The sequence below is a fragment of the Lingula anatina genome, chromosome 6 (assembly GCF_051362555.1).
Source record: "Lingula anatina isolate TDL-2025a chromosome 6, LinAna3.0, whole genome shotgun sequence".
NCBI lineage: Eukaryota > Metazoa > Brachiopoda > Lingulata > Lingulida > Lingulidae > Lingula > Lingula anatina.
The window spans coordinates 22,676,157-22,745,827 of NC_141772.1; the positions used below are offsets into that span (position 1 = coordinate 22,676,157).

At 38.2% G+C, this 69,671-nt stretch overlaps 10 protein-coding genes and 2 long non-coding RNA genes across 15 annotated transcripts in view; 8 read left to right on the plus strand and 4 right to left on the minus strand.

Annotated features, from left to right (window-relative positions):
- The first annotated feature begins 9,018 nt into the window (after positions 1–9,018).
- On the plus strand, positions 9,019–11,645 carry LOC106180302 (uncharacterized). The gene is made up of 2 exons (XM_013564260.2): positions 9,019–9,670; positions 9,941–11,645. The coding sequence occupies exons 1-2, from the start codon at positions 9,028–9,030 to the stop codon at positions 10,231–10,233; spliced, it is 936 nt and encodes a 311-aa protein (XP_013419714.2). The 5' UTR covers positions 9,019–9,027; the 3' UTR covers positions 10,234–11,645.
- Positions 11,646–13,882: 2,237 nt separating this feature from the next.
- On the plus strand, positions 13,883–15,149 carry LOC106152742 (uncharacterized). Its single transcript, XM_013526457.2, has 2 exons — positions 13,883–14,531; positions 14,797–15,149. The coding sequence occupies exons 1-2, from the start codon at positions 13,883–13,885 to the stop codon at positions 15,147–15,149; spliced, it is 1,002 nt and encodes a 333-aa protein (XP_013381911.2).
- Positions 15,150–18,645: 3,496 nt separating this feature from the next.
- Positions 18,646–20,459, plus strand: LOC147761378 (uncharacterized). Its single transcript, XR_015334984.1, has 2 exons — positions 18,646–18,897; positions 19,752–20,459. It is a non-coding gene; the product is annotated as an uncharacterized LOC147761378 (long non-coding RNA).
- A 533-nt stretch (positions 20,460–20,992) lies between these two features.
- On the plus strand, positions 20,993–23,023 carry LOC106153058 (uncharacterized). Its single transcript, XM_087015063.1, has one exon. It carries the CDS (start codon positions 21,030–21,032, stop codon positions 22,221–22,223), a length of 1,194 nt encoding a protein of 397 aa, XP_086871189.1. The 5' UTR covers positions 20,993–21,029; the 3' UTR covers positions 22,224–23,023.
- Positions 22,081–28,851, minus strand: LOC106153081 (uncharacterized). Of its 2 annotated transcripts, XM_087015065.1 has the most exons (6): positions 28,652–28,849; positions 27,633–27,835; positions 26,778–26,888; positions 26,535–26,684; positions 25,652–25,679; positions 22,081–24,675 (listed from the first exon to the last, which is right to left on the minus strand). In XM_087015065.1, exons 1-6 carry the CDS (start codon positions 28,791–28,793, stop codon positions 24,308–24,310), a joined length of 1,002 nt encoding a protein of 333 aa, XP_086871191.1. In that variant the 5' UTR covers positions 28,794–28,849; the 3' UTR covers positions 22,081–24,307. The 2 variants fall into 2 exon arrangements, with proteins under 2 accessions (XP_086871191.1, XP_086871192.1); XM_087015066.1 differs by lacking the exon at positions 26,535–26,684 and having other exon boundaries at positions 28,652–28,851.
- A 36-nt stretch (positions 28,852–28,887) lies between these two features.
- On the plus strand, positions 28,888–32,001 carry LOC106153068 (uncharacterized). Its single transcript, XM_013526843.3, has 3 exons — positions 28,888–29,053; positions 29,672–30,329; positions 30,648–32,001. Exons 2-3 carry the CDS (start codon positions 29,687–29,689, stop codon positions 31,022–31,024), a joined length of 1,020 nt encoding a protein of 339 aa, XP_013382297.2. The 5' UTR covers positions 28,888–29,053; positions 29,672–29,686; the 3' UTR covers positions 31,025–32,001.
- Positions 32,002–32,077: 76 nt separating this feature from the next.
- Positions 32,078–38,117, minus strand: LOC106180298 (uncharacterized). Its single transcript, XM_013564255.2, has 7 exons — positions 37,706–38,117; positions 36,704–36,785; positions 36,205–36,280; positions 35,555–35,757; positions 35,221–35,326; positions 34,594–34,661; positions 32,078–33,723 (listed from the first exon to the last, which is right to left on the minus strand). The coding sequence occupies exons 1-6, from the start codon at positions 37,747–37,749 to the stop codon at positions 34,597–34,599; spliced, it is 576 nt and encodes a 191-aa protein (XP_013419709.1). The 5' UTR covers positions 37,750–38,117; the 3' UTR covers positions 32,078–33,723; positions 34,594–34,596.
- A 5,734-nt stretch (positions 38,118–43,851) lies between these two features.
- On the plus strand, positions 43,852–48,389 carry LOC106153089 (uncharacterized). Of its 2 annotated transcripts, XM_087015552.1 has the most exons (3): positions 43,852–44,068; positions 44,980–45,151; positions 46,445–48,389. In XM_087015552.1, exon 3 carries the CDS (start codon positions 46,446–46,448, stop codon positions 47,238–47,240), a length of 795 nt encoding a protein of 264 aa, XP_086871678.1. In that variant the 5' UTR covers positions 43,852–44,068; positions 44,980–45,151; position 46,445; the 3' UTR covers positions 47,241–48,389. The 2 variants fall into 2 exon arrangements, with proteins under 2 accessions (XP_086871678.1, XP_013382340.2); XM_013526886.2 differs by lacking the exon at positions 44,980–45,151 and having other exon boundaries at positions 43,853–44,068.
- Positions 48,390–49,774: 1,385 nt separating this feature from the next.
- On the plus strand, positions 49,775–52,616 carry LOC106180297 (uncharacterized). Of its 2 annotated transcripts, none has more exons than XM_087015550.1 (2): positions 49,775–49,935; positions 50,424–52,616. In XM_087015550.1, the coding sequence occupies exons 1-2, from the start codon at positions 49,790–49,792 to the stop codon at positions 51,106–51,108; spliced, it is 831 nt and encodes a 276-aa protein (XP_086871676.1). In that variant the 5' UTR covers positions 49,775–49,789; the 3' UTR covers positions 51,109–52,616. The 2 variants fall into 2 exon arrangements, with proteins under 2 accessions (XP_086871676.1, XP_086871677.1); XM_087015551.1 differs by lacking the exon at positions 49,775–49,935 and adding an exon at positions 49,972–50,117.
- Positions 52,617–52,751: 135 nt separating this feature from the next.
- Positions 52,752–56,142, minus strand: LOC106152723 (liver carboxylesterase 1-like). Its single transcript, XM_087016020.1, has 5 exons — positions 56,134–56,142; positions 55,203–55,341; positions 54,530–54,698; positions 53,350–54,339; positions 52,752–53,092 (listed from the first exon to the last, which is right to left on the minus strand). The coding sequence occupies exons 1-5, from the start codon at positions 56,140–56,142 to the stop codon at positions 52,924–52,926; spliced, it is 1,476 nt and encodes a 491-aa protein (XP_086872146.1). The 3' UTR covers positions 52,752–52,923.
- An 8,351-nt stretch (positions 56,143–64,493) lies between these two features.
- Positions 64,494–66,901, plus strand: LOC147761379 (uncharacterized). Its single transcript, XR_015335235.1, has 3 exons — positions 64,494–64,701; positions 64,925–65,175; positions 65,335–66,901. It is a non-coding gene; the product is annotated as an uncharacterized LOC147761379 (long non-coding RNA).
- Positions 66,902–68,301: 1,400 nt separating this feature from the next.
- LOC106152714 (fatty acyl-CoA hydrolase precursor, medium chain-like) overlaps positions 68,302–69,671 on the minus strand; it is a 6,735-nt gene continuing 5,365 nt past the window's right edge. The window contains exons 4-6 of the mRNA XM_013526424.2: positions 69,445–69,671; positions 68,764–68,851; positions 68,302–68,322 (exon numbers count right to left, since the gene is read on the minus strand). The exon at positions 69,445–69,671 is cut by the window's right edge and continues 643 nt beyond it. Of these exons, the coding sequence (XP_013381878.2) occupies positions 68,302–68,322; positions 68,764–68,851; positions 69,445–69,671 (336 nt within the window). The remainder of the gene's footprint in view (positions 68,323–68,763; positions 68,852–69,444) is intronic.

Here is a 69,671-nt window from a genome sequence, read left to right on the forward strand (position 1 = left end):
TACGCATATATTTTAAAACAAAGAACGTTGTACAAGGTAAACGTAACGAAATAAATAGTGTGAACTGGCATCGCAGCAAAAGAATGAATGAAGGAAGCGCTGAAATATAATTATGAATATCCCTAAGAATAATAACTTATGCTTGCAGAACCAAAACCACATCTATAATAAGATTACGTGAGACACAAACCTGATGGCTTTCACTCCTCGGACATGCTTAATGGCTCGATTTGGACGTCAAAAAATTCCCATCACTAAGTCTTGTTTACGCTGGTCTGAATCTTCATGGTTTAGAGGACAGAAAGTTAACTTCCGGTTAAGATGAAAGTCGAAAGTATATGTACTCCCCCCCCCCCCCCTTTTTTTTTTTTTTATTTATCATTCTTCGGTTCCCTTCCCGAAACATATTCTAATTTTAATATTAATACATAAATATATGGACCCTCCAGCCTTAAGGTCCCATAAACATAGACTGTGGCAGAGCCACATCTGTGAGAATTTGGTTTTAGGTTCATCTTAAAATATTTTTGTGGCGAAATTCACCGAAAACAAAGAGCCAAGGGTGTGTGAGAAAAAAAAAAAAAAAAAAAAAAACTAGAGCATTGAACTACATTTAAAAGTAGTTAAAATTATCCTATATACTATTTACAAGAAAATGCTCCCCTGATCACAGCTTGCCGATAACAATAGGCCTACGGGAAAATAAAATAAAATAAAATAAAATAAAATAAAATAAAATAAAATAAAATAGGGGAGACCGGGGCTAGTTGGCCCAGTTAGACACTTTTGGCCTTGTAGAGCCAACTAGGAATGAGTAACAAAACCGGTTTTAAAGTAAGCCCCATGAACTATAAGCTACGTATGCAACGTCATTATTTTTCAAATATAATGCCAGATGGCTCACAATTTGACAAAAAACGCAGTTGACGTCAGGGGGGGCCAACTTGCCCCGCCAGGGTCGGGGCAAGTTGGCCCCCTATACAAAAATTAAGTAAATTTGCCATGAAAACGCCTTGAATTACATTTTTATACATTTTTAATTTATTTAATTGATTTTTGAGAGTCTTTGATGAATAAATAGTTCAAATGAGACAGATTTATTGAGGTTTCCGTACGTCACGTTGTAGGGGGGTCTATGTGTTGCAAGAACCAAAATATCTATCAATAGAATTTGTTTTGTTTTAATAAAGAATAAATTAATAATGGTATAAAGCAGGTTTTTAATGCATGAAAACGAATAATAAATTTTCGTTTTAAAAGAAAGTAACAAATTCAGTTTTAAACCATCGAGTTTGTTTTAACAATGGTGTGTGTCTAGCTCTGTTGCGAGCAAAGGTTTGTGGGTAATATGATGGTCCAACTTGCCCCGAGTCAAGGGGGCCAACTAGCCCCGGGTGCACACTTTTTATTTTAAAGGATGGCAGCCATTTATGGTGCTAGAATGAGCAACGATGATACATCTCTGTGAAACTTGAAAAAATGAGCTTCAGTTTGATGCCCTATACATATATTATATTTGATCAAAAGCCTATGAAAATAGATTTTTAAATCTCTTAAACAAAATTACTTTTAGGTGCAAAAATCGTTTATTTCGACTTACCGCTAAAGTAAAACTTTTTAACGTCCGACACTTCCTTAGCATTGTAGGTTACGGTCACTTTACCAGAGTATGTGGCCAATTTTTTACCTCGTAGTTACTTTTTCATAAATTGACGGGGGGGGGGGGGGCAACTTACCCCGGGGTCCAACTAGCCCCGGTCTCCCCTAAAATAAAGATTTATATCAAAAGCCAGAGACGCAACCCTGAATCGCTATCTTTTCATTTTTTGGTGAAATCTTTGTAATGCGATATAGCCTACATGTATATGCATCCACAATCTCAATTTACCGCGCGCAAAAACGCTGCCCCAGCAAAGTGTGATACTGAGTAGGCAACGTACATTGACACCGATAAGAATGAGCTGCAGTATATACGAAACGTTTTTACAATAACGGTGCAAGTAAACCGACATTCGCGCTATTGTGTCAATAGACGAAAATCTGAAAAATCTGAAAAATTATTTTAGCCGTTAATTTAAATGTTTGCATTTGTAACAGAGCAGACCAGCAAGCATTGCGGGTCCATGCTTTGGGTCCCAGTTTAGTACGCAGGAAAACGTTGGTGTGCGTTGGCACACCCGGAGGGACATACAGTTTTGTGCAGAGAAGATGACATTACGGATACGGATAAAAGACCCTAATCTTACGTATCGCACATTTAACATAATTACAGGGTAAACACAATAGGCCAGAATGCTTAGCGTAAGTCAGCTGGGTTACGGGAAGTAAGTCGAGTTGGCCTCGTTTGAGGTGATGAGTGACAGCCTTAATTGCCACCTCTCCCTCTACTGATGCTGCTGAGCGACAGCGTTAATTGTCATCTCCCAAGTCCCAGCCGCTTATCTGATTATCTGCCCGACTGCACGCAATCATTGTTCATCTATATGGGGCACGCTTTCATGGTATTCGTCCTTTAGATAGTATTTAAGATTGTATTTTCTTTCTTAACGATGTCTTGGTTCTCAAGGCTCAGTTACAATATAAAATATTACTCCTAAAATGGTTTCAATAGACGTTTTTGCTGCGTATATAGCACATAGTTACTTATTTTTTTTGCTGTTAATTGTGTTGTAAATTTCAAATTTCCCATGTGTTGTTGATTCTGAATGTTGAAAATAAAGGATCCATAACCCTAAGCCAAGGTCCCTACTACGTTTTGGACGCACGGTTTTCAGGTTACTAGCGTCCGGCTAGGACGTAGCGAGATCGCACGTAGCGGCTGTTGATCATGTCGAAAAGTTTCTACGCGCTGTTTGCGTCCTCCAAAAGTCGCACGATGGTCGTGCTCCTCACGCACGAACTCCCACTTTTTCCCCATTTTTATGGCCGTAGGCCACACGTAGCAGCCCGTACGTTCGGTTGGGACCTAGGCTTAAGACGGCGTATTTTACGTTTTTCCTTGAGTCATCAATTTCATCTCAAATTATTACATTGAAATGCTCACACTATTATAAATTTTGAAGATATAATTGATTGCGGTTTAGCCTGGCTTTGCCCCAACCTTTTAACCTTTTAACATCATTTTCGATCACGAAGAACAACAGGGGCCGGGTAATCTATCCAAACACGTTTTTCTTTTCTTTTTTTTTTTACTTTTAATTATAAAGCGGCGCGGAGTATTCAATTGGAGATTAAGACGTCGACAATAATATCCATTGACTCGTACGTCAAATTAAATGCTTGTAGAAAGGGTTTTTAAAAGGTTTTTCTAAGAACATGGAGTCGACAAAAAGTACGGAGCTTAAGCAAGCATTTAAGGAAGATAATCAACGATCATGGTAACTGCGTGTAATCCACGTGCCCGGGTCCCTTAAGTTCTTATCGGACGCTTCAAAGAATGGCGGAGATGGAGAAATGAGAGGATGATCTTATCGAAAATCTCAATCTACCTGTACTTTGGAGTTATTAATCTAACTTACGTGGCAGGTAAGCTCTGATTAAACGTGTCACCAAAATCTTTTGTTCGACTTAAAATGTCAAAGAAGTGCCACGTCTTACTTGTAATTTTGTCATCTTATGTGACATTTTGGCTTTACGGCTTATTTTGATTGTGGTGAAAATTTTTATCATTTTTACCGCAATTCATTTGTCAGAAGTAACCTTCATCGATAATTCATCTAGTTGCTGACCTAGCAAATCTGTTTTTATTGCACTTTTCTATTACTCTCTGCAAGCATTGTTATATAATGTTTCCAAGGAATGTGACCGGCTACCATTACCAATAAATATGTTACAAAAATTGTTTTTTGAAATTTGCTTGGTTTGGTGCATGAAAGCTTGCTCTGCCAAATTATACATTACCGATACGGGCTGTCACCAGTACCTTCCGTTTTTTTTTTTTTTGTTTGTTTTTTTTTTCGAATTTATGTCAGAATGTTCTATCTATCGCAATGAGTGAAATGTCTGGCATATATTCATATAGCAAATATTATTTTATGACATTATTCATACAACTTATTCAATACAGATTTAGTTCACGTGTATCTTGATGGAATGCTTTAAGCAAGCAGTTTTCTAAGAACTTTATTTTAAATTAATGGTTTTATATTCCCATCCTTCTGCTGAAACGAGCAGTTTGCTTGTTGTTTCATGAATAAAATAATGAATAAAAATCCCTTCTCCATACAATGTTCTTCGTTTGATAATTATCCTTGTTGAACAGTGAACGGAAATAAAGGCAGTCTTAAGAAATATGTTGATGGAGAGATAGGAAGTAGGTGATCTTATCGGAACTCTCAATTTACCTGTACGTTGCAGTAATTAAACTGTTAGCTTACGTGGCAGCTCTGATTAAGAGTGTCACCTGAAAATCTTTTGTCCGACTTAAACTTTCAAGATGTGCCAAGTTTGATTTCAATCACGCTCCCTGCGGCAACTGCCGATACGAAACCAGCACTGACAACAGTGAAATTATCATCCCAAGAGGAAATCTTGTAGCCCTATTTCTACAATTATTATTATCATCATTGAATAATAAGACTCTGCCCACCACCAATTAACTCAAACATTACAGAAAGAAGGTTCCGTTAAGATGTTATGTTGTTGGTGTGATCTGTAAGTCTGATGTTCATTACATAGGATTGGACGTTGCTTTAACAAATTGAAAAAACCCCACAACACTCTTAAAATTAGACTGCGCTAAATAGGGTATCGACTAGTAAGCAAACAAAAATCAAGGAGGGAGGGATGTGCTAAAGAAACGGCATAATTACGGATTACTATTAGCAACTCTTTACTATCTAGAATTGTACACCATACTGACTCTTGTCAAAGCAGACACAGCCTCTAAATACTGTAATACAATTGATGTAGTGTTTACCCCCCCCCCCCCTCACCCCCACTGATAATGACTGGCCTGTAATTGTGCGTTTAACAAAGGTAGTGGTACAGTGATATTCACGCCTTAAGCCTCTGGCGATAGTCAAGCAAGCAGAACAAGATATAAAACCAGGGACAGCGTTAACTTGAAAGGAACACTTTCAATTCAGGTTAATTTAAAGCTGATTCATGTTTGGAGATTCCCTAGCGATAATAACCACCAACTAACAAATTATGTGCAAGTTATATAAACATGTGGTCATAGGGTAAATGTATAAGCAATTCATATACATTTCAACATTTTCTGAGGTTAAATAACCCTTTAAATGAAAGAGAGACAGAAAAAAAGGAAAACTGTCGTGAACGTGAAGCAAGTCTTTTGCTTCCTGGTTAAAAATGAAAAGAAAACAACACCGATATTAAGGGCCTCACAATGGGTCAAGTTCAAGGACACTCGAACCCGGGGTCTATAAAAGGCGGTACATTACATATTTTCACTAGTCTGTTGGTCTTGCCAACAGGCGAGGCTGCTGCAAAGACCAACAGCCTCAGTATAATCCAGTAAGTAACCACCATGCACTGGTGATATTGCATCACTTGCACTGCTCAATGAGGGTTACACCTTTTAAAAGAAAAATCGCGTGCAGAACTGCAGGTGAAGGTAAATGGGCATCCTTGTAGTCTGTGTTGTATTTATTTTGAGAATAGTTTGATAAATAATATAAATATAATTTATAAAAATATAAAGTAGGTAAAAAGAATAATGTAATTTTATTAACACAAAAAATTACATAAATTAACTTGTACAACTGTACGGTAAACCCCAAATCGTCCAGCTCCGACATGTTTAGACTTGCTTGGTCGGACATCCAGATTTCTGGTCCCCTCTTGAAATTAGAATTAAGACTAGCTGAATCATAGTTCTTAACCGTACCAAATGGCACCGTTCGCCCTGAAAAATACATTTTTTCAAATTATGCGCAATGCAGTCGCTAAGTTACATAAACGCGAGGTCATAGCATACCTGAAAGTGTATAAGTAATCCGTATGCAATTCAACTTTTTCTGGGGTAACATATTCCTTCAAATGAAAAAAAAAGAAAGAAAAGCAAGAAGACTCATGTTCAATCCAGTGACCACACACCATGCAATGGTTTCTAGACATTGCGTCACTCGCTACCCAATGAGGGTTAATGCAGGTCAAAGGTCACTCCTAAAGCTATATAAGGCGGTGTAACACGTAGAATCACCAGTCTGTTGGCATGTCCAGCAGGCGCGAATCTGATGGCACATGCCCACATGCCCTCAGATTCAGAAAAATCCAGTGAGCAACAACCATGCAATGGTAACATTGCGTCACTCACACTATTCAGTGCGGGTTGGGCAGATTTTCTTTAATTTATTGTTTCTTAAACAATTTTTTGACAGAGGTCGGAGGGGGTGAAAAATATATTTCAAAATCATGACTTTTTGGTAACTCACTTTCAACACTACATTAGACAATGGTAAAAACTAAAACAGAGAAAAGCAATTTTTGGACAAAAACAGCAATTTCTTCTCAATATTTTATTTGTCTAAATAAATGTCAATTCTACGAATCATTCTTGTAAATTACAAAATAATAAGAAAAAACATGCTTTTACGCTGCTGGTTCCCTCTTGAAACACTCCACATGTAACGCAAGTTGTGCAGTTGATATGTTCATTTCTGATAGAAAGCAGTCAATAAAATTGCCTAAAACATCTGTAACACTGACCGGACAGACCATTTTGCATAATAATTTTGGTCCCTACTTCACTATAAACTGAGCCACACAACAGTGGTCAAATTCCTGCTTAAATCAAGACGGCTACTCCAGCACACTTTCCCGCCATTTTGCATTAATTTGACACATGTAGTAGTACGTGTAGTGTAAAATATCAACGAAGTACTGATTGGCTTAAAAACCGGAAGCTAGAGGAAATGAACCAAGCGTTTACCTTGGCACAAATGGCCTTCGTTAAACTTGTAGGCAATCATGTGACGTGAGAGTGCCGTGAAACTTATTAACTTATTAGTTTTCGCATTTATGTTATTCCGATTGAACAGTATGATTAGTCGGACGTCGGTGAAAAAAGGGAAATTATTTTTGGTTTAAATTTTATTTATTTATTTTTCTTTTTTGGCCATTTTAAAGTCGGCTCACTGACTCACTTAGTCAAAGTTATGCCGGGGTTGCATCACAGTTAGCGGGAAACTGGACCTGCACTATTATAGACCACAATACCGTGACATATCACCGACTCGTTGACAAAGGTATCATTTACAAGAAATCAGTAAATCAATGTGAATTACTCTTAAACTTCCCATTCTAACCAGGGCAAAGGGTCACGTCGCAGCGTAACAGAGGACGATTTAATAGCCCACAATTAAGCAAGATCATATATCACGCCTCTTTTCAAACATGATTGTGTTGCCGTAAGGCGAGAAACACCCCGCCGTCACCCTATTTGCATAAGCCCACCCCTTTTTACTCATCGCTGCATGTGTGTAAGATGTACGTAAGATGTGAGTAAGATGTACGTAAGTCGGCATTGTCCTTTAGCCTACGGATTTTCACACAATTCTTTTGTCCTCTTAAGGGGCGTACGTAAGACAACTTAATCGTTTTTGGAGTAAGCGTATCCGTAATGTCACCTTCTCTGCACAAAACTGTAGGATGTTTTGAGTATGTTTAAAACAAAGCTGCTTGTACAATGTATCTTCATCTTAATACGCTAAAAACACGGTGGTTTATACGGCACACGCAAAGTGTTTACTCTAGGTGCGACACATCTAGAGGCTTTATCTGCGTGTTCATTTGGCCTTCGTAGTCGACATATTAGGGCACTATACAGGTATGTTGTTTTCCAAATTAAAATGCCTTTATTGTCAAATATAATATATCTGTTAACCGATTTTACAACCATGTTATACAGGTACATAGGAAATTTGTGGACGCTTGTGAACATGCACAGTTTAGACAGACTATCCTGGCGATGCGATGTAGCAGCTACATGTACATGTAGTAGACGAATAAAACGAAAGAACTAGCAACGCAGGTCAATATCAAAAGGTTATCAAATTACCGCATCTCCTCCGTACAGCCGTTGCGTTCAGATTACGTGACCTACATGAAAATCCCGTCTGTGTTAGCTTCAAATGCAGATATATGACATGATAGCCGTTATCGCCGAGTTTTTATTTGACATTTTAACAGATAGCCCAGTCCGCCCTTGCATTTGGCTATATTTACCCCAGTAACCCTGGATTGCAAGAAGCACACACTATCTCGGCGGGTTAGACTATAAACCTATAGAGATCAACCGTAGGTATATTTTATTGTAATATTTTGAGGGTAGATACATATATGTAAGAGTTTGGTAAATTTGTTCGTGGAGGAATTCAAAACACCCGATATAACGATGTCAGTCGTGCTAGAATATTGATCTAACATGTTGGAGCTTACAAATTGGTATATACACATGTACATGTACAGGTGCAGTACTCTAGACATTTTCAGTTTGCTTCACACTTACCACCCACCGGTTGCCACTGTTCTATTAAAATACCAAGTCTCCTGCATACTCCTGACAAAAGTTTAAGTTTGTTGCACACTATTATGTACGGTACATATTACTTACAAATGTGTGTGCATGGTAAATGCTTGCAAGAACTAAGGGAGCATTCACATCGAAAAGAGCCGAGGTCTAATAAGGCCGCGACCTAAATATGGCAGACCTACATGAAAGGGAAAATGCTCAATCATGTAATGGTCTCTTCGCCTCTCACACGCCTCCCCGCGCGTCGGACATCCCGCGACCGGTTGGATTGAGCCGAGATTTAATTAGTGTGCCCCAGCAGGGACGATGCGCGGGGAGGAGTGTGAGATGCGAAGAGACCATTAGGTTAAGGTCGCGGCCTTACTAGAGCTCGGCTCTTCTCGATGCGAATGCTCCCTGAGATTTTTGCCGCATATATCTAAGTGACTACTGCACACTCTAGAGCGTGCCGTACATGTGCAGCACATCTGCTGTGCACAGACATTCAATAAACGCCATTATCATTTGACTTCAAGGTTTAACACAACACGATGCCGTGCAGAAAAGTGTGTTACCAGGTGTGCGACACGACACGGGAGGTCATCACCAGAATAGTCAGCATACTGCTCGTTCTTCTGCAGGGAGGGATCCTTGACACCTTCCTCTACCTCCACTATGGGGGAAAGTGGTTCTACTGGTTTGTGGCAGATGCTGTGTCCGCCATTCTCTTCGCTGCAGCATTTGTGGTGGCAGTGGAGCACTATAGAAAGACGAAAAATAATAGGAGGGAGTCAGAGTCGCATCTGTGCCAGGGGCGTGCCTTGGGTCTCCTCCCCCTGGGGTACGTGGCCTGGTTTACTTATTCTGGACTCGTGGTCCCCAGGGTGGTGCTGATCTTCAAACATATAGCTGCAGGGCTGGATGAAGATGACATCCTTAGTCCCAACTTTCTGAAGACAGCTTTGGCGTTGACTGCTCCGATTTTCCTGCTCATGGTGTTAAGTCAGCACAATAAGAGACAGACGCTGGAGAGAAAACATTACATACAGACCTTGGTGGCTGCTGTGCCGTTTGATATCCTAGATAGTGTGGAGTTTCTGGAGATATTGTTTGTGCAGGAGTCCAGGCTTGTTTTGCCTTTCTTTTTGGAAAATCTTATTATATCGTTTCCTTGCATTAACTTTATTATACCAGGTATAGTAGTTCAAACAATTAATGTATTGTACCAAAGTTTAAGGCTGAAAGATTCCTACAGTGTATGATCTTTTTATTCTATATGGATTTTAAATTATAAGTTAAAACGCGTGTTTAATTATATACATGTAGAAGGTTTCATTTTTCTTTTTATTTGCACATGGTATTCATCATGGTTTGTTTCTTTTTCACTTTTTTCATCCAGAATTATAACAAATTATACTTTTAAATTGTACACTTTATTGTTGCAATATACTTTTTCTTTTTTAGGTTTTTGCTTTGTCGTCCTGAGTCATAGTTTCTATGGAGAGCGGCCATTGTCTGAAGGATTCCAGTTCATATACACTTTATCCCACATACTTCTGGTCAACGTTCCCTTCTTGGCCATCCGCATATATCTCTGGCACCTGCTGAGCCACGACATCTCGGTTTTCTTCATCAAGAACATCATGATGATCTCTCTTGGTGTCAATGACTTGTATGAAGTTTGTAGTGAGGGTGACGATGATGATGATGCAGAAGAAATAGAGTTACAATACAGGTCGTCTAGGAGGGTTTATTAGATCGGTGTAACGAAATTGAGGGTCCGTGTAACAGAAAGTCCACCCTCCATTTAGTAACAATGGTTATGGTTAGCCTGTCGTAATTGGGTCAAAATCAAGGGCGAGGCTTACCTGTACAAATCGGTTTCTCAAATTTTCCTTTTACCTAAGCACCCATGATCAACGTTTCAACGCCAATTTAATGACACTATTTAGTACTTTTCTTCAATATCTCTGTAACTAGACAAATGAAGTGTCTTTACCTATATTTTCAGGGTCGAGGGACATCATTAAGACATTTTTGTTAGAATTAGATTTACATAATTTTCCTAAATATGCAAATTAGGCCCGCCATTAGTGAAAAACCGTTTTACTTCTGTATCTCGATCTGTAACTAGGCAAGCAAACAATGACACATGAAGTGCCCACACCCATGTTTTCAAGGTCAGGAAATGTGATAAATCAGATGTTAGATGCTCCATTATGCAAATTAACTACTTTTATTAACATCTTCACTGGTTCTCAATGATGCTAACAGATTATGATGGAGCCAATTGTCTATAATCGCAAACATCACAAAGTTTGTGTCTTAAACCAGATTTGTGGCATTTGCAACGACGTGTCCTGAACTGTTTCTGACAGGAGCATGAAATCAATTCTTGGCAACCTCCGGGAATTTGGCTCAATGACATGGGGATGGGCCTTAATCTTTATTCATTATGTTTCCATCCCATACCGCCAGGTGCAGGAAGTTCAGAAACGGGGCAGTGAGCATTTCTCCATACCATTGCTTGGTAATGTACTTGCATCAAGTGGAGAGCATCACTTGTTGGTGGCATGATCTGCGGTTTACTCAGCTTGCAAACGCAATATGTCATGCTGCATCAACTGAGTCTGTTTTCAGCCCTGGTGGCGAAATTCACCGAAAACAAAGAGCCAAGAAAATGTTTTAAAAATTCGAGCATTGAACTACTTTTAAGTAATTATAATTATCTCATGTATTATTTATAAGAAAAATGCTCCCCTGATCACAGCTTGACGAAAACAATCCGGGGAAAAAAAGATTGATATCAAACGCCAAAGACGCAACCCTGAACCACTATTTTTTCCCATCTTTGTTGCAATCTTTGTAAGTCGACATATGCATCCACAATCTCAATTTACCGCGCGCAAAAACGTTGCCCCAACAAAGTGTGATACTGAGTAGGCAACAAACATTGACACCGATAAGAATGAGCTATATACGAAAAGTTTTTACAATATCGGTGCAAGTAAATCGACATTTGCTCTATTGTGTCAACAGACGAAAATCTGAAAAATCCGAAAAATTATTTTAGTTGTTAATTTAAATGTTTGTATTCGTAAAAAAACAGCCCAGCAAGCATTGCGGGTCCATGCTTACACTTATCTCATTTCAGTCGAGGCAGTTGTAAATAAAAAAAGGATTGGTGCTGCCTTTTGTAAACCAACGATCTGCCGTTGCGTCTTTTATCCAAAACTAAAAAATTTCGAAACCCCTGTCACAGCCAGAGCTCCAGCCTCATGTGCTAATTGTGGGAGACCGACCGCGCAAGTATAATACACTATTTGGTATGGCACATTCCATAAAAGAAAGCAAGAATCCTTCTTAATTTACTAACTGATTCCCCAACTATTTTTTTTTCTTTAATCATGGGTTTTCCTGCTATTTTATTGCAGTGGATTCGTGTCTCTATACCAATAATGCACTGACACAGCTAGCGTATAGGCCTAGCATTAACGTATGAGAAGAATTACCAACGCGCAAAATTAACAAACACATGGGATCCGTTAGTTTAGTACGCAGGCTAACGCTGACCACTGGCGTTGGCACACCCGGAGGGATATAGGATATGTTTTGAGTATGTTTAAAACAAAGCTGCTTGTACAATGCATCTTCATCTTAATACGCTACGTCAGTCACTATGTTCCAATGCGAAATCTGCGGTCTGTAGACCAATTGCTACTCAACCCAGTAAAAATGCGATTAAAAACCTACGGTGATATATCTTTTAAAGCTGCAGGTCCAAAGGAATGGAATCTATTACCGCTGGAAATCTGAGCAATTTAGTCTACCAAACATTTTAAAAAAGAACTCAAAACATACCTTTTTAGGAAATATTTTGATTAACTCTTAATTGGTTTTATAAATCTTGTATTAATTGCATTTAATTGTATGGAATAATGGCTGTTTTTTACCTAGATTTTATTTATGATATTTTATGTAGTATTATTTATGATATTTTATGTAAAATCTACTGAACATTTAAAATGGATTTTAGACTTAAAATAAATTTATTATTATTATTATTATTATTAAAAACAGGGTGGTTCATACAGGTACGGTACACGTAAAGTGTTTACTCTAGGTGCGATCGACACATCTAGAGGCTTTATCGGCGTGTTATCGTTCATTTGGCCTACGTAGTCGAGATATTTAGGCACTATACAGGTATCTTGTTTTCCAAATTAAAATGCCTTTATTTGTCAAATATATATCTGTTAACCGATTTTACAACCATGTTATACATAGAAAACTTGTGGACGTTTGTGAACATGCACATTTCATGCAGACAGACCACCCTGGCGATGCGATGCAGCAGCCACATGTACATGTAGTAGACGAATAAAATGAAAGAACTAGCAACGCAGGACAAGATCGAAGGGTTATCTTCCCCGCTCAGCCGTTTCGTTCAGATAACGTGACCTGCATGACAATCCCGTCCGTTAGCTACAAGTGCAGATGTAGGATAACAGCGGTTATCGCCGAGTTTTTATTTGATATTTTGACAGATACCCCAGTCCGCCCTTGCATTTGGCTATATTTACCCCAGTAACCGTGGATTGCATGAAGCACGCACTACTTCGGCGGGTTAGACTATAAACCTATAGAGATCAACCGTAGGTATATATTTTATTGTAATATTTTGAGGGTAGATAAATATATGTAAGAGTTTGGTAAATTTGTTCGTGGAGGAATTCAGAACACCCGGTATAACGATGTCAGTCGTGCCAGAATATTGATCTAACATGTAGGAGCTTACAAAGTGGTATATACACATGTACATGTACAGGTACAGTACTCTAGACATTTTTAGTTTGCTTCACACTTACCACCCACCGGTTGGCACTATTCTGTTGAAATACCAAGTCTCCTGCATACTCCTGACAAAACTTTAAGTTTGTTGCACACTATTATGTACGGTACATATCACTTACAAAAAGGTGTGCATGTATATGCTTGCAGGAACTAATTAAGGGACCATTCCCACAGATATTTGGATTGATCTTTCCCCCTGGGAAGTCTCACTAAATTGCTATCAACTTAACCGGCTTAAATGTCTGTCACGCATAGTAAAGCTGTTGGGAGGGGGGTAATAATCTTTAGACCCTATAGCTGATTTGGTAGGCGTAACAGACTTTTAAGCCGGTTAAGCTCATAGCAATTGAGTTAAACTCCCCAGGGAGTTAGACCGATCCAGATGGATCGATCTAGGCATGGGAACCCATTCTAAGATTTTCGCCGCATATTTCCGAGCGACTACTCCACACTCTAGAGCCCACCGCACATGTGCAGCAGTGCAGCAGCACATCTGCTGCAGACATTCAATAAACGCCATTATCATTTGACTTCAAGGTTTAACACAAAACGATGCCGTGCAGAAAAGTGTGCTACGAGGTGTGTGACACGACCCGGGAGGTCATCACCAGAATAGTCAGCATACTGCTCGTTCTTCTGCAGGGAGGGATCCTGGACACCTTCCTCTACCTCCACTATGGTGGAAACTGGTTCTGCTGGTTCGTGGCAGATGCTGTGTCCGCCATTCTCTTCACGGCAGCATTTGTGGTGGCAGTGGAGCACTATAGAAAGACCAAAAATAATAGCAAGGAGTCAGAGTCGCAGCTGTGCCATGGGCGTGCCTTGGGTCTGCTGCCCCTGGGGTATGTAGCTTGGTTTACTTATTCTGGACTCGTGGTCCCCAGGGTGGTGCTGATCTTCAAACATACCGGTATAGCCGCAGGGCTGGATGAAGATGACATCCTTGGACCAAACTTTCTGAAGACAGCTCTGGCGTTGACTGCTCCGATTTTCCTGCTCATGGTATTAAGTCAGCACAATAAGAGACAGACGCTGGAGAGAAAACATTACATACAGACCTTGGTGGCTGCTGTGCCGTTTGATATCCTAGATAGTGTGGAGTTTCTGGAGATATTGTTTGTGCAGGAGTCCAGGCTTGTTTTGCCTTTCTTCTTGGAAAATCTTATTATATCGTTTCCTTGCATTAACTTTATTATACCAGGTACAGTAATTCAAACAATCAATGTATTGTACATGTACTAAAGTTTAAGACTAAAAGATTCTTAAAGTGGTCTTTTTATTCTATATGGATTTTAAAGTATAAGTTAAAACAAGTGTATTATAATGAAGGTTTAATTTTTCTTTTCATTTGCACAGGTTATATTAATCTTGGTGTGTCTCTTTTTCACTTTATTTTCATCCAGAATTGTAACAAATAATACTATTAAATCGTACATTTTATTGTTGCAACAGTTTTTCTTTTTTAGGTTTTTGCTTTGTCGTCCTGAGTCATAGTTTCTATGGGGAGCGGCCATTCTCTGAACGATTCCAGTTCATATACACTTTATCCCACATACTTCTGGTCAACGTGCCCTTCTTGGCCATCCGCATATATCTCTGGCACCTGCTGAGCCACGACATCTCGGTTTTCTGCATCAAGAACATCATGATGATCTGCCTTGGAGTCAATGATCTGTATGAGATATGTGGTGAGAGTGATGACGATGGTGTAGGTGGCGCAGGTGCTGACATGCCACCCAGCAGAAATCCCCGGGCCGAGCTTGTGTTCAATGACACGTACGATCCAGATGATCTTGTAGTACATCCAGGTTTACAATAGGCAAATCTACATGTAGGTGTCAATGACTCGTATGAAGTTAGTAGTGAAAGTGACGACGACGACGATGATGATGATGATGATGCATAAGAAATAGAGTTCCAAGACAGGTCGTCTAGGAGACTTTATTAGACCGGTGTAACGAAACTGAGGGTCCGGGTAACCAAGGAGTTACAACAGATATTGGAACTCCTTGGTGTAACAAAAAGTCCGCCCTCCATTTTGTTATATATTTATTAGGGCTATAGCCTGTGGGTCAAAATCAAGCGCGGGGCTTACCTGTACAAATGAATGGAAAGCGGACTCTCTATCATGAGAGACAATCTGTCACGTTACACCGGGTGAAGGGGGTCCTTGCAGGAAGACAGCATTGGAATTCAAAATTTGATTAACCGTTAATTCACAGCATTGAATAAATGTTGGATATACTATGACTATTACAAACAAATAATTCAGTAGACAACTCCAATAGGCCCTACTGATCTTGTACATAGGACAACTCCCTGATTCCACATTGTTCTTAAAAAGATTCACTTTTCCTTGCTACAGGCTGGTCAAATAAGGTATATACTAGTACCAAAACCGATGAGCAACATATATCTCCTTAATCTGGAAAGGTGTAAAACACGCCGGCGGCTAACATTGACGGCCAGATTAACAAACAATGCTTGTACAATATTAAATTACAGTACTTACTGTACTAGTGGCTGACTGCGCGCTTTCCTGTTATCGGTCCGATAATGATTTTATGCAACGTCAGATTTTACGTTATTTGTATATTATAACGACAGGTAATTTTTCACCATTATAATGAACACACAAAACCTCGAAAAATTGGATTAATTTACGCCTTCCCCTCGATCTTTAAAGGTGACACATTCTGCAGGGCCGGATACGAAAGCGCAAGATCTATATAGACATTTGCAGTAGGCCTATTTGTCTACATACATTTTGATCATTTTAGGGATCCAGGACAGAAGTCAGGTTTAATGAACTGGGTAGGCCTATACTGATGTCAAGTTTTTCTTGTACAGTACAGGGGGTTCCCGAAATAAAAAACGAGAAAAGAAACAAAGAAAAGAAAAAAGTCAAAAACAGTAACACCAAATCCTTAATTTAAATCAACATTACTTTTCACTCCAGCATTTAAAATACGTTTCAGATATCGAAATCACATATGATCTTAACTTAATACAGGTAATGTTTATTTCAAGTTATAAACTTTGGATGAGTTAATTGGATGGCTTATTTGCAAGTGTACATGTACATCACATGTATGTAGTACAGTATATGTGGGTATATCAGGCCCGTAGCCAGGGGGGGTTCGGGGGGTTCGAAAGAACCGCCCCTTTTGGTGGGAAAAGGTCCACTCTGGGTAAAATTTGATCTAGGTACATAAAGTTTTTTATGGAAAAAGGTCCACTTTTTCAGAAAAAGAACCCCCCTTTTGAAATTGCTGGCTACGGGCCTGTATATTGTCCTAATATTACAACAGAATGTTTCCAGTTCCATGTAGATCACTATTCTACATATGCATGATAACACATGCACTGGTAGGCCTACATGTACATTGTATGATACATACAACCGAGTCGACGCAGCATTTACCTGTAATTCACCCAAGATTCCCCAGTGGTCAAAATGGCAAAATTTGATCATACATGTAATTAACCTTTAAAGCACTTCCTTACTTACATGTACATGTAGTAGTAAAAATAGTCTTTTGTCACGAACTGCAGAATACTGTACCTCACATGAAAAAATTTAATGGACCATCCCTACTTCTTTTCTAAAGAAAGGAATGAGTTTTAGTACCAGTGCATTAAAAAATAACGTGTAACAAGAAAAGCACTCCGAGAGCGCAGACCTCCGCCAAGGCAGCAATTTTTTATTATTATTGATTGATTATTGATCCGGATCACCACCAAAAACTAATCATCTCTTCCTTGGTCCACTTCTGATAGTTCCTGAATATTTAATCAAAATCGGTCCATAACTTTTTGAGTTATGTTGATAACAGACAAACAAACAGACAGACAGGGGTGAAAACATTGATAACCCTCCTTGGCGGAGGTAATAAAAGTGATCAAAAAAGGCAACAGTTTGTATAAGTCCATTCAACTTATCAAGAAAAGATGAAACATAACTATTGAACCACATGCAGTTTAAAATGCTATTTGCATGATGTATAAGTATAAAAGACTAAGTGCCAGTGGCCTTATTAGAGGCCGAATGAAAGTGACATTTCGTGCCACTTCCAAGCACTAGATCATGGACGGCAGCGGGACGGAAGTGAGAAATCCAACATGGCGGCCCCTAGCGACGAGTTGCTAAGGCTGATAGTCGAATGTTGTAGTGCCGATCAAAACACAGTTCAATTGTTTTTTTTTTTTTTTTTTAATCGTATAATAACTTGGAATATAGCATATAATTTTTATTTACTTTTTAATTTATCTTTTTATTTTTTAATCGTATTATACCTAGGATTTTGTAAACTTTGCGATTTGAATAAAGTAGATGAGTTCCACCTCCTGCTAGAGTGCAAAGCATATGATTCAACATGTTATCCCTTCAGAGGGCAGCTGTCAGATTTCCTACCCCTAGGCGACTTCAGCTTTAATGAACTGTTTAATTTTCTTATAGGTGCTCAAGACTTAAATATTCTTAGAATGGTTATGCGTTTTGTAAATACTGTAGATGCTTCCAACAAAGGGAACAAACCACATTGTACTCTTTTCAGTGTATGTATTTAAATTCATCGCCTGTAGATTATCATTACACATTTTATATATATCACTTTATAAACTCATTTATTAGTATTATTATACATTTACCTAATTGGGTCTAAATGCGTTTCCACGTCCTGCAAATTTACGTATCTGTAGCTGGAGTTGTCTGTTTTACCTCTATGATTGTACTTCGGCCCTTTTTTAAACACGTATTCATCTATATCGCATCAAAATCATGTATATTTATTCATTTACTTGTTTTTACTCTGCTATAGTTAGATGTACTGTCTTTGATTGTACCTTATTTGTGAAGGTGTATCAATAAAGAATCCCTAGGGATATAGCATACACGTATATTTTCCTAGATATTTTACTGTAAAACTACATCCTATAAAAATATTCACTGAAATATCAAGTGATGCATTTTTTAAATTCCATGAGTATATATTATGGGCGTGCCTTGGTATGTCCATATACAAACATGGGCATCGCATGCAGGACATTTCACAAGAATGTAATTTTACCACCCTCATTTGCATATGAGATCACGTGAGATGCACAAAGCTTCCCAGAGGTCAATGTACAGTTTACTTCTGGAAGTCATCGGACGCGAGTTTTTAGCTGCAAGAAAATCTTCATTCTGATTTATATTTTGGACTATATTTTGGACTATATTACAATAGAGAGATAGCAAGCAACTTGCTACCATCTCTGATTACTTTGTTTTACTACCTTTCGAGCGGTAGATTACGTTCCCACACGCTGTTCCAATCAAGAAGTTATAATGAGAAGGAGTAGAAACGGGACATCAATTATCTCTCTCGTCCAATCAGATCGCAGCATTCTTTTCAAAGCGGCGTCCTTTGAAATTCGATCCTCGTAACTGGTCTAATCCTCCGCTCGCCTCCGCGTGACTCAAGACGGAGAAGCTGAACCAGTGCGTATACGTCTTGATTTATTCATGTTTAATGCGAATATTTGGAAGTTATACTTAGAAAAACGCCAAGTCGAGCGATATAAAGGTGAGTGAGAGTTGATAATCTGCTTTGAGCATTGTTTTATGTTCATACGGTGGCTGTCAGTCAAATTTGTCAGTGCAGAAAGCAGCGTTAGCTCGAAGATCTGAGGCCGATTCAGCGGGACCTCCATGTTTAGGACTTTTTTCTTCTTAAGTGCGTGATGTATGCACATAATTTATGTTTTTCTGGTTAGTTAAGCACGTGCATCATTACAATACATTCCTTTGGTATTAAATGAGTCAATCCTTTAGATGAAAAACATCGTTTCAAATAGACAACTTTTCATCCGACTTTTTCAAAATGGCGGGTCCCTAAATTGGTTAGAGACAGTTGGGTGACAGTTTGGGACAATTTTTGGTAATTTTAACGTGGTGTATGCAGATAATTTATGTTTTTCTGGTTAGTTGAGCACGTGCACCATTACAATACATCATAGTGATATTAAATGAGTCAATCCTTTAGATGAAAAACATCGTTTCAAATAGACAACTTTTCATCCGACTTTTTCAAAATGGCGGGTCCCTAAATTGGTTAGAGACAGTTGGGTGACAGTTTGGGACAATTTTTGCTAATTTTAACGTGGTGTAAGCACATAATTTATGTTTTTCTGGTTAGTTAAGCACGTGCACCATTACAATATAACATTGTGATATTAAATGAATCAATCCTTTAGACGAAAAACATCATTTCAAATAAACCACTTTTCATGGGACTTTTTTAAAATGGTGGGTCCAAAATTTGATGACAGGGAACTCTCGGAATTTTTTTCAATTTTTCATTGCAATATGATGTTTGCAGAGTTTCGTTTAGGATATAGAGTTATATTTTGTAATGAATTCTGCACTTACTCATTTCAGGTTGAAGAGAATGCAGGTGAAAGATCTTTAGTTTTGCTGGCAGATGTACATGTTGCCATAATTGAACAGTCAAATTGATTGTTTCCAGCAGCAACTTGATGAGGCACAAGGCTCTGTTTTCTTACCACCACTAATATTAAACTATAGTGCACAAGAGGTGCATGTTTTAAAAGGGAATTTAGTGGTCCAAGTTTTAAAAGGGAATTTAGTGTTCACTGGCTAATTGTCTAAAGTATAAAATAAAATAATCACCACATCAAAATAAAAACTAACCATTTTTGTATTGCTTTAATCACTGTTGGGTGTAACAATATTGATATATTTTCATTGCTGGTACTTTGTTTTAGATATTATACAAGTTGCTCGAATGTTGAAATAAAGCAATATCAATCAATAAAAATATTTCTTTGTTTTTTTCTTCTAATGAATTTAAACTATCAGTCTACTATTAGTTGGCCTCATGTAATAGACAAAGATATAAACAAAAATATGTATTAATGAAATTTTATTTAGAATCATACTAAGTGCAATAACTTATTTACATTTCCCCAATTTTCCTGTTTAAGCTCTACCTGGTATATAAGCAATAATGTGCCAAAAAAGAAAGAAACGAGGCTGGCATACGGAAATTGCAAGTACTACTGTTTTGTGTACACGGCTGTGAATTGAATGTGTCATTCCTAGATGAAGGTAAATTTCCTTTACACGCCTTTACACGACAAAAATAATTTAAAATAAATATGAGACTTCTACAGGTGCAAATTTTAGCGTTGAAGGTGGGTTTGTGAAATTGTTCTCATACATTCTTGATGTGAAACTAAATTTTGTATAACTGATCGGCTCTAGATCAAATGAAGGTGTATCTCGCATAATTTGAGTTTTATTTCCCGAAATGGTTGCGTCCAGGCTTGAAATATCTCTCTACACCTTTCTGTAATCCCACCATGTTTTCTCTGTGAGATTATTAGAGACTTCGCGAGGCTTTATCCCAATTGGCTGAAGCAACCCACGTGAATGGTCTTTTGAATATGTATTAGGCACAAGCTCTCCCTAAGACCACAAGCTGGGTAATTGTTAGGATTAAGCCCGTTACGAGGATGGGATGAAAGGAAACCCCTTGTTTCTACTCCTTCTCATTATAACTTCTTGTTCCAATTCAGTGTTCGTGGTGAACAGCGGAGAACAGCTTTTAGACAAAGGGACCATAAGTACATGTAGGTCACCGCCATGGCTGAATCTACATCAGCAACTGATGTGGTCAGTTCAATAATAGAGGACATGGATAAGACGCGCTCAAGAAGCAAATTAGAGAAAGCGAGCGGCAGTAAATCTGCCAGTGGAAAGAGGGATGGCGGCAAGAAGCAGAAAGATAAAGATCGCCAAACACCACTGCTCGCTACTGGTACGGCAAAGATGGGGACGACCACTAGGTCCCAAGACAGGGCCGTCTCCGATACTGGAGCAACAAAACCTAAAGAGGTTATTTTTTCTCTTAAAGAGCTTGAGAACTCAGGCCCCGCCTCAGATGAGGTCGGTTACAGCGGTGGTTCACACAAAGATGGCGCCGAAAATACATGTCAGACGCGGGAGTTACAGGCGCAGATAGACACGCTGACAAAAGCGGTGTCCACAATTTTGCCAGTGGTGCAAAGAATAAGTGCAAACATGGGTGCACATGATTCCTCGTACGAGGATGATAATATACACGTCGAAGATGAAGACGATCTCGACGAGTCACGTGACCACACAACAGCGGGAAATGAAGCCACAGCTGGCAACGACTTGCTGGCTCTGCTCTCACAGTCGCTTAAAACGAAAGAAGCATGCGGCTCGGCTGTAGACGCGGAATTGGCAGAGAAAATCAACACTATGATGTCAACTGGTATTTCTGACCAGCGGCTGACCGAAGTGAAGGAGAAATACTTAAGACCGGATAACTGCCAGCATTTGGTTGTGCCGCAATGTCAGCGAGAGGTTTGGACTGGCGCAGGTGAGATCCTACGTAACCGAGATTTGAAATTACAGAGAGTGCAGGGGCCTCTCGTGAAAGGCATGACATGCCTTACTGAAGTAATGAACAGCCTCATGGGAGCAGTGAGGGATAAAAATGACATGCCATCTGGACGAGAATTGTTAGAGAAGCTCTCGGACTGTTTATGCCTGCTAGCAGGCTCCAATGCCGAAATTAACTTGCGTCGGAAAGACGTATGGAAAACAGAAATGCCGGACAACACCAAGGGTCTCTGTGCAGCCTCCAGGCCTGTCACGGATTTCCTTTTTGGTTCTGATTTGTCAATCGCAGTGAAAGAATTAACAGAAACACATAAAATGACAACCCAATTCAAGAGATTTACTCCCTCTTTCAAAAGGTTCAGTCCTTACAATAAGCCCCATGCCAACAGACAGGGAAAGCTGACGTCACAGGTTTCCAAGAATCTAAGTACTGATGCCACATCCCAGATAACACAATAACGCGGTAAACTAAGTCTACTTTCAAACACACCTTTCATAAATCTAATAACCAATGGGTGTGTGCCAACAGGCTTACCCTCAAAAAACATAAATGTGGAGAGTGCTGACCTTGCGGTGTTAAGTGCGCTATATCCACCGCCGTCATTAAACAGCTCAGCTAAAAAATCCAATACATCTGCAATATTATGGTTATCAACGTCTATGCTATTCTTTCTGGAATAATTAATCCATTTAGTGAGGTAAACATTATATTGTTTCTTGGTGCCAATTCTCCAAGAATTCATAATTATATGTTGTGCTATTGAATGCATGACTATACGGGAAGATGAGGTCATTTTTAGTCTAGGAAAATTGATAAAACAATCGGTGCCTGGCAAACAGCAGCCTGAAATTGTTATTCCACGCATTACAGACAACGTGAAGTTGTGTGCTATGTCTGCTCTTTTGCATTACTTGGATAAAACCAAGGGTTATAGGAAATCTTCAAACTCGTTTTTAAGCTTAGTAAAGCCGTATCAACCAGTCACTAAAAGTACTATATCTAGATGGATAAAAGATGTACTGTCTTTGTCAGGAATTGACACAACACAATTTTCAGCTCACAGTACAAGAGCTGCAGCGGCAAGTAAAGCCAAGATTATAAATGTGTCCCACTTGAAACTATTATGAAAACTGCAGGTTGGAGCAATTGTGGGACTTTTGGGAAATTCTATAGCAAAGACATTGTAGACTCTCATGTAATTTCATTTGCTAAAACTATTATGAAGTAGTTACTATAATAAACAATATATGCTAATCCATCTGGATTGTTCATGATCTGTTCACTGTTTATGCTCATAGCCAGGTGAACTTTAAAATCTCACGTGATCTCATATGCAAATGAGGGTGGTAGAATTAAAAAATTAAACGAGACTTACCTGTAAGGTGAAGTTTGATTGTAATTCTACCACCCGAAAGTTGCATATAGAGATAACGTGCCCTGCCCTCCCCTCCCTTATCTCTATTGCAACTTTCGCATTATTCATATAACATAACAGTTCTCTCCAGACCACATCTATTCACCTGGCCATTGGCGTTCAATTTTGACCTCTGGGAAGCTTTGTGCATCTCACGTTATCTCTATATGCAACTTTCGGGTGGTAGAATTACAATCAAACTTCACCTTACAGGTAAGTCTCGTTTAATTTTTTTTAATTTTTGATGATAGCTGCCGTCAGTAGCCAACCGCTACCCGGGTATTTGTTGCTCTGCTTGCAGTTTCTTGAGTTTTCTTTTACAATCACCACAAGTATAGGAGTTATTGGTGACTAGCGTAGCAGCAGACTTGGCATCTATTCTTATACACATGTAATGATAGAAGTTATAACAGTTGGTACATCTTATCACTGGTGCCCCAGGACGGTGGGTCAAACACTTAATTACAGTACACACTTATGGTATGAACCATTTCTTGTGCACTATGTCTCCGAGTTGAGGGTCTTTCACAGGGAAATAAAGTCAGTTTCTGACTCTCATTAAAGCACTTCAAAAGGTGAGACCTCATCTCTAACTGGACCCAAGTAACATTCTTAGGATTGTCACCTAAGAGAAGAGCTGTGGCATTGGCAATAGCAAACAGTCCACAGTCAGATTGCCCTATCTGCATTTGTGGGCAAACAACTTTGACAGTAAGAAGACCATCATGGTTTGAATATAATTTGTATAGGGGCACAAGCTGCTGGCGGAGGGAAAAATTGATATTGGTTGACAGAGACTCGTAAACTGTAATGCATCCACCTATAGATGAAGACACAATTTAACCCAGTGTTGACCAATGTGGTGGCACTGTACGGCCTCTGCTTCTGCAGGTTGGGTAGGAAAGATATTGGTATGTGACATCATTAATGTGCTATTTAAGCCTGCAACTCCAAATGCCAGATATTCTCCATTTTTTCTTCTGCAATGGAAATGGGAACTTTGAAGGATTTCTTCATTTCTTCTGCCTTCTTCCCAACTCTGTTTGTGAATTTATTACTTTTCTTTCCAAAGGTTCTTCTTGGAATTGCTGCATACTTTCTCTTAATGGCAATAGCAGCTTTTTTCTTTTAAGGGGTTCTGTTCTTCCTTGGTAGCTTGTTCAGAGTTGGTACATGTCCTCCCAGTTCTTCTAACAATGCCTGGAATCTCACTTCATACTCAGCAAGGACATCTTCATCTTGTATGAGGTATATTTGATCAATCATTGACTTCAAATATGAAAGGCACTTCTCTCTCATACTAGCAGAACGTGATTTCCTTTTACGACTTGGGAGGTCTTTGAAGACTTTCTTTGGAGATTGACTATCAATAGGAGCACTGGATGTTGTCTCGTCTGCACACTTTTCTTTTTCTACATCAAAAGGTTGGTCAGAGAGAGGACTTCCACCACTAGCTGCAGTTTCTGGCTGATGTACATAACTGGCAAATTTGCAGCCTAAATAAAAGAGTGATTGATATGGCAATTTATTTGGTTGGAAATATTCAGCCAGAGCTTCAGAGATAGCTTGAAACATACCTCTATACTACAGCAGATACCCTTGTTGTTTCAAGCTATCTCTGGCAAGAACAGAGAGGACTGCCCGTCAGTCACATAAAAAAACCCTCCCGCATTGAACGATCTAAACAACTGATGGGAACGAGTCAGTGGACGGTTTGTTCAAATATGAAATAAGTTGTGCAACAAATAAACAAACCCACACATTTTCATAGGACATATTTCTGGACTTTCAACCAATCAGCTTTTTCTCCAAACCTTGGTGAAAATTGTGAAAACATGGCTTCAATTGGTTAGTTCAAACCAGCTCAAATCACAATTAGTCAGAGGTAATTTAAAACGACAAGGATGTAGTAGAGAGAAGAGGATAGTTTCAAATGACCTCTGAATCTCAGGGTGTAAATCATTTACATATGCAAACATTATATGCAAATGAAGCACCATCACCATTTACAAAGCAAACTAAATAGATATTAAAAAGTATAATATGTAGGCTACAAACACAACACCCCACATCTATAAAAGCAGATAAATAACCTAGGAATAATCTTTTGAAATGTCTGACCAAGCATGCTTCGACTTTTACTGATATAGACCATACATATCAAAAGATTTTTGGAACATAAGTGCCACACTGATATATCTTTAAACATTCACAGCAGGTAGTTCATTAATAAATTACACAACACAATGTATAATATGAAAGGGTTTACCAAAGATTTAAATACATGTAAATTGTCAGTAAACTACTGTCTTGACTCTGCATTTCCAAAAATGTGCAATGATTTCGTGAGATTAGCCATTATAGCAAGTGGTGGAGAAGGAAAAGGGATATGAAGGTTAAAATACTATGCATAAGTGATTATTGCCAACACCATTATGATTATGAGAATAGCACAGTAGACAAAAAATTTACCAGCCGATATTGATAATTCCAGGCACCTCTGAAATATAGAAATGAATGTTATTATTAATCCAACCATAATTGAGATTAGAAAATAAAGAAATCTAAATCAAGTATTGGATCTTACGCCACACTTTTTTATTTTTATGGATGACATCCTGCGCGCGCACCGATTTTCGTCCGTTCTCCAAAAAAAAAAAAAAAAAATCCCCCCCCCCCAAGGAAGTCGGTTGTCGCAAACGTCGTTATTGAATTTGCCGGAAAATGCAATCGGCAATCCTCGGCTAATTCCGCAAGCTCCATACTGTCATTGTCGACTGCGGAGACATCCGAGTAGTTCCGAGTGCGGAAAATGAGCTTTCTGCGCATGCGTATTATCACCACTTGGAAATATGGCCGCTTTGCCGTCAAATTCATCTCTAGCATTAATTTCAAAATACACGACAATTAAAGTCATAAAGAGAACGGGGGCCGTCGTTTTGGATTGGTTTGCCATTGATACTGGACATGGAGATATCACCCTTTTACAATTTTACGAAAGGCTGGCCGCGGCCAGCGATCATCGCCCGGAAAATTTCAGTGACATTCTGTCCAAAGCAGCACATACCAGGTTTTTTGTAGCGAAAAAAGGGTCGACAAGAGTGTTGTGGTATTTGGTGGACTGAAGGTAATTCGTGAAAGGAGTGCCACGATGTTTCCACCTTGTCACAAGGTCTTCATTAGGTGAACTGAAGCGAAACTTGTGGCATTTATTTTACATTAAAACCAGAACTTGATTAAAATTTCTATATTTGCTAACTACTAAATATTAAAAAAAATTGAAATAATATCATATTGTGATAATTTTTCTAAGATGTAAATGACAACTTTACTTATTATTATTATTTATACTGACCACACCATGCACTGGATGCCTCTGATGGCAGGAAGGATGAGGTAATTTTAGATAGAAAGCCTCTTCTGCTCCAACCTTTTTACCAGATGACAGATGATCTCTCAGATATTTGGACATAGATTTTCTTAATCGTTCCTTATTTCCATCAATCTATAAGAATGAATAAATTAGCACATTTTAAAATTCCATTCCTACCGATAAATCTGATTCTTTTTGTCATACCTAATGAATGTTAACACCCACCTTATATTCAGGAAAGTACAATAAGTGTGTCATGTACACCATAGCTGGACAGTCTACTTTTTTTGAATCCTGTTTTAATTTTCTTCTTTTGATGAAATTATGGTCCTTTTCCTGTAAAGTAGAACAAACAAAACAAATGCAATGTCCAGGTCCAATATGTGAATTGATAAGGTATTAACCTTCATTATTGCATGCCTCACAAGATAACGACCTAATAGATATTAATTATTAATAATTGTTAAAGATCAGGTCAGGACTTACTCTGTGACTGTTCACTCGCCAAATGCTGACACCTTCACCAGTTGGTTGAAAAAACTTTGATTTGGACATATTTTTTAATTTTTGTATGACCAGGAGTTTCAGCAAAAACTATTAAAACGGTAAAAGAACATTTTCTGTACTTTTTGAAAGATTAAAGGGGCTCTTTCTGATATCAGCAAAAATGAAACATAATTCAAACTTTTTGTAACGTATGTAGGTTATGATCTAAAGCAAAATTGACCTTCGTGGCAGATGGCAATTTAAAAAGTCCCAGAATTCCACGCGTAGGAAAGCAATGGTGAGAAGTGGAGACGAAAAAAAAAATGCTGCACTTTTTTTCCTTAGGCAATCTCAAAAACCTATCACTTGATCTTTATTTTCTCAACTGTTTCAGGTGAGGTATACCTTGGGGTTCATGAGAAAATAGACAAAGTTTCAGATAATTTTTTTTTAATGCTATATAACCGTCTATATCGGAAAGAGCCCCTTTAACTTAAAGGAAGCCCTAAAGGAAGTTTTCTTCCCTGATTTCAATCTCAGAAATACAAAGGATAAAAAAATGAATGTAGGAACAAAAAAGAAAATAATAAATACCTGTTGCTGTTCTTTCTTTTTCTTTCTATTTTCTTTCACCTTGGCATCCAAATCTGGACCCTGATGACAGGTCCACAGTTTTGTGCCCAAGAAAATGAAGGGAATTCCACTAAATGGGACACTGATTCCTCTCTCTGCTGTTATAGACCATTTTAGCAATTTTATTTGCCTGTTATCCTTGAACATATTGTGAGCAGGGGTTCCTACAATGTCAAGAAAATAGAAAATTTAGATTAGTAGGGCCACACTTTTTTATTTCGTTCGACAAAAAAAAGAAAAAAAAATGAACACCCAACAAAGTTGGTTGGTATACCAACAAAATACATAAAGTAACCTTAAATAGATTTGGTAAAATGCAGCATATGTATTCATGACTTTTTTTTTACCTTTTTATGTTATGAAGTATTCACAATGCTCTAATATTTTGAGAGCATGGATAAAGTGATATTGTTAGTGTGTTTGATACGTGTTTCTGTGGTTAAATTTGTGTTTCCAGCTGTATATAATTGTCAGCATTCCCTTTACTTGAGCAGTATTTTTTTCCTTTGGACTGTTTTTTTCCCCTCTTGCACCGATGTCGGGGTCCCCAGAGAATGTCATCCATAAAAATAAAAAAGTGTGGCCTTAGGGAAAATACAATAGGGCTGACTACAATGTACATGTACTTTTCTGCCATCCAGTCAAAATCGTTATTTGTGAGTCAAAATGCAAACAAGCAAACATAATTAGCTAAAGTGTGTAGTAGGTAAACAAACACATTCAATCTGACATTGATAGGCGATCAGTCAATCAATCTGGCAATCATGCAATCAGTCAGTCAATCAACAAAATAATTAGTCCATTTAACAATCATCAGATCAGGACCTACCAGCAGTGGGCCAAATTTTGACAAAAGGTCAGCCTCACTGAACTTAGGGCCTACTTTATGTTGATAGATGAATGATAAAAGTTTTAAATTGATGTAAACATGGTAATGAAGGTTTTACCGATGTGATTATTCATCAAATTATTGTGATTACCAAACGTTTTCTCCGTTTTACAACACCGCCATGAACTTCGAGTTTCGTCTTTGTAGAACTCAAACGCCCGTAGCATCTCATCCATGGACGAAAATCGGCAAACGGCCAGAGGCAATGTCTCGGCGGCGCTGGGGGCCGCCATGTTGGATTTCTCACTTCCGTCCCGCTGCCGTCTATGATCTAGTGCTGACCCTGACCGGCGCTGGGGGCCGCCAAGTTGGATTTCTCACTTCCGTCCCGCTGCCGTCTGTGATCTAGTGCTGACCGTCTTCCAGGGATCTTTACTGTTTGGAGGGCGGAAAGTTAACATCCGGTATAGTTCAGTGCGGTCAAAGCGTGGTAAGGCCGGTGGCAATGGAAAGGGAAAATACTTCATTATATGACAGCTGTATAATATTGGAGGTGAGGCAAAACCGAAACAGCAAACTTCCGTTAATATCGTGAATATTTTCTTCTTTTCTCTGAAATCTGCTTAGACAAGTACTACCTATCTCTTTCTCGATCGACACTACATACTAGTACATAGAGTACATGTACATGTAGTCTGCACTGCAGTTCCTGATGTTCCTGATACCTGTTTATCAGTATATGTGAAGATAAAACTGTTGTCTAGTGCTTTTCAGGTACATAATGAAAGTTGCTGATCCAGTAGGCTCCCCTCTTTGGACTCACAGTAACACACACACAGACACACACACACACACATGTACACGAAAGAGAGATAGCATCAAATAAAACAACTCCACTATACAGGTTCCGTACTTACCTGTATATAGTGTACAGTACGATTTTGAGTTTGTGAACAGACTGACAGTATGTTCAACTTATTCTGTTACCCTGTTGTATGTTCTGCAGGGTACACATTGTACACATTGAACACATGAATTGATGTCATCTAAACTGTAACATGATTTGCATCACATGTACAAATGTTCAAGTAGCAGATAGTAATTAGGAAAGTTTGATTCAGACATTTTTTAAATGCACCGAGCTCTACATTATGCTAATTTTATCACTTAGGTTTAGAACAACAGGATGCCAAGAAGAAAAGTCTTCTATGAGGTGTGTGACAGGATCCAGCCAGTCCCCACCAGAATATTCAGCCTTCTACTGGTGCTTCTGCAGGGCGCTCTTCTAGACGCCTTCCTCTTCCTCCACTATGGGGGGAACTGGTACTGGTGGTTTGTGGCCGATCTCGCCACAGCCGTTGTGTTCATTGCGGCATTTGTGGTGGCTGGGAAGTACTACAAGAGGACTAAACATAACAAGATGGAGCCAGAGTCACATTTGATCCAAGGGCGTGTTCTGGGTCTTCTTCCCCTGGGGTACATAGCCTGGTTCACTTACTCGGGGCTCATGGTCCCCCGTGTTGCCCTAATCTTCAAACATATAGCCGCAGGGCTGGATGAAAAAGACATCCTTGGTCCAAACTTTCTGAAAACGGCTCTGGCATTGACTGCTCCGATTTTCCTGCTCATGGTGCTGAGTCAGCACAATAAGAAACAGACGCAGGAGAGAAAACATTATATAGAGACCTTGGTGAATGTGGTGCCCTTTGATATCCTAGACAGTGTGGAGTTTCTGGAGATATTGTTTGTGCAGGAGTCAAGGCTTGTTTTGCCTTTCACTTTGGAGGATTTTATCATAGCGTTTCCCTGCATTAATCTCATTATCCCAGGTACAGTGGTTTAAAGTTGAAGCTTGTGAGTTTTGTGTTAGTGCCATGGCCCATAGGCAAGCCATAAAGAAGTAATAGAAAAAATAGTTATATTTTCATTTGATTTTTGACATTATATGAAAATTTGAAGTGTTTCTTTTCTTAAGCATTAGGTATTAAATTTTGAAGTATTTGTTTATTATGCATGGGATATGGAAATTTAAAGTTTGTCTTCTTTGCTTTTTTAATGATCCAGGGATCCCAGAATTGTAATCGAAACATACTAACTGAAATATAAAATTACAAAATGAATCATTGTATTATTTATTTTTTCTGCAGGTTTTTGCTTTGTAGTCCTGAGTCAGAGTTTCTATGGAGAGCGTCCGTTGTCCAGAGGATTCCAGTTCATATACACTTTATCCCACATACTTCTGGTCAATGTGCCCTTCTTAACCATCCGCATGTACCTATGGCACCTGCTGAGCCAGGACATCTCTGTCTTCCTCATCAAGAACATTATGATGATCTGCCTTGGGGTCAATGACCTGTATGAACTGTGTGGTGAGAGTGATGACGATGGTGTAGATGGCGCCGGTGCTGATGGGGAGCCAGGAGAAGCCATGGAGTTACAAGACAGGCCACCCAGCAGGGTTGTTCCAATAGAAGATGGTGAACATGGTGATGATGAGGAACAGCCTCACACAGTTTTTATATAATGCTGGTCATGTCTGTGCTCTGTCTAGGTCTGTTTATTTGAGACTTGTTTTATAGGAAACTATATTCAAAGGAGTGAATATTTTACTGGAGAAAAGGTTCTGATAAGACTTCCCCATTGATCTCAGATTGTATTTATTTTTACTAGTTGGTGCTGTTTTGTCTGTCAGATGAAAGTGGCACATGTACTTAACAGACGCTGTAATGCAAGGATTTGATATACCTCCTTGAATATCAACAAACATCTTAAGCCCATTTAAAAATTTTTTTAAAATATGTTTTGTTCATGGTTTGGATCAGCATTTGCATTGCAATATTTCCTTCAGTATGAATTTTGTGTGTTTGTGTTTTAATTTGATTTATTAAGACATTAATTTGTCCTTGAATGCGGAAAGTTTTGTTTCCTATTTGATAAAATTTCATTTTTGCTTTTACATTTAGCATGTGTTTTCAGTTTTGATTTGGCTTTTGAACTTTGTATATTATTATTTGCAAAACATTCAGTCATTCACATGACTATTTATCATATTGTTAGTGCAAGCAAAGAAGAACAATATGTGTGTTTCTTCTAGTTCAAATAGTATCCATAGTGTTGGATTTTACTACCATATTTCATATAAAACAATACCTGTAGATCTAGGCATTGCATAACTAGATGATTTTTCTTTGTTTATACACGTATATAAATATATATATTTTTGGTCAGAAGTGATTGAACTTTGCGGGCCTTTATAGCAAGGTGAAAATGAAACGCAACGACTCTAGCTTTGTATATTTGAATTTTTCATGATGATTAGTGCTTAGCAGTATGCTCGATGTGGTGAAATACTCGATGTAATTATGTGAAGTAATATTTTGCCGATGGTCACAAGTTTACACGTAACGTAATACAATGGTGCTTTGTGAAAATTTTATACCAAAGTTTTCTAGTACGTGAAGTGTTTTTTGACAATCTTAAATAAAATATATTTAAAATACAGGTTATGTTTGGCTATCTACACATGTAATTTCGATAAATACGTAGATTATACTATGACCAGATAATAAGTACAAGATTTCATTGTCAAAATGTTTTATTAAAATCAAAAGCACGTCGATTACATAATACAATTTTTGCTTATCCATCAATAGTAGCAGTAAATACTGAGAAGAACTCTGGATAGAAACTTATTAATTTGAGCTGTGTGGCTGATACAAATGTACATAGCATATAGTTAAAGTACAAAAAAGAAAACTCCCGCGTCTAAAATTTCTCTCACGTTTACAATAGCTGTTTGAGTTAATCACCAAATATCGTAGCAAGTAATACTGTATGCGTTTGAGATAATGACAAAGCGTTTTACCAAAATTGTTTAAAACACCCACATTGCCTTGAATTTTGAATTGAGACAGTCTCCATAACGGCGATGCATAGTCCGCATTTCGCAGGGCGAATTTGAGCAGAATTTTTTTAAAACCACATTTGGTTTCTTGAACAAATATAGTATGAATACTGAATATCACATGGATTTGACCATCGTAAAGTCATCAATTACTTTGAACAATAATACTCGGATTGATACAGTTCTGGTACATACAACGTACTTACTATTACATAAAAAATTGAGCAAAGGTGTTAATTGATCACAGCATGTTATTCATCACTTCATCTCCATATTTGATTGAAAATAAGCAAAATGATCTGCATTAATGTTTGATACAAACACGGGCACTATAAAACGAATATGTACCTAAAAGAGAAGCATGATTCCTATGTTCTAAATTATAAATTTTGATGAAATATCCAATTGAGCAAAGAACAGAAATGCACATACACAGAAAACAAGGAAATTCGTGGTAATATACAGGGAATGACATCAAATGATGGTTGGCACGTTTCTTGCGCATGCAGAAAAGTTGAGCAATATGATGATGAACGAACACACACTACGATTAGATGAGATCAAAGAGAGACGACTTAACATCGAAAGTACCACCCAGAAAGTAACCCCTTACATTTCCCTAGAATATCATAGCTCTGTACCGAAGGACCAATGCGATTTGATCGTTGTGTATAATTTCACTGATATTATCATAATACTGACATTTTGGAACACAGAAATAACGTTTGAACTATCTCGGATTTTTTCCAGACTTTAAGTTGATTGAGTATAATATTGTCAAAATAATGAAATAGCGATCGATCTTGCAATGTAAAACTATACAGGGTTGTTTTATATACAAAGTCTTTGAAAATGAAGCAACCTGAGCACCAAGCGTATTGACTAATATGGCGAACCGTCCAGGAGAAGCGTTATCTATGGAACGAAGAAGCAGACGAATGTCGTGCCAGGGATGAATCAGAGGCTTGAACGAGTAGCAGAGAGAGCATTTTAACATTTTTTTCACACCAATTTAGCTTTCATATTTTTGGACACCCCTTCCCTCCTTCTCTCCCCCCCCCCCCCCAACCCTCTCCCAGTCAATATAAAATTCACCTTCTCTCACTCAGTCTCGTTACAACCCTACTAGAAGCACATTGATCTGTTTCTTCGACCACATGATTATACATGTCCCGGGCCCGATTAGCTCCAATCGGGGCGGTCTGAAAGGTCTACGCTAGGCCGCCTGGTGCCGCTGCCCACTGGTTTAGTGATGCTAGTATTCCGGGATTTGGGTGGTGGGTTCCTCTTGCGAAAGTGTTCTAATGGAGGGATGAGAGCTGAAAAGTATAAAATGTATGGGTTAAATGATGGCATGTGCATTTTCTAGCGAGAAGCTTGCAGTTTCTCTTGGCATTTAGACCATATGGAAAAAAACGTTATTATGAGTTGTGAATCGTGCTATCGTGAAAAATTCACCCGCGGCATGTCATGGGTGACCTTTCTGCAGTAATATCTGGTAGAACAGAAATATGGCCTAACACTGACAAAGACGGATGCAAATAATTGATTCAAAGTGAAACTTCGATCCATAGATTTTTACTTTCTTAAATAAAAAATATGACTCTTATTTAAAGGACTAAAATTTAATAAACTTTACTGTAATCTCATTGAGCGATATGCATGCAGAACGTGATTTTCTGCGTGCAAATTCTCAAATGTGTACATATATACAAGTGGTTTGTGCCACGCCCTTGAGTGTCTACGCGTAGAACTATCGGTGTCAAAGTCATATGCTACGGTTTCAAATAAAAAAACACAGCATTTCTACTTCTACTAACGCACTTCTATTACTACTTCTGCTGCTGGTGCTGCTGCTCGAGTACTTCAAACTAAACTTATTACTGCTACAACTATACTAGTGGATGTACCAATATCGTTGCAGCAGCAACACCAGCGGCATCTATCGGTTACTACTACTACTACTACCACTATTTCTACTAGGGTTACTACTTTATCACATCAAATCAATGGTATTAGTGCATCTGCTAAAGATAAAACAACAACTTCTAGAAGTTGAGGGCGTCTTCACTACAAAAGAGAAGAGTTAGAATGACAATATGAGGCGTTTCTAAAAGTAAACAACCAACGGTGCGTGCATCTCTACCGCAGATTGTGCTACCACAAACAATGTGACTACGTAAAATTACCGATTATGTTCTTGGCGCGTTGCCAATTCCTAGTACTGTTTTGTATGAACCGATACCGTATCTTCCAACTGAAAATGAAGGAGAAATAAAACACATGCCAACATAATACAATGCACACAAGAGTATAAGCGCTTATAGCAACGATGACGATGATATTTGAAACAATTTTCAAGAAAAAAGGTGAAATTAAATTTATATTTTCAGAAGAGAGCGTTGAAAAAGACACGTAATGAAAATAAATAAAAAGCGGTCAGAAAGATCTTAAACAGAAATGTGGAAATAGTAATTAACTTATTCAAAATCATTGATTCAACCTGCGAAGAAACTTCATATTCTTATCACTGCCCCCCCCCTCCAAAAAAATTAACAAAGAAAATCTGCCAACATTCGATCTTTTCAACAAGCCAAAAATAAAATAAAATAAAATAATTAAAAATAATAAATTGGAGGTATTTAAAGACCTCATGCAAAAAAGCAATGATAGAGAAAAGAAATTTCACACCATTTAAGATAGTAACCTGTAATTTCTGGGTAACACTCTTCGTGGTTGGGAATTGTTTATGATCACATTTGATCACGACAACTGTCCCAGTGACAAAATCTAAACTATTCTGTTTAATCACTCACATTTCGTAGGCTCTGGCCTCTTTATCAACCAGTACTGGAACCCTTCCTTTGCTCTCTGGTTGAACGTTGTGTGCAGCTTTTCTTTATATGTCAGGCTTTTTGGGCGCTAGAAAAAAAGAGATACACGAGTGTAAATATTATTGTAGTTCTTAAAAAGACGGCCATAGAATAGGGCCTAGTTAGTTTGATATTTGTACGGACTCTGAGTTGAATAGAAAAATTGTTTTACGGTGACAGGCAGTACGGTAGGGTTGCAACTGGCTAATTTGGTCGTCACATGTAGCATTACTAAACATAATACAGGCCACTAATGTCATTGTCTGGTTAGGCCTACCTTGTTATAGCTTCCTGGCAAGTTACCGCCGAGATGTTGGGCAAGTATATCGTCAAAGCGCTGTTCCTTTGGTATTTGGGACACCGTGCCGTCAGCCTCAAATCGGAAGCGCACCTGCCCGTGACCTGCCGACTCGCGATTCCAAGCGTCGTCATTGCGTATGAACTTCAGGTAATCGTCTGTTGACCTTAAAGTGACTTGATCTGTGGATTTAAATAAAATTAAAATATTTTTGTTATTTGAACGATGAAGAAAAGTGTAGAAATAATAATACTATTAATGATAATACTTAATTGAGCACTAAAATGTTTATAAATTACATTGTACAGGCTCTCTACACGAATAGTTTTTACGTTTATACAAAATACACTTATGATGATAAAAGATAATAAGTTAACTAAATTATAATGATAACATGAAGAAAACATTGGATCAGCAATTCGGTTTCTATAATTTCATAAGACAGTTTACTGAGTTGCTGTGGTTATCTGTTGACACGTGTCATTCCGAAAACTTTAAATAATTTTTTCTGGGCACAATTAAGTTTTCAGAAACACATACTCCCAGTATATGCCGATATGCTCCTGTGTATCCATGTACTGAACTTCTAATGTAGAGAATGAGAGAGAGAAGGACAGAGAGTGACTTACCACTCTGTTGTGGCATACTCCAAGTTGGTCCTATGTCCATCCTCCTCACTCCTGCTGGGGCAGAGTATGACAGCGCCTGGAAAGTCCAATATAAAGATATGCAAATATAATACTACCATAACTTCTATGTTGTTATTTTTCAACTGGAATCACGTTTTGTATGTGGTGTGAATAAAGAAACATACACGGAGTTCATGTATACCTATCGTCTAATATGGGACAGTTCAATAATAGCAATAAATCCTTCAATATTTGTTTTTAAGCGTTTATTTGCCTAAGATAGGAGGAGGCATGATTTACACAAGAGTCAAATGTATACTCACTCAAGTAGGCCTACTTGACAGCAGGAATGAGTGCGTGCGTGTATGTGTGTTTTACGAGAAGTCTGCAGTATGGTGCTAAAAACGATTTGTATTTGAAAACCATGAAGGTGTGAACGTTAAAAAAACCAATTTGATATACGTGAATGGTGTATATGGGCCAGTTTGATAGTACCTACCCGTAGTTTCATCTTGGCCCAGTGGTCTGTGTTTCCCTTGGGTCTGACGGCCACGGGGTCATACCGGGACCAGAACGTCATCCTGCCACAGAAATAAGACAATATACTTCATTTAGTTGCTCCAATGCAAAATGTGTACATTCAACATGTAGACGTGCCAAAATGTCGAAGTTATTAATCAAGGCATTCTAGACATGCACAGAAAAAAAATACAGTATATGATGAAAACGAATTGCCCTACTTACTGTACTTGCACAGTTATTGCCTTACATCAAGTGTTTTAAGTAGCTCCGTTATAACTCATTTATATGCCGCCATTTAATATAGCAGACATTTCACGTGCTGTAGGATTTAATAAGCCTATGAAGTATAGGCATGCAGACCTTGATTATAACAGTATAGCGATTTGCCGGGTTTTGATTGGCCCTAGATAATTCTGAGACAGGTAACGGATTAGTGAGGATTATGAAGAGTTGACGGCTGCGGGTGGTGGTGGTGGTGGTGGTGGCTGGTTGGGGGGTGGGGGGGGGGGAGGGGGGGAGGTTTTATGAAAAATTATATATCTTGAATATGTTGAGTGGGGCTGGGGGTTTCTTGTTGTTTTAGGTTGTGTCTAGTTGGGTCCTAACTTTAAAAACTAATGATTCATATAAAAGTAGAGCATTTATATTTAGTCGATGTTTACTTCATTTTTGGCACATTATTTCAATTTTCGTCCTGAAGGAATATAATTTATATATTTTTAAAGTTTTTTTTTACCTTGGAATCACTTTAATAGAAGATTGTTATCCATATGCCATCTTAGAATTCATTTTTTACATTTTGATATATATATATATATGAACAAATGTATTAGTGTAATAAACATGAATTCTAAATCACGATGCTAGAAGAGCAAACAGCAACGACACATTTCTATACCCTAATTGAGACGCAGAGTTCATTTCATTGTTCTTGTTTTGTTGTTATTATTCATAGTATAAACAATCTCGTTATACTCACTCTGTCTTCCTTGGGGGAGGGGGTAAAACTGCCATCTGAGACATCGTGTGTGATCCACAAGTTCCCTTATTTCTTCAACGGAAGAGATATAACTGGAACTTTTTTTACCAGTAAAATGCTCCACTGACGCGTCTTGAGCTTAGCGTCCCCTTATTTCTCAACACAAAAATAACTGGGACTGTAGTCACTGGCAGGCAGCGTTCTCAGACCGAGTGTCAAGCTTCGTCCGACGTGCGAATTGAGGGAGATGAAGGCGCTTGAATACTTCTTCAACACTCTCACAAAAAAAATGTGCTCAAAAATCAAAAAACGTGCGATTCTCTACTGTAACTACTACAAATCTAAAGTCAGACTACCAGCCGTGTAGCGTTCAGCTGAGCTCCGACTATGAATGGTTCCCAACGAGCCTCTCGGCCTAGCAACGAACAACAAAAGTTCCAAAGTTCGAGTGTTTACACAGGATCAATCTCGCAATGGCGACCACAATGGCAGCGGCATGGTGATATTGATGGTCGATTGTTATTGATGAATTGGGCCTTGCTTCGCGTGTAATCATGTAATAAATGTTGTGGTAAATGAGCCATCGGCGTATGAATTGAAGGCGTTGATGTAATGAGATATAATAACACACAATGAACTCGGAATTATGCCTGGCTTTAGCTTGAGTACATTGGGCTGAGTTACATTAGCAGCGTGCCTCGGGAGGTCTATGCATATATTAAATTAAGGATATGGTATATACTGGTATTTCTTCGCGCTTGAAGTCACACTAAGCAAAATGATATCATAATAATCCAACAAATGTGCTTGAGTCTTAATGCACCGGATAATAAATATATTTGATTTGAAAAGTTGTAAGTTGAATTGAAAAAAAAAACGCGCTTTTTAACATGTAACTACATGTAAGTGTAAGTTTTGTCAACGTATTTTAAAATTGAATAACCTGGTCACATTGAAACAAAAATGTAGAAATTGATTATGTAATTATGAATTAATAATTCATAAAATTATGAATTAATCGCGTTGTTATATTTAATGACTCAGTCAATACGTTTGCAGTATTTCGTATATGAGAAGTTGGTCTGACTATATAAATTGTCGATGTCATAAAAAATTCACAAACAATACTTTAAGAGGCACATGTTCTATGATGTATAGGCTCGTCTACGTATATTAACCAATATATGTTGTCTAACGTTAATGCATGCCGTACGTCGTTCTTGTTAAGGTGTGGACGTTTTTATTTTTAATAGCTGTGTTACTTAAAGAGTGCAAGTATGTCCAAATATGTTTGATATTGCCAGTGAATCAGAAATTCAGTCGTTTGTTGATTTTTATTACCTAAAAACATGCTTTTTCTGTAAAACTCCTGTAATAGCAAGTGACCAGCGCAACATAGGGTTTGTCAGATTGTATTATTTTATATAAGAAGCCAGGCAATGAATGCAACAGGTGAACCGAGCGTCTGTCACGTGACCGAACGTCTCCTGCGTCACGTAAGGACATACAGTGTACATGCACCTGTATATCGACCGTCGTAGGGATGGGTATGGCTAATTTTTTCCACAGATCAGTTAATCATCGGTTGAGGAATTCGTGGACCTGCTGTCTGCTTATAAACCTGCTATGGTTCATGTTGAGGTGCACTGTTATCTATACGGTGGGAGCGTGGTCTTATTCTGTGCCCTGGGGGATTCGGGTGTACCCGCCTAATTTTATTTCGGTTTACGGTTTTTGTCGGTCCTGTCTGTTGATGACGTAACCAATATACCTTTCCTCTTTTACAAACAACTTCATATTGTGGTAGCCACTTTGTGGGGTCTGCGCTGGGTTCAGATTAGTCATTTTCTCATGTAATTTTATTTCTATTCAACTGGCGGCTCGCGAGCCCTGTAAGGATCGATTTTGTATTCACAAACCAAGAAGTAAGCAACGAGAGTCGTGTATTTCGATACAGATTTATTCCCACTGCGTATGTTCCCCCCATAACTACACCACCACTTTTCTATTACCTATTTATTTTAATGAAAGATCTTTTCTATCTTCACGAGACAAGGGTCACGAGAGGCGAGCGACATCTCACGGGTAGTGGGTCATGCTTAGGGGTGCCATCGCGTCCCTTACAGTGGGTTCCTCTTGCAAAATTGCGGAGTAAGACCTGAAAAGTATAAAATATATGGGTTATGTGATAGCATGTGCATGTGTTATTAGCATGAATACGGGGGTGGGGTGGGGGAGGTATATGTGAATTGTCGTTTCCAGATGAAAAGTGCTCGTCAGTTTTGCTTCCCCTTTACCGTATATATAAGATGCGTGACCCTTTTGCAGTTATATCCAAAAGACACTCATTTTAAAGATTATAATGCCTTTAGTAAAAAAAATATAGGCCTACTGTAATACATTCTTCCAGGGCAAAAGAATGATTTTTACCGGATATTCACTCTGGTTAACTGATGGCAATCTTCTGGACTGTTTAAGAAAAGTGCACATAATAAAGCTGCGGCCCTGATAGAGGATAATAGTGTTATCTGACCGAGCGACATGATTGCAGTATTTGTTTTTCTGCGGACGTCTTCTCAGTTGTGGTGTTTGCTACCAGTAGAACAAATATTATTGGTATGACAGACAAACGTTACTGCTTTATATTCAAAGACACAGTACTTCTAATTCTACTATTTACTTCTATTACTACTACTACAGTACTTCCACCGCTGGTGTTTGTTGTTGCTAGAATACTACACACTACACGTATTTCAACTACCTCTACTAGTGGGTGCGCCAGTAACGTTTCTGCGCACCAGTAGCAACTGTCGATTATTACTGCTACCACTATTCATATTGGGATTAGTACTACGTGTATATGTCACATCACATCAAATCAATACAACTAGTACAGCTGCTACTGTTAAAACCACCATTTCTACAGGTAAAGGGCATATTTGCCATAAAAGAGATGGGTTAGAAGCACGAGATGAAATGTTTTAAAAAGTAAGCCACTAACGGTGCATCTCTACCGCAGGTTGTGCTATCACAAACACCATGTGACTACATGAAATTACCGATTATGTTCTTGGCGCGTTGCCAATTCCTAGTACTGTTTTTTATGAGCCGAGACCGTATCTTCCAACTGAAAATGAAGGAGAAATAAAATATAATGCACACAAAAGCATAATCGTTAATGAAAATGATGACGATGATATTTGAAACAATTTTTAAAAAGAGGAGAAATTAAATCAATATTTTCAAAAAAGACAGAACGTATAAAAGACAATAAAAATAAATAAAAAGAGTGGTCTGAAAGATTTCAAGAGAAATGATAAAAAGAAATTTAATTTATATGTAATCGCCATGCGAGGAAACTCCATATTTTATCACCGCCCCCCCCCCCCCCTCCCCCAAAAAAGAAAAATTAACGCATAAAATCAGCCAACATGCTTTTCAAAAAGCGTCAGAAACCTTGGGGGTTCCATAACAACAATGTTTCAAATAAAAACCTATTATTTCTGGGAGCCATTCTTCGTGGTTGAGTATTGTCCATGACTTCATATGATCACGACACTGTTCTAGACAAATTTTTTTTTTAATTAATAAACAGAATTATTACTCACATTTCGTAGGCTCTGGTCGCTTTATCAAACAGTACTGGAACCCTTCCATTGCTCTCTGGTAGAAAGACTTTAAGAACCTGCCGAGGTGTTGGGCAAGTATGTCGTCAAAGCGTTGATCCTTTGGTATTAGGGAGACCGTGCCGTCGACCTCAAATCGGAAGCGCACCTGTCCGTGACCTGCCGACTCGCGATTCCAAGCGTCGTCATTGCGTATGGACTTCAGGTAACCGTTTATGGACCGTAAAGCGCCTTGATCTGTGGATTAAAGTAAAATAAAAATGTTCATTAAAAAAAACTCTAAAAATTATGATTACATAAGGAAAAGACTGGATCAGCTCATACCAAGCACTTAAATGTCATTCACCACCGGTTTGGACACGGACTGGGCGACTTGCTGTCTCATATAACGTAATCAGGTTTCTGATTTTTATCAGACTGTTAACTTCAATGTTAATTAACTGTGGATGTCTGTTAATACGCATTACCCTAAACAACTTCAAGGTACACAAAGGAGAGTTATGGCACCAAAATTTATATTTAACGAATTATCCCGGGGTGCAATACATTTTCTCCTAATTTACCAACCTTTAACGTTTCTTCCTTGACATTCACCATAACTCTGTAACAATTTTGATAAAAACCAAAAAGTTAAGCCCGCGCATGAGCGGATGTTTTCCAAACACGCCATTCATTTCTATCGACGCGACTTTCAGGTATCGAGAAACTCTCGCGCCGTGACTTGCGCTTTTTTCGATCTGTGTCAAGATGGTTGACTACCGATGTTGAAAAGGGGACGGTGAATATGGTTATTTTTGCTAAATTGAAAGCCCATTTATCTGTCATGTTATTTTTAAATTATTATTTTTCAAAAAATACTTCAATTGACCTTAGCTAAGTTCAATAAGAATCGCCCGACGAACGCGTTTTAAATCTTACTTTGTGTGGCTTTAAGCTCTAACATTTGCTATGCACGTTTTACTTTTTTACACCCACCCATGTCTGAAATGTATATTTACAGAGAGAGAGAGAGAGAGAGAGAGAGAGAGAGAGGACATGGAGAGAGAGAGAGAGAGAGAGAGACTTACCACTCTGTTGCGGCATACTCCAAGTGGGTCCTGTGTCCATTCTTCTAGCTCCTGCTGAGGCAAAGTACGATAGCGCCAGGTCATACAGGGACCAGAACGACATCCTGTCCCAAAAAAAAAACAATATATTTCATTTCGATTATCCAAAACTAAATATATAAATTAAAAATGTCAAGGTGAAAACAATTTTCAAAGTTATTGATTAAGTGGATAACTGTTAGACACAGAACAAAAATAAAAAAAAGCTCTGTCTTACTTACATGTCCAGTAATTGCCATGCATCAGATGTTTTATTATCATTCATAGTATAAAAAACTCGTTATACTCACTCTGTCTTCTTACGGAGAAGGGATAAAACTGCCATCTCAGATATTAGATGTGATCCACAATTTCCCTTGTTTCTTCAACGGAAGATAAATATCGGTAAGTGGAACTTTTTATCACAGACGCGTTTTGAACTTAGCGGCCCCTTTTTTCTTAAGACAGAACAACTGCGACTGAAGTTACTGGCAGGCAGCGTTCTTAGACCGGGTGTCAGGCTTCGTTCAACGTGCAAATTGAGAGAGGCGAGGCACCTAAATACTTTTTCAACACTCTCACTAAAATGCGCTCATTTTTTTTTTAATCGTGCGATTCTCTACTGTTACTTCTACAAATCTAAGACCGGACTACCAAAGAGAGTGCCGAGCCGTTCAGCGTTCAGCTGGTCTCCGACTATACGAACGGTACCTAACGAACCCCTGGCTTACCATCGCACAACAGAGGTTCAAAAGTTCGACTGTTTAAACTGGATCAATCCCACGATGGCAACCACATGGTGATATTGATGGTCGATTGTCATCAATGAATTGAAACTTCACTTCGTAAATCAATAATAATCATGGAATAATTGTTGGGATAAATGAGCAATCAGTGCATGAAATAACGGGGTTGATGTGATGAGATTTAATTCAGAGTTAATTGTGCCTGGTTTAAGCTTGAGTACATCGACCTGAGTTATATCATCAGCGTGCCTTGGGAGGGCCTTGCTTTAAGGTCCGTGTTTATTAATATTTTAGCATATGGTATACTTCTTTTTGCGTTTAGCCACACTAAGCTAATTGATATCATTATAGTCCAACAAATGTGCTAGAGTCTTAATGCACTTGATCTCGATGATTCAATATATTTGGAAAAATGTTGCAAGTGAAAAAGACACCTGTGTTTTAATGTGCAGTTGCATGCCCTCGTACGCGTGCCTTTTTACCGACGTATTACTGAAGCCGGTAAGAAGCCGTTTGTTAAAACACCTCTTTAACGACACAAACTACATATAAAAGCAAGTCACCAAGGCAGTGTCTTTCCGATTGGATTCTTTTAGATAAGAACCCAGGAAATGAATGCAACAGGTGAACCGAGCGACTGTCACGTGACCGGAACGTCTCCTGCGTCACGTGACAACGTTGACATACACACCTGTATGACCTTCACCTTACGGCTCACTTCATGGATGAGTTGTACTCGTCCCCTCCACGTAGTAGAGCTTTGTGTTGGCATCCACAGCAAAATGTGAGAGTCCTAACGATGCTCACAATGTGATTAATCTGCATTCATTTCATTTAACAAGATATAATTCAACCAGAGATAAAAATCAGTGGGGAAAACGTTGATTCGACCTGCTGAACTCTCAGGTGAGTTGCACTAGTAAATTGGGTCATTATAAAACTATCCTAGGCATGTTGAATGCGCATACATATTCTGTTCATTATTGCTTGTTTGCATTAGAATTATGCGTATCTCTGTGTAGTCCTTATAATTACTGGTAGCCTACTGTAAAAGTGCTACATGTAGGCTACATGTGGTATATAGCCTAGTAACCTGCAGCTGTACAGTGGGCAAGTATAATAAATATAATGCCAAAATAGAATTGCCTCCCACTACATGTGCAGTACCTGTACGTTTGAATTGACAGGTTCGTAATTATTTTATAAGTGTTATCAGTACGTGTAAATCCACAGCTTATGAGATCTGCATTAATGTCATCATGTAGGCCCTACTGTACTAAGAGACGGGAATGTAGGCCTATGTAAATACTAGTAGCCGAGCGGCGTGTTTTAAAAGACTATATACGGTACATCTACTAGTTACTATAGCATAGGCTATTTGTAAATGTGCATTCACCTTACACGACATTTGATTTAAAGCCATATATCAAGGACATTGTGCAGCGGATAATGGGTGTTTTCCACGCGGATTTGGAGTCGCCTATGACTTTGAATGGGGGGTGCTTTGTCAGAATGAATTGCAAAAAATGACATCGTCTTTTTGTGACGGATGGTGTCATATATATGTGCATGTAGATATCTAATGGAAGGTCTCGTACATAAGCACAAGACAAATGACCAGTTTAACTTCGCCATCAGTTTCAACTATACTCACTGCGTGCGGTCTAGAATTAGAGCACGAAGTGATTAAACAGGGCCGTAGCCAGCAATTTCAAAAGATTTTTTTTCTTTTTTTCTGAAAAAGTGGACCTTTAACCATGAAACCTCCTTAATTGTACTTAGATAATTTTTTCCCAGAGGGCGCTTTTTCTTTTCAGAATGGGATGTTCTTTCCACCCCCCCTCTCCCTGGTTGCGGGGCTGCTGACAAAAGGTTATGTCAGCTGTCATACTTCTCTTACATGTATTAGTACCCCTGAAAGAGTGATAATATATTTTTGAAGCTTGGCGAAAGTTTAAAAGACCTGTGTGGCAGGGATGCACCGGACAGGTACATCTATAAATTGGTAGTTATTTAGACCAAACAGGCCTACCCAACTACCAGACTCAGCACCGAATAATCCCGAATTCACCGGTAGGACCACACTACCCGTTTTTAAAGTGGGTATCAGTACGCGCTTCGAAGTATCAGACGCGACACCGCTCTTGCCTAGTACGCGATGTGATAGTGATGATTCTCAGCGGGGTTGGAAAATAGTGCATCTCATTTCAAAATTTGTTCCGGGGTATGATACTCTGAAATGCGTACTGACGCACACCTTGAAAACGGGTAGTGTGGTTCGATCTACCGGTGAATTCGGGATCATTCGGTGCCGAGTCTGGTAGTTGGGTAGGCCTGCCAAAGCATACATTTTCAGTGACGTATTTTTGCTTTATCAGATAGCGGATATTTCTTCTTTTCCTATATTTCTATAGTACAGGCGCCTGAAAAGCATACTAGTAAGTTTGATGAAGCAAATAATGGCAGTAAATAAGAGACACATGTATGAGCAAGATGTACATTGCGGCAGAGCACATTTAGATGTAACTGACATTTCCATTCTGTGACTTAATCATCGCCCTCATAGCTCCGCTTGTAAAATAAATGCATGTTACTTATAACCTTTCACTTTCAATAATTGGAAAAAGATGAGATCGATGCAGTACTTAAAGGGCAAATGTAAATATCAGTGTTGAACACTAAACACGAGTGAAAATACTATTTAAAAATTTCCCTTGAGCACGATCAAAACAAAAAAGGACGTTCATAGCTGTCGTTGGGTATTTCCGTCATTGCTTGTTCATTGCAATTATCCTGACGGACTTTACTTAAAGAACTAAGCGTATCGAGCAGTCATTTTGCATTTTGGTCACGCTAGACCTCAGATGACCGCCTGTTATCCCAATATTCGTCAAAATATCAGCACATCGTGACGGAGGTGAACGCCGTTAAAACATTAAAACTAGTTGTTTGCGTACATACACATCACATAATTCGCTGTACGTATCAGAGGAAACGGAAGAGTGCGAGTAATTTTGAGGTTTTGATGAATTTCTGAAACGGAAGCATCTGATCCGTAAATTGGACAGCAAGTAGCTCCACAGTTACGTCATTTGGAAGCTTAGCAGGTGTGAAAGTGGTCACATAATCATGAGCATGCAATATTTTATATCGTAAAACGGTTTATTGCAGAGCTCTCTATAAGGCGAGAGATGTGGGACTCGATCCTTACTTATGCTTGAGAATAGAGAGTTTCTTTCCTATAAACATTGCACGGCAAACTGTGTAACCTTTCTTTTACAGTATGTTGAGTCCAGAGAGCGAAGACTTGGAGCTGGTCTATCACGAGGAGGAGCCTGACGTCAGCGACCTGTCATACCATGGCCACGCCCTTGACACGTCCACTGACGTCAATTCCGTAAGCCCAACACTGCAAGAAGTACGAAACCATGAAACACACACAGATGTTGATTCGAATGGTGCAATATTACAGACCACAGATACAACGATCCAACCACTGCAACATTCCTCTCCAGTAAAGCCACGCAGCTCAGAGAGCGGGGAAAAGGCGCGAGAGACGTCGGGAGAGGATGTACAGACGCGCCCAGACGGCCGGAAAGTGATACCTGCTTCCCCGGAGCTCTCTGTCGTGGCAGTTAGTTTCTCCTCGGAGGGAGAAGAACAAGTTACAATGAGTAATGAAGTCGTGCAAACTCAAACCGACGGCCGAAAGGTGATTCGGACAACTCCCGGACTCACGGACGACTTGAGATTGGAATTACAAGAGAGGCCCCTCAAACAAAGAGATATGAAATTCCTGCGAATGTTTGCAATAGTGTCTATATTTCTCTTTGCTCCGACAGGAATTGCCGCTTTTATTTACGCCAGGAAGACAAAACAGGAATTTGACGCAGGGATAGAGAGGGGAAACTTGGACTTGGCTAGAAAACTTTGTAAACGCACAGAGCGTTTGATAATGTTATCCATAGTGCTGTCTCTGTTCACGGCCGTGTTAGCGTTCTCTCTGGCAGAGAATGCTGTCACGAGGGAAACGGGCAGTTTCCAGGATAGATATCTTTCTTATTCACGGCTTCCATAGGCGTGTTTGTTCAATGTAAATGTCACACGTAGTCGACACCAGGACGAGAAATTGCCAAAATTCATGGCCAGAGAGGTTTTATCAAAACATCCATGTCAGCCGACCGTGGGCGTATTTTACAACAAACCACGAGCTTCGAACTTTTATTTCACCCGTGCTTCCTACTCGTCATAACTTGCCAACCAAGACGGTATCATAGAGGGCAAATTAACGAAATATCGGAAATAAAACAGGAATTGAAGTGACCCAGTTACGCTTTACGTACTGGAATTCTTGTCACAGGCGTGTATTAAACAAAAGGCGCATAAAGCAATATTTTAAAGATGTGTATTTTTATCAGATTTTGTGATAACAATTTTTGTATTTATTAATGTTTAAGCATAAGGTGTAGGTTTTACTTTTCATGTCATACGTAAATCTCTGCAATACTCTTCATATAGATAGGAGGGCATTCTCGCGCGAAATGTGATACAAATTAAGGAACGAATCTCACCCTGAAGTAATTACTTAACCCAAATGTTGTTTTCCCATCTACCCAATATGCGGCATTACAACAGTTTTGTTAAAAAGTCACTAGCAAGACACATTTTTAATCTTTTTATTTCATATCACGAGAATAGATATACGTTACTATTATTTTGTAGCATAATAGATGAGCATATGTGTAAATGACACGAATCTCTGATTTCATATTGTATTCATGTTAAATAGAATACATAGAGCTTTAAGAAGACTCCGGGGACAGGCAAGATAATCTTTATCTTTATTTTTCTTCAGGTACTTTTATTCTGAACAAGTTATATTTTGTCTTATACTATTTATATATCGGTAAAATGATGCAACACTGAATGTGTCCTTTTAATATTTTATATTTCTTATATAGACGTAATATAGTATGGTTTTATCAGTATTTTAGTATCCATGTATGCGTACTGACATCGGTAATCAAGAATTAAATAATGTGCGCTTTTTTCACTAATAAGACACAAGAAAGGCACAATCATTATTTTAATATCTTAGGGACGAAGGTGATTTAACATTGTTATAGATATTAACATTTATGTTGACAGCAGTATAAAGAAGGTCATTAAACTTCATGATTTAATATTTAAAATAATATGTTGTTGTAATAAAGCACATTTTGTTAAATCTTGCAGTGGGTCATCCGTTAAAAAATATTATATTCTCATCATACTTAATGCACTCTCTCTCTCTCTCTCTCTCTCTCTCTCTCGTGCGTGATTTTCATATGAAAACAAGACATTCTCAGATGTGACAATAGATCACTGACGACAAGACATCTGCCAGTACAAAAATATCTGACCCAACTTGTTGGGTTATAGGCCCTACCAAGAAAAATAAAAGCAAAATACTTAGAAGTTTATAATTATTGATAATAACTAGATAGATCGGGTTTTTCAATGCCTCTTGTCAATTGTATCCTGTTTACTATTTGATAATTATTCCATTTGTCTGTGGGCACCTGAAATATACAATTCGCTTTTTCCCACTGCGGTCACCAAGTATGGCGATAAAAGCAGTTCTGAAAATTAAACCTACCGTGTTTAAAATATCCCCAAGTCATACATGTATTTCTTTTGTCTACATATCCTGCCTAGCTAGTTACGTCGATATTTCCTTTTGAAATGCAAAGGACTGCCTAGTCTTTTAAATTAATTTTTTAATTTTAAATGGAATAAAGCATCGAATTTAAATACAAGAACTGGACGAGCAATTATTCATCAGTTGGAGAAAAAGTTCTCTTTTTTCGAAGAAAATACGATCGGGACACCTGTCATTATACCTAATAACTCCCTTTCATGTTGCTCCCTTATATGTTGCTACTTCAAAGTATTGCTATTAGGGCTCCATCACGTTTGAAATTGATTTCGTGCTGTTGATATGGAGGTTGGAGGAACCATGGCATTAAAATGCTCGTGCTCATTAGTCACTAGTTAATTATACATTTAAGTTAGAAAATCAAACAAATTGTGCTAATCAAGTCGTATTACTGATTAACGTCGCGGTTGTTATTCGAAATGTTACAACGAAATCAATTAGACTCGTTACTCCCAGATTCCCTGTCGATACCTGCACCACATGGTCTTCCGTCGATATTCAGTTGGCTTGATAATCGCGAAGGAAATAGCAATTTGGACTTTATGATGGAAATTGACCACCACATATGCATGATTATGATGTGATTTTGCACAGAAAATGTCACATTTTCTCTATTTCCTTTGTTGGAAACCCTGTTCGCCTGATGAGATTGCTATTCTTAGTACTTAATAAGTTGATGATGACGGTAGAATGAACCGTGCCTGGCAGCACGTAATATCTACAGGTTTCCCTAACTGCACTTGCTCGTGGTCATGCACTGCACGTGCGAGCGGTAAATTCTCCTTTTCATAATATTCGTTTTAATCAAGTCACAAAAATTCCCCAAAACTTCATACTGTTTTTTTCATTCAAATAATGTTTTCAAATATATGGACGTCTGTCTGGTTGTCCTCCACTTTCGTGTCTGAGCTGTGCCTTGATTATATAGAATGTCATTGACTGTAGAGTATTTTTGGAATAGAGTGATTACAGAAAGCTCATTAGTAAGCCACATATTACAGCAGAAGTTGATATGCATAAGACTGATACAAGGACAAACGGGAAAGCTGAGATATTGGCCTCTGAATACTAGCAGGTATTTTGGATAAGAAAATTCGTTTCGTTTGGGTGTGTTTTACCGGTAGATAACGTGTTGATGGAGCTCGCTACCTTCCAGATTCCATTTGGCAGCCGTCAACACAGTCGTGGTTATCGACCTTCCTTGTGGAACATGTAAACTCACATTAGATAGACACTAGATAACAGAAATAACGTAAGGTTGGTCAATGCTATATATTACAGGATCTGTCATAGACATCAAATACATGTTCGTAACTGATCGGTTTCTTATATTGAATAAGTAGGTAGGTAGATGACTCAAATGTCAGTCCATATCTGCATTGGATATACCTTTCATAAAATATGCATGTAATTTACGTAACAGTAATTATCTTCTTCCCATTTTAGCTCGGATGCGTTCCCGAATGGTGATTTTGTAAAGGCACAGTGCCAGAAGTGCATCTTACGTCATGTCACATATAAAGCGGCAATTAGCAATTAACCTCCTTATTTTTATATTTTCAGTATGCTGGAACCGGAAAGCGATGACCTTGAACTGGTCTACCATGCAGAGGAACCTGCCGTCACCGATGAAGTTGTGGGCGGGGCGATCAGCAATGGCCACGCCCACGACACGGCCACAGATGTCAGTCAAGTGAATCCAACCTTGCAAATCGAAAGTCAGACGTCAACTTCGACAAATGGGACAGTAAGATTTTCGGACCCTAACAATACGCCGGTATCGTCGTCAGCGGTGGCGGTATGTTCTCTAGAGGGCGGAGAAGAGGAGGTCACAATGACAAGAGACATGGTAGAGACGCGCCCAGATGGCCGTAAAGTGATACACACGACTCCAGAACTTAGAGAGGACCTTTCCCAAGATCTTCAAGACAGACCTCTCAAAGAAAAAGATCTGAAGTTTTTAAAGATGTTCTCAATAATAAGTATCTTTCTCTTTTTCCCACTGGGTATACCAGCCTTGTGTTATTCGAGGAAAACAGCAAAGGCGTTTCACGATGGCATATTAAACGGTGACTTGGACAAAGCTCGAAGGTTTGCCAAGCGAACAGAGAGGTTTATCGTGTTGTCTATTGTTATGTCTCTGATCACAGCAATTTTTGTGTTTGCTTTAGCGGAATATGAGACGGTTGGAGTACCAGCCACAGGGACAGCGTCAAGAACACAAAACTTGATGGTGCGGCATCCGTAGTCGCCACGATCCGATGTCACGTGACAGAGAGTCCGCTTCCTATTCACTTGTACAGGTGAGCCTGATCGCCCTAGATTTTAACCCAGTTAGGTCAGGCTAACCCTAACCATTATAACTAAATGGATGGCAGACTTTCTGTTACACGGACCCACAGTTTCGTTACACCGGCAGTGGACGGCTAGAAAGTCCTCATATATACATCTATATATAACGGTATCACATTAAGTTATATTGTACTGTTATCATGAGTATTGTTAAAATCATTTTTATGTGCAAAATGCCTAGTTTTACCATATCATATTTATGAATTAGAAGTATTTTACTGTATGTTTTTATCCGTGCAGCGCAACATACAGGGTATATGTACGAACATATATTGTGCTTCATCTCATTAACAAGATGCTTTGACTTAATGAGGATTGAAATTACGTCATCAACATGCAGCTTATCATCCGTGTGGCGTTTAACCTCGTTATTTATACGTTAGTCTGAGTAAAGGTATCAAATTCTTGGGGCGCTTGTATAATGGCTACTTAGCTTTAATTCATATAGACGGGCAACATATGTCAATAAAATGAACGGTTACTGTTTAACGAATTACTTTAATTTATCTTTATTATTTAACATATATAATATTTTTGTTACATTTTATTTTCCTCTCTTATGTATCTTCTCGAGAGATGCAAGAACGAGTAAAAAAGAATAGGTTTACTAACGTTTTAAATGATGTATTAATTTGATCTTTCTGTGCTACGTTTATGTTTATAAGATGTATGTTTACACAAATGCACGTGGTTTTATATTAAAGGATAGATATAATGATGTAAAGTACATCGTGTCACTTTAGGTCAGTGTACAATTGTTGATATTATTCATAGTTTATTTTCTTATTGCATATTTTAAAGCAATTATTTCTATTAACAAAGCCTTGTAACAAGGATTTGTATATGTATTAGGTGTTGGGCGTACTATACGGAGATGAGAATACCTAGTATTTTCAACAGTGCAGATAGTTTATACCAGAAAAACCAAAGATGCAGGAATAGATTTATCATACTACGGAGTACATGCATAATCCATTTTTACAAGCATTTGACATTCTCATTATTGCGGCAAAAATGCGGAAAAGTGGAGATTTAAAGATGTAAAGAAATCATCCGGAGTTGAATTTTGGTGACTATTTAAAGACGTCCTCTTTGATGATAATCCACAGGTATCCTGGAGGGTAATTGCTTGTATAAAAGGCGTTGGCTCCCTGAGAGTTACGAGTTTTGGTCTGTTTTAACTTTCTCTGTTAATGGCATTCATTTAAAGAAAGAAATCGGTATTATTTTAATCAAGCAACATTTATATCCACTCGCTATGTACATGTTCATGCATTATGTGTAACCTTTGTTTAGAGAGGGGTAGGTGGCGACATCTGTGGTTTATGTAAAGAAATTGGTGGGAAATGTTTAGCACTGTGATATCTTATATTAATAAAGCACCTGAGAGAATGGTTGTGAAAAGGGGTTCGTTTTCCTTCTAAAATTCTTCAAAGATATGGAAGGATCTGAGGCAATGACCTCAGCAGAGACTGTAGACGACTTATAATCGGGTTTCCCCTAAAAATAATGTTACAATGAAACGGAATGTCTCCAGTAAAAGCCCCTTCATAGCACGTATTTTGATACGTATTTAAAGAATACTTTAAGCTTGTCATACTGGCTAATTTGTTCTATTATCGAAACAATATAATCACATATTTCAATAAGCAAAAAGCAATGTTCTAAGCTTTGAAAAAAGGTTTTATCCAAAAGCCTGTTGAGTTGAAACTCAATTGCAACGAGCAAGGGCTCTTGGAATAGTTTTCGTCCAAAGTTTGACGCGTTCTGGAATGACACTCCTCTTCCCCACTATGACGTCACCAAACTCAAGGTAGTGCTTTTCATTCACAGTGTATTCCTCCCATAGTGCTGGAACAGGCTCTGGGATGTTTGGATTTCTGAAAAAAAAATGCAAATTAGGGTCAATCAATAGAAAATGAATATTTTTATTTGAGTTACGTCCGTGATGCACAATTGTGTAATATTTGCACAATTTTAATTTTGACCTGTCCCGTTATTTTTGGAGTTATAATTAAAAGTGATATAAAACAGTAATACTGTCCATGTACAGCACGCCATATATGTTCACTATTTTCTCTCATTAATTTCCCTGCCATAATCATGTTAACAAAATAAACAGTGTGGGGTGCCTTACCCGGTCTTGGCAAAATTGGACCAATATCGCATCATCATCTTACTCAGATACTTCTCATCGTCAGTGAAAGTGGCACTGGGGACAAAAGGTTCATATGAACCAATCATAAAATGAAGGTCGTCTCCGTGATTTGCTCGCTGAAACCAAGATTGTGAGCCAATCATGACATTTCCATACAGCGGCTTTCTCGTGAAGTAATAGAGATAGGTCGACCGACCTTCTTGAGAGAGATGTGGCGTCATTATTTCAAACATCGATTTTGTGAAAACAATGTCTGTAAGCAGATCAATATAATCACGAACAGTTTCTAATTTTGTAGCGTTTTTTTCGTAATACAATTCCGTGATTGCCTTGATAATTTCCGTACAGCTGGTGTTGAGCAATGAGATTGTCCAGTAAGGAATCAGAGTGTCACGGACGAAAAAGGGATCAATTCCGTCGAGGAACTTATTTAAAAGAAAGACTCCTCCGTCTCCATCAAGAAATCCAGTCATGACGTCAAAAGAACGGAGACGCTGCAATACGCTAGGATCCTTTAACATCTCTGATATTGGTTTAGTAAGCAAGACACCATCGATTGAAGGTAGAAAGAACGCGCTTGAAAGACCCACAATGGAACCTATGAGTGTCTCGGCGTCTATGCTGCGTAGACAGTCTACCAGGGCCATGGCATTTGTCGTTGGACATCCAACAATGTTTCCAGTTCTCACAGCGATTTCTGGGGCATTTTTTGACGCGACCCAAACCTTACTGTTCGTGATACCACTTTGCCTAATGAAGCGTTGGAAGAGGCCTGAAGAAGCGTTCGCCAGGGCCAGCTGTACCACGCTACTGCCACCTGCTGATTCGCCAAAAATCGTCACCCTGTAAAACACCAATGACAATTGAACAGTAGATGTGAAAGAAATACTGAAGAAATAGAAATACTGGAAAACAGTGCTACAAGAAAGAACTGTGCTACCAATGTACTCTGAAAGCCCATCGTAGTTGCTTGAAAGAAATTAATTTAAAATACTTATATGAAAAAATACATACCAATATCACGGCTTAATTCATTTTCCCAATATATCAATACTACTTAAGTAACTGTCACAACTAAGCTGGTATTTATTAATTCATAATATAATTAGTTCAAAATTTGCGTTATTTATGCATGCACTCTGTACCGGCGAATATATACCTCCCACTATCCCCTCCAAAGTACTGGATATTCTTCTTGATCCATTTCAACGCCTCAATTTGGTCCCACAGTCCTATATTCCCTGGTACGCTGTCGTCACCAGTGCTGAGAAACCCAAACACATTCAGGCGGTAGTTCATAGACACCACAATGACGTCACCTGTCACCGCTGAAAATAGGAAATAGAATAAGGATGTGGTCTTGCTCATTAATGATGGTCCTGATAAAAGTGAAAGTAATGAAATAATGTTACCCAATTGTTTATAGCTTTAAGCAAGGGACCTATCGTTACATTTTGAAGGAATTAAGATTTTAAGGTTATATTAGGTAGTTTCCATTACCAAATAAAATTTTCTAAAGAAATTAGTTATTCGTCAGAGTTATTTTAGACTTATTCTTCATACCATTTGAATACTTCAGTTTACAAACCAAAATATATAAAGTGAATTAATAATTTGTATTTATATTTTATTAATGCACTCATTTAATATAAAAATTAGTAAACGCAAACGAAGATTGAAAGCTCCATTTTCAATTCAGCTGCCATTTTAGTGTTTTCCAAGAATACATGACGATTATAGAATCTATTGCAATGTTATTGTAAGATGACTGTCATCCAATTTGAAGGTTGACGTATTTGTTATTTTAAAGTCCTCAGTGCCAATTTACTAACCGAATTCTTTGAAACTGTATATGGCTGTTCCACCTGTGGTATACCCCCCACCGTGTATCCAGACCATGACCGCCTTATTGTTGGAACTGTTTGTGGATCCAGGAACAAAAACGTTGAGTGTCAGGCAATCTTCCGAAATCTACATGATGAAGAGTGGAGATTTTGGATAATAAATCGTAATATTACATTATTTTGGTAAATTTCACAATAAGATCAGAAATATATACTGAAATTATGTTTTTATAACATAAATGTGTCAAATGGTTTAAAGTCAATTAAATCTCTGACACTGTGCACTATTTTGATTATTAATTTCACTTGCATTTAATTACGTATCGAATAATAAAGTTAACTACTGATTTTTCTTAGAACCTTTATTTCTTCCTTGTCGTTATTGGATTGCTTTTTAATTTGAACAACAGGGTTTGATGATAAAAAGAATGGTTGGTTATAGCTTTTATTTATAAGAAAATAAGTTGTATTAATTAAATATATAGGGAGAGGATAGTATCATGTTGATGTTTTCGTAGCTATTAATCATTTGAACTGAGCGTTTTTAATTCATAAGTTTAAATTCTTTAATAAAATATGAGGCATAGAATAAATCCTTTTAAACCTTTAAATCCATGAATTTTTAAATGTTTGGCTGTAACAAACGGCACATTCGAATTTGCTTTTTATACTGTACATAAATTCTTGACTATACCTAATGTCGTAATTCTGGTCTTTATCCAAGAACTAATGTGGAACCGTCTGTTCCTATTACCATTTCATCTTCAGTATAGCACAATTTTTATTCGCCATTACGCCGCTTGATAAATTCTAAAAACCCGTGATCGGATTACAACCCGCAAGAAAACGCAGTAGATACTCCAGCGCAGTAGACTACTGCAATCATACTGCAAACCGCAGTAAACTACTGCAATCATACTGCAAACATGCTTCAAATCTGCTTCGATTTGGGAGCTGATTAGCATATTTGAAACATGCTTCTATCATGCTGCTAATCTACTGCATTAATGCTCCTCTCTGTACAAACCTATGGAATGTCGAGAACGAGGCTGATCGCGTAATGGTGGCTTTTTAAATTTCTCTCAGCTTTATGTATGCGTAATCACTGATCCGGAGGATAAATGGTGACTAATGGAAGCCAGGTACACTATAAGAATCTAAGGTACACGTGTGTACATGTGAGTACCTCCAATTTACGCTAAGTTACAAAGATTAACAAAACAGATCGATCCACCCCACAACGTTCATTCCTTGCATAATGGAGACAAAGGATTCAACGGTAGCTGAGAAAATTCTCGCCAAATTTCCGACCAATTCCAATTCCAACAAGGAAAAGAGTCGAGTCTACGCAGTAGCAGCAGGAAGAGTCACAGGAGTATTTTTACAGTGGTCCTTGGCCCAGCAAAGCACAAATAAGTTTGCAGGAGCCTGTCACAAAAGTTTCGAGGATATTAGTGACGCCATAACCTTTCTAGAATCCTGCGGCATCACCGATACCCGTATACACCTTGATGAAGTGAACAGTGTAGCAGCAGATGAGTATCTCAAGGGTGCTTTGTGCTCCGAGGAGTCAGAACAGGTAACCGTTGACTCTCAGACTGAAATTAACGACCTGTTTGATAGTCTTGATCATGCTCATGCCTGTCCTGTGTGCATCAACCAAGACAACGATAATATGATTCAGTGCTCTGACTGTAGACTTTGGTTACACTATGAATGCACAGATCTGCCTGCGTATCAACTCTCTATCTTTAAAAACAGTCAGAGGAAATTTACTTGCATGTTTTGCACTAATGTTGATTTGGACATTGTCAAGGGCCTATCTGTTACTACAACCACCAGCAACCACATAGGAATTCAAACCTCACAATATTCACATTATAGTGCTGCGATTCCATGTGAGTTATCCTGTTCACAACAAACACAGACAGTCCCTCAGGCCATGCTAGTGTCTACCTCTTCTCAGACTGTTCCAGATCCAACAGTGTTGCCCAGCAACATCAGCAACAGTCACATTGACATACAGGAAAAATGCATGTCAGCCCTGCGTGATCTAGAGAACAACCTCATTAGTAACTTTCATAGTACTCTGAAAGAAAACTGTGATCTTAAAATCAGTCTGATCCATAAAGATCTTGAACATGTCACTAAGGAGAGAGATGATCTCAAATCACTATCCACCAACCTCAAAAATGAGATCAGTCAACTAAAGACCTCTACGAGCATCCCAAAGAAAGATGATTCCTCATCACAACAGCTTCATCGTCTTCGTATGGAACTTGAACAAACCGCAAGAGAAAGACACAACAAATGGAAATCTGAGAAGGGCGAGCTCCTAAATAAAATTGAAAATCTTCACAACAAATTGGACCTTATTGAGAGAAAAGACAGCATCATTAAAGAAAAAGATTCTCTGATCAGCAGCTTATACAATCAGCTACACACTGCGCAAAAAGCCCTAGCAACAGCCAAAGAAGAAACATATGAACTGAAACGCACTGGAATATGGACTGAGTTCACTGCAGCCCATAATCAACAGCCTGTCTCTGTCACACACACCTCAGTACAATGCATACCAGAGATGTGCTCAGCTGTTTGTCAGACTACAGATCTCCCCACTCCTGATATCCACACTAAGACTCCCACACCCATACTCTTCTCTGATGTAGTATCAAATACCAGCGCAAGTAAGGGAACTCCAGGTACTCCACGTACTCCCACCCAGGGCACAGCTATCACACGCAGACCCACAGTCATCGCCACTTCACCTGGATACAAAACAACCCAGAATAACAGAGATGTCACCACGCCAGAGCCAGCTCCGAGCACCTCTCAACGCGTTCCTCACTCCCATACTCCTGCACGCCCCACTAGGATCCCTTCAAATACTCCTCAACCTACATCCTACACAAAACAACAAAATTCACCAAAAAGGAACTCTAGAAACTCGGAAAGATCTCATTCGCAGAAACCAAAAGACAAACCCACTCTGCAACATTCAACCAAAGTTAATGTAAATGTGATTGGTAACTCTCATACTAAACACATTCAGGGGAAACGCTTAGTACCCTGGGCAGAAGAAGTGAATATCACACCAGCTTATACAATCCCTGAGGCAGATTCCGTGTTACAAAATCTGGATCACAAGCCCAGTGCACTAGTGATACATGAAATCACCAATGACATTAACAACAACTCCCCTGCAGCAGTAGCAAACATGCTAGTACAAACAGCAACCACATATGCCAAGACCAACCCTGACACCAATGTTATTGTATCACTGGGCACTCCAAGAACAGATGACCGCAATTTAAACACTAGCACTGAAATTTGTAATGCTATAATCAGACACGATATCCTAGCCTCAGGCATTACCAACCTACACTATTGTGACAATGGTAACTTTTTAAGAAGAGGCATGATACAAGAACACCTGTTAGCTCCAGATGGCTACCATCTGTCACACGAAGGCACTAGCCTTCTAGCCTCTAACCTACGCAGGAAAATAGAGGCAGTGTTAAAACACAAACTACACTAAGATAACTCTGTTAAGTTACCTTTAGTACTTTTGTTTACTATTTATCATTCTATCCTATTTTATCTATGTTAATTAGGTAAGTTATATATATATGTTTTTTTTTTTTTTTTTTTTTTTTTTTTTTTTTAAGGATATAGCTACCTAGTTAATGATGCTTTATTATCACCATTTATCACTCCGGTCTACTACTTACGTGTACATATATACTTATTGTTTTGCCGCTTGTGTTAATCAGTATGTCATCGTTATATCAAAGCCAGCTGAAAATAGGAGCCTGGAATGTCGACGGGCTCTTCACAAGGGTTGGAAATGAAAAGATTTCTAAGATTGAGCTAACTGAATTCACTCAGGCCATCTCACAAATGGACATATTCTGCCTGGTAGAAACCCACTGCAAACAATCCGATAATATTTACTTAGATGGGTTTCATATCGAAATGAATGTGAGACCTAAATCCCCCAAGGCCCCTAAGGCATTTGGGGGTTTAGCAGTGGGAGTCAGAAATAATCTATTAAAAGGAATCAGCTTCCTAAAGCCCTCCAATAGTGAATTCATGTGGCTCAAACTTAACAAATCATTCTTTAATTTCCAAGAAGATTTATTTATCTGCTGTGTTTATATTAGTCCGCTAAGTAGCTCTTTCAGCAGCCAAAGAGATGATATCTTTCAGCTATTAGAGAAAGATATTGCCAAATTTGACACTTTAGGTAAATGCCTCATCCTTGGTGACTTCAATGCAAAAACAAACACCAGGGCAGATTTCTTAGTAGATGATAGTTCTGATCACATTAGTGTAGGCTGTAATTATATAAGTGATGTATATTTGCCAAGGAATAGTATGGATTGTCATGAAGTAGACACATATGGAAAAAAACTTTTAGACTTGTGTAAAAGTAGTGGATTACGTATTGTTAACGGTAGAAAGTTAGGGGACACAGCTGGCTATTATACTTGTTATAATCATAGGGGTCTACCTAGTGTCATTGATTATATGTTGTGTCACTATAGTTTGCTAGATCAAGTAGAATATTTTAGGGTACACAACTTATCCCCCTTCTCGATCCACTGTATGATCTCTTGTGTCCTCAGAATCCGCATACCTATGCACCCTGCTCCCACACTTGATAACGATGTCTCTATGAATGCTCCTGGGAGGTTTTATTGGAACAGTCACTCACGTAATCTCTGGTTAAAATGCCTGGCTCTGCCCCACAGTATTGATAGGATCAACAAATTCCTTTCAGTAGACTTCCAAACAGATAATAACGGAATACAGCAGTGTGTCTCAGATCTAAACCATCTCATAACTGACCTAGGCATAAAAGCAGGAATTAAACACAAGCCCCCCACCAAACCTAAGAAATCCACCAAACCCAGTAAACCTTGGTATGATAACAATTGCAGGGAACTTGGTAGGCAACTAAAACACATGTCACGACAGATAAGTAAAAACCCATCTAATGTCTCCCTACTTCATAATCTAAACAGAATAAGAAAACAATACAAAAAGATGCTGAACAAAAAGTGTAATGACTTTAGGGATAAAATCTATAATTCTATTGAAAAACTTGAAAGTGAAAACCCACAATCTTTCTGGAAATTATTTGATCAATTATGTACCAAAAAACAGCCGTCCTCTAATCCCATTGACCCCAAGCAATGGTGGGACCACTTTAACACACTTATGAATCGACACATCCCCCACAAAGACCCTAACTTTGAGAACAGCATTGAAAACTCTTTCAAATCAAATAGAGAAGTTATATTTAATGAGGTCGACTTCTCTTTCACTGTACAAGAAATCACTACTGCCGCCAAGAAGCTTAAAAATAACAAAACCCCAGGTATGGATGGTATCCCAAACGAACTACTCAGAGAGGGAATAGACTACTTGGCTCCAGTTTTATGTAAAGTTTTCAATGCCATATACATAAGCGGTTGTTTCCCAGAAGCTTGGCGGCTTAGTACCCTAACAATGCTCCACAAAAAGGGAGATAGGACAGACCCCAAAAACTATAGAGGCATTGCTATCTCAAGTAATGTTTGTAAACTTTTTTGTCAAATTCTTAACAGTAGGATCAACAAATTTATTTATAAGAACCGCATTATACCTGAAAACCAAATTGGCTTTACAAAAGGCGCCCGTACCAGTGACCATCTACTAACTCTAAAGACCCTCATAGACAAATACATAAACAAGGCCTCCAAATCCAAATTTTATGTTTGTTTTGTTGACTTCTCTTCAGCATTTGACACGGTCTGGAGAAATGCCCTACTCCACAAACTTATCCTTTCCAACTTTAGTTCTAAATTTATAAATATAATCCATAGCATGTACAGCTCTACTCAATTCTCTATTATCTGCAACAACAAACTAACCAAACCCATAAATTCCACGGTAGGCGTGAAACAAGGCTGTGTATTAAGTCCCTCCCTTTTCAATCTCTTCCTAAGCGACCTACCTAATATTTTCGATGTTAATAAAGAAAACGACCCTGCCTATTTAAATAACAAACCTGTAAGCTGCCTCATGTATGCTGATGACCTGGTACTCATCTCACAAAGTGCCCAAGGACTTCAACACTCTCTAAACCTACTCCACAATTACTGCACCAAATGGAAACTTATCATCAATATAGCAAAAACCAAAATCATGATATTTAATAAGGCTGGCCATCTCCTAAAAACCAACCAATTTATGTTAGGCACAAATCCAGTAGAAAACACCTCCGAATATTGTTACCTCGGCCTGACCTTCACTCCATCCGGCAAATTTACCAAGGCCATGGAGGATGTAAAAAATAAAGCACTCAAAGTATTTTTCAAATTAAGAAATCAGCTATTTTCAGCGCCCACAAAAATTGCCTTAAAGTTATTCAAATCACTCCTACTTCCAATCCTTAGCTATGGGTGCGAAATTTGGGCCCCTTACCTACTACGTAATTTGACCATTGAAAAGTTTTTTAAATATATGCGAAAAGCCCCCTGCTGAACTCGTCCACCTAAAAACCTGTAAAACCATACTAGGGATTAACAAAAACTCTACTAATCATGCCGCACGTGGTGAGCTAGGCAGCTTCCCCATTCTCATCCAATTACTGTCACTGTCCATCAAATATTGGTGCCACCTGTACAAAACCATATACAATGGTCAGTCTACCTTAGTCACCGATGCTCTGATTGAGAACAGATCCCTATCCTCATCCGGTGTGTTTACATGGTCCTCTGGTATAAAAACTGTACTTAACATGAACAACCTGGGGAATTTATGGTCTAATCCAGTCTCAGTATCTGGTAAGATAGCTCAAACCTTGACCAAAAAGTCTCTGCACTCTGTATATCAGGACCAGTGGGCCACATTGATGAGCAAAACGGGCAGTGATAATAAACTAAGAACCTATGTTAAATTTAAGAAGGAATTTGTGTGTGAAAATTACACCCACATGGCCCCAAAAAATATTACGGCTAACTTCTGCAAATTACGTGTGAGCGCCCACAACCTCTCTATTGAACGGGGCAGGTACTGCAAGCCAAAAATCCCCGCAGAGTTAAGATTGTGCAAACTTTGTGATTCCAATAAAGTAGAAGATGAGTTCCACCTCCTACTAGAGTGTAAAGCGTATGACTCACTACGTGATTCCTTCAGAGGGCAGCTGTCAGATTTCCTACCCCTGGGCGACCTCAGCAATAATAAACTGTTTAATCTTCTTATGGGTGCCCAAGACATAGACATTCTTAGAATGGTTATGTGTTTTGTAAATAGATGCTTAAAACAAAGAGAACAGGCCCTCTATTAATGCATTGTACTCTCTCCAATGTACTCATTCTAATTCATCACCTTCATGTATAGATTGCCATCATACATTCCTTATATAACTTATTATAAAGTAACTTATTGATATTATGCTACATGTAAACATTGAAATCATGTATATTTATATTTATTTATATACCTGTTTGTACTGTTGTAGTTAGATGTAATTGTCTTTGTCTTTGATTGTACCTTATTTGTAAAGGTGTATCAATAAAGAATCCCTATGTACTTTTTGGAGTAGAATTGCAGTAGGCTATACTGCATTTCTACTGCAAATATGCTCCACACCACTACTGCGTTAATGCTTTTTTGCTACTTCGATACTACTGCATTTTCGTGCGGGAAAGCACACAAAATGCTACATCATGAACACAGATAACATTTAAAAGGATGTAGTTGTCTCTATGTATGACTTACACACACATAAAATTCGCGGGAAAATATTATGATTTGGTTTTTGTTTCTTGTTTTTCTGTGTGTGAATAAAAAGTTTGTTGCTTTTACATTAGGCATACCGAGTATATTATTACTAGCTACCCAGATAAATGCATACATTCGATATATTTAGATCACCCATAGCAGGAAACTCCAAGTGACTACTGGTACCTGCAGAATGTATTAGATACGATACAGAATGTATTTAGATATGAAAGGCAGGAAGAGTAATTATTAAACCCATGAGTCGGATTGTTTTATATTTGTTAGCATCCCTGGTAAAAATGATAAAAATCTAACTGAATTATGTTTAAAATATTTAATTTTAAAAAGAGCTGCCTAACAATTGGGAGGGTACGTTTAGTGTTCATAAGTGAATGATTTCAAAACTTATACAAGAACACAGTTCTAAGTGAAGTACGGCGATACCCTCCCACCCAATGGCGGCGATGTTGCGATATCCATTCGATCGTATCACTGCGACGTTTGTCTTGCAACTTAAAAGACACATGGGCTTCAGAGAAGAATTTCATCAGCTGTGTTATGTTATAAGAATGATGTGATTTTTCTTCAGTCAACAGCTACTATTGAGATATTATCCAGGTGAATAGCCTCTATGCAGGAGATATACTTACACCCCCCTTCCCACACACACGTATTGCCGTAGGAAAGCTAGGTTGGTGCCATCATTTCACCTGGGTAGCCTCATTCCCTGATGAAGTTGTTCTGCTAGACATCAAAATATTGGAGGTAAAAAGTATTTCAATATTAGGCTCTTGACTGAACAAAAATTACATCATACTTAGAACATGGGCTTGGCGTGAACCATAATAGCTAGGTCATAACTTTTTGTTTTCAGTCAACAAGCATACCATATGTTTCTCTTTACATATTTTATTAAATTTGCTGGAAATGAGATGTACTTTTATGATGAATAAAACGCTAAAGCACTGCTTTATTTAACATCTCTCTGTGGATTCATAGGAAAATTAGCCATTGATTATTTTAATGACATATATTCCATGTGCCTAAAACTTACCGTCTCAACATCTGGAAAGCCATAAGGATTTGGCCCAATTTGCATACAAGCAGGTCCAAACGCCGTGGCATTTTTAACGCCTTCCCAGTTCTCTGCAGGCTCTGGTAACCTAAACCTGAGATCTCCCACTGGAGGCTTGGCGAATGGTATACCTAAGAATACATCCACTCTATTCCCTTGTACAGTCTCTGTCGCTCCCTGTAACGCTCCGTTGTCAATGTACACAATGGTCTGGGATGTCACACCCTCCAGAATTACAACTGCCAGAGAGGCACAAATGACAATCACAACCCAAGACTCCATTCTGCGAAACTAAACGTACAACAAATTATACTGCGTGAAAATATGTAACTCGCGACGTTAATTCGACAGTCTGGGAAGCCTTAGTGCATAATAATGTTCCTTTTATCCACGGAAAGATTGCTCTTCTCAGGTTCAGGTGTCTTTCGTTAATGGGGAATACCCGCTTTAAGGGTCTGCCGCTAGATGGCGTGGGGGTGAAAGCAGTCCTTCTTAAATCTCGCAGAATCTCGCTCACGGCTTTACACCAGAGTTTAACATGGAGCGTGTGCACGCGTCGCTTACAGTGAACCAACTCAAACGCAATTTACTTGAATGTGGTGCCATAACATCTGGATGAAAATGTGAATTGACTGAAAGGTATGTGTTTTCTTTTCATTTAGTGCTTGAAAAACACGAATGCTAACTATTTTCCTTGAAAAAAATCGAACATTAGTCGAGGTGTGTGTGTCAAATCTGACATGTTATGTACATGTAGACTACTGTAGGTACGAGTAGGCCTACGCTCATATTTTGTTTTAGTAGCACGAAAGACGAAGGTTTTTTATACTTAGTAAATGTACTTATTTTTTTTCTTTATAAGGTTACCCAAAGAAGGCCCATATATTGGGGGCAAAGCCTGAAACTGTCGATTTCAGGACCCCAGGACAGCCAACTTCAAGAGCAGGATAAAATGATTACTTCAGGAATCTTACCCGTCACTTCACATCAAAGGCAAAGATTGATGTAGCCACCAGTTATGCCTACCCTAAAGCTGACTTACAGGCGGCTGTGATGGACAACAACTATTGCCAAGTGCCATGAAAACAATAATGCATGGATAGATGGAATGATGTAAGTGAAAACAGAGGTCTAATATTAAGAATCAGGCCCAAATATAAGAAAGAATTATCAAACTAGGTGATGTGTGACATCATAGAAATATATAATTGTATCTTAACTATTTAATGCTGTAACCATCTACCATGCTTTAATGGGATATGACTATTTCAGGTTGAGGAACAAACAGCGAAGGACACTGAGCATAGCAAGTTACAACAAGGAAAGAGCGCAATCTGACACAAGGAGAGACAATGGCGGATCACTGCTTCCAGATTTGGAGAGATAATGTCAGCTACAGAGAAGAAGTATATGAACAAACTGTATGAATACTTGTTGTGTCCAAAACCATTGCAGACACATGACAGTTGGACCCGGACCCGATTTCCCCTTTTTGGAATGTGTATCTCGTGCACGAATCTGGGCCTAAAGAAAACCCGCGAATACTATACTAAGTTAGAAGGCCAGATGTTCATTACAAATCGCCCATTCTGCTATTTTGCTGTGTTTACATTCAAAGATCTGTTTGTGGGGTTGATTCATTCTGACGCTGGATATTTTTCTACATGTATTTTGCCCAGGATAACTTTTTTTAATGAAAAACACTATAGGAAGTATGTGTCAACCAGTTTATAGAAAGTACCCCTGTATGAGATGGTTTTAGCTGCAATCATAATTTTGAAGTGCAATTTTAAAAAAATGTTTTCACTAAAATGAAATAATTTGGTGGTGCTATATTCTTTACAAAAAGTACTTATGTGTTTATGCTGTTTTTAATAATATTTAACTGTAATGAAAAAAAACCATGATGCTATTTTGTAAAGTATTTTAGTGGGATGAAATAAATTGCTAGTTGTATTTACAGCAAATAATTTGGTTTTTCTGCTTTTTAAAGAATTTTCAAAGTGATGACATAATGTGGTGGTTCTATTCAAGTAAAATAATTCATAAGTACTATTTTGTAAAAAGGAACAAAAAACTGTGTTAATTTGTAAAATGTTTGCTTTCTTTAATTTTTATTTCTTAAACTGTTACAAAAAGTTTTCCATACCTACAGTAATCCATTGGCTGAGAAATTGCAAGTAAATATTTAGGAAAGTTATAGCACAAATAAATTATCTAAGTATTACATGGTTTCATGGTTTTTACTATGGACTGAATAATTATTTTGTTTAAATAAAATATTTGGTTTTGCTGCTTTTTAATGAATTTTCAGAGCGATGAAATAATATGGTGTTTCTACTCAAGTAAAACAATTCAGAAGTGCTATTTTGTAAAAAAAAGAACAAAAACTGTTCATTTATAAAATGTTTTCTTTCTTTAAATTTTATTTCTTAAACTGTTACAAAAAGATTTCCAAACATGCATTATTCCATTGGCTGAGAAATTGCACCTATACATGAACAAATAAATTATCTAACTATACCTAGTTTTATGATTCTTACGAGGTACTGAATAATGATTTTAAATAAAAATAATTATTTAATTAACATTACCGGTCATGCTCAATACATCAATAAAAAAGGATATTACTTAATAACACAACCTTATGCGGGTAGTAGGCTACCGGGACCTATATATATTTACTGACAACTCTTCTGAAATTACGGACATAAGAAAACGCACTTTGATAAATCATACTTCCTAGGGGCACTTTCGTGCTATGGAGCTCTCTTTCCAAAACTTTATAAGTTTTGCCAAGATCAATTAACCTTTTTACGTGTATTCTTTTTGAGGCAACTCGTCTATCTTTAGGGGCCTAATAACTGTTCCTGGGTCAAGTTGTAACTGACCCTTTAACATGGAAGGTGTGTTGACATGGGCAACCCTTCACTTCAAACGAAGCCCTGAATCCTCAAGAAAATTATGCCGACCTTGCCGACTTTGACATTCAGGTAAACAACAATACTGAGGCATGTTTATTAAGGCCAGTACCACAGTCCAACGTATGCAATATCCAACATGGCGACTGTGGAAGGACTGAATTCACACTAGCGACACCTGGCGCCAAGCGGGCTGGTATTCCTCATTCACCAGGTGATGAATTAACAACAATTGTGATTATGTCATCCACACATTATTCACTACATATAGGCGTCTGTCATCAGTTTTATGTCGTTTCAGTCAATATCCCGCATATTCTGTGATAGATAGAAAACATTATATTTCTTTTTATAATTTGTCACAGTTTTTACGTTTTTCATTCTCTCTCTTCTCTCTCAGGCGCAGTCTGTCATATAAATGTACAGCTGAACTGATTGTCATTCTTTAAATTTGCATGTAGTTTTTATAGTACAATTTGCCATATTTGCATATTGTTATAGTTGTTTTAATGTTAGTTGCCATATGTCGCAGATAAAATGGATAATCCAATTCATGCAATGCAACATAATTCAAATTATGCTTCTCACAAGAAGTTAGGGAAAACTTAAGAAAACAATTCTGTAAAACCTATTTGTTATCAAATAATTATGAAGGTCTCTTTGCCAAGCCACGTAGACAACATTTTTTTTATCTTTAGTAATTGAGTGATGCTGGTGTCATTTTCATCAAACCGATCGTGTACACGTGTCTTTGGCTCGAGCGATCCTTTTGCTGTCTCCAGTATTGTGTATATATATATTATTCCCATTTCTCAATGCAGTCTTCAACAATTAAGCGTCTGAGTTGCAAGATTTTCACCAAGTGATATCTGAAGGTGTTTTTGATGTACGACAGATTTGAATTTAGCAGTATCAAATACAACCCTAAGTACTTATGGACAATAATTCTGGGTGGGTGTTATTTTAAGCTAAAGGTCTGATTAATCTGTAATCTGTATATACGTGCACTGTTGTTCAGTACGTATACTAAATAATGGATATTTGCTGTATGAGCAGAGTGTTGGTCACTCAAACGTTTCACCTAAACATTAAAAACCAATGGTGTCTAATTTTGTTGGAATGAAGTCTGATTTTCATAGACGAACAGAAAAATACTGATTATAGAAAAAGGCTGTGATTTTTTAACTGAAGAGACAATACTTTTCACTTTACATTAAACATCAATGGCGTTTGTTCTGTGTAAAAGGATGGCCTTAGATTTAATTTACAGTAGAAGTCCCAGTTACCACATTTTTTATTTCCCACTCTCACATATTTTCTAGAGATGACTGGTGTACACCTGAAAACCCAACAATAGCAATGAATATACTGCATAGCTTTATCCATACTGTAGACCTTTTCTACGACTATTTGATCCAATTATTTCATGATAATGCTGTTCCACAAAACCACATAGCAACTCGTGGTTATATATTGTATAATCAAAAATTCCATTTAAACACAAAATACCACAATTGGTATGGAACTGAATAACTCCCGATAATACAGGTAGCTCCATCATATACAAATGCCTTTGAATAAGTTACTGCTAACAATTTAGGTACATACTGTGATAACCACCAAAGAAATTATACTATTCAACATATGCTAAATCTCGATAAAAAATGCCGTCCAATGTTTTTTCCCACTGCTTTGAAACTCAATTTGTACGAGCAAGAATTTTTGGTATGGTTTTCATCCAAAACTTGACCCGTTTCGGAATGATTTTAGTCTTTCCCACTATGACGTCACCAAATTCGAGGTAGTGCTCTTTATTCACAGTGTATTTCTCCCATATTGCTGGGACAGGCTCTGGCATGTTTGGATTTCTGAAACAAACTATACGTTACAATATGAACCGCCAAAAAATTATCGGAAGATATTATCCGCTACCAGTAAGTGTAATTCGTATAGAATGACGTCAGAGTAGTTTGAAATTAAATAAGTCTCTATTACATAATTTATTCAAATGACAACACTTTAAAGAAGCCAATAATACTGCACTTGGCCACAGTAGAAAACAGACGCTAAATGCCTATAACTTGACGAAAACACATGGTCAAATATACATTTGGTTCCTTAATATTGAATTTGGTTTCAATTGCACCTGTTATATCAAATTAATTATCTTTGGCGTAGAAAAAATCAAGTTTCCCACACGTTTTAGTTAAAGCCTTTGATAAGTGTACATCACCATTTACCTAAAATACCAACTTTTATACCATTTATATGCAAGGAATCAAAACAAATAGTATCTGCTTTATGGTTAATTGTGGATTTCGATCGTTTTTGTTTGTGAATTACAATATTAGAATGATATATACAGAGTTGGCTCAATTTCATAAAAAAGTAATCCATAGTAACTGAACTATGTAAAAAAGTGCTTCGTTGCCATATAACTGTGATATATAGTATTACTTACCCAGTCTTGGCAAAGTTGGACCAGTATCGTATCACCATCCCACTTAGATACTTCTCGTCGTCAGCGAAAGTGGCACCAGAGACGAAAGGTTCGTGGGAACCAATCATAAAATGAAGGTCGTCTCCGTGACTTGCGCGCAGAACCCATGATGGCATACCAGACACAACATGTCCATACAGCGGCATTCTTGTAAAGTAGTAAAGGTATGTCGAGCCACCCCCATCGGA

Coding starts and splice junctions, on each gene's coding strand:
- LOC106180297 (XM_087015550.1), top strand. CDS start 49,790: ATGTCATTGACTGTAGAGTATTTTTGGAATAGAGTGATTACAGAAAGC. Junction 49,936..50,423: donor TGGCCTCTGAATACTAGCAG/GTATTTTGGATA, acceptor TTATATTTTCAG/TATGCTGGAACCGGAAAGCG.
- LOC106153081 (XM_087015065.1), bottom strand. CDS start 28,793: ATGGCGGCCCCCAGCGCCGCCGAGACATTGCCTCTGGCCGTTTGCCGA. Junction 27,836..28,651: donor TAAAACGGAGAAAACGTTTG/GTAATCACAATA, acceptor TTGACATTGTAG/GAACCCCTGCTCACAATATG. Junction 24,676..25,651: donor GGAATTATCAATATCGGCTG/GTAAATTTTTTG, acceptor TCTTTTATTTAG/GCTGCAAATTTGCCAGTTAT.
- LOC106153089 (XM_087015552.1), top strand. CDS start 46,446: ATGTTGAGTCCAGAGAGCGAAGACTTGGAGCTGGTCTATCACGAGGAG.
- LOC106180302 (XM_013564260.2), top strand. CDS start 9,028: ATGCCGTGCAGAAAAGTGTGTTACCAGGTGTGCGACACGACACGGGAG. Junction 9,671..9,940: donor CATTAACTTTATTATACCAG/GTATAGTAGTTC, acceptor TTTCTTTTTTAG/GTTTTTGCTTTGTCGTCCTG.
- LOC106152742 (XM_013526457.2), top strand. CDS start 13,883: ATGCCGTGCAGAAAAGTGTGCTACGAGGTGTGTGACACGACCCGGGAG. Junction 14,532..14,796: donor CATTAACTTTATTATACCAG/GTACAGTAATTC, acceptor TTTCTTTTTTAG/GTTTTTGCTTTGTCGTCCTG.
- LOC106152723 (XM_087016020.1), bottom strand. Junction 54,340..54,529: donor TTTGGAGGGGATAGTGGGAG/GTATATATTCGC, acceptor ATTTCTTTCAAG/CAACTACGATGGGCTTTCAG. Junction 53,093..53,349: donor TCCAATTTTGCCAAGACCGG/GTAAGGCACCCC, acceptor TTTTTTTTTCAG/AAATCCAAACATCCCAGAGC.
- LOC106153068 (XM_013526843.3), top strand. CDS start 29,687: ATGCCAAGAAGAAAAGTCTTCTATGAGGTGTGTGACAGGATCCAGCCA. Junction 30,330..30,647: donor CATTAATCTCATTATCCCAG/GTACAGTGGTTT, acceptor TTTTTTCTGCAG/GTTTTTGCTTTGTAGTCCTG.
- LOC106180298 (XM_013564255.2), bottom strand. CDS start 37,749: ATGTCTCAGATGGCAGTTTTACCCCCTCCCCCAAGGAAGACAGA. Junction 36,786..37,705: donor CCTCCCCCAAGGAAGACAGA/GTGAGTATAACG, acceptor TTTCTGTGGCAG/GATGACGTTCTGGTCCCGGT. Junction 34,662..35,220: donor GAGGCCAGAGCCTACGAAAT/GTGAGTGATTAA, acceptor CTTCATTTTCAG/TTGGAAGATACGGTATCGGT.
- LOC106153058 (XM_087015063.1), top strand. CDS start 21,030: ATGGATAAGACGCGCTCAAGAAGCAAATTAGAGAAAGCGAGCGGCAGT.